Source organism: Jaculus jaculus, chromosome 7, assembly GCF_020740685.1.
Source record: "Jaculus jaculus isolate mJacJac1 chromosome 7, mJacJac1.mat.Y.cur, whole genome shotgun sequence".
Taxonomy (NCBI): domain Eukaryota; kingdom Metazoa; phylum Chordata; class Mammalia; order Rodentia; family Dipodidae; genus Jaculus; species Jaculus jaculus.
In genome coordinates this window covers 1,731,744-1,800,744 of record NC_059108.1, presented here as the reverse complement: position 1 = coordinate 1,800,744, position 69,001 = coordinate 1,731,744, and the positions used below count along the sequence as shown (strand labels likewise).

The 69,001-nt window shown below is 48.0% G+C and overlaps 4 protein-coding genes across 7 annotated transcripts; all 4 read right to left on the bottom strand.

Annotated features, from left to right (window-relative positions):
• Positions 1-9,165: 9,165 nt before the first annotated feature.
• On the bottom strand, positions 9,166-19,828 carry Upk1a (uroplakin 1A). The gene is made up of 8 exons (XM_045155158.1): positions 19,724-19,828; positions 19,390-19,478; positions 18,022-18,222; positions 12,511-12,585; positions 12,123-12,230; positions 10,204-10,383; positions 9,819-9,902; positions 9,166-9,741 (listed from the first exon to the last, which is right to left on the bottom strand). Exons 2-8 carry the CDS (start codon positions 19,468-19,470, stop codon positions 9,697-9,699), a joined length of 774 nt encoding a protein of 257 aa, XP_045011093.1. The 5' UTR covers positions 19,471-19,478; positions 19,724-19,828; the 3' UTR covers positions 9,166-9,696.
• A 12,339-nt stretch (positions 19,829-32,167) lies between these two features.
• LOC101612180 (cytochrome c oxidase subunit 6B1) lies at positions 32,168-40,172 on the bottom strand. The gene is made up of 4 exons (XM_004659927.2): positions 40,021-40,172; positions 39,053-39,169; positions 34,623-34,723; positions 32,168-32,356 (listed from the first exon to the last, which is right to left on the bottom strand). The coding sequence occupies exons 2-4, from the start codon at positions 39,156-39,158 to the stop codon at positions 32,303-32,305; spliced, it is 261 nt and encodes an 86-aa protein (XP_004659984.1). The 5' UTR covers positions 39,159-39,169; positions 40,021-40,172; the 3' UTR covers positions 32,168-32,302.
• A 2,088-nt stretch (positions 40,173-42,260) lies between these two features.
• Positions 42,261-44,719, bottom strand: Etv2 (ETS variant transcription factor 2). Its single transcript, XM_004659803.2, has 7 exons — positions 44,644-44,719; positions 44,308-44,501; positions 44,144-44,221; positions 43,893-43,952; positions 43,170-43,646; positions 42,652-42,764; positions 42,261-42,462 (listed from the first exon to the last, which is right to left on the bottom strand). The coding sequence occupies exons 2-7, from the start codon at positions 44,375-44,377 to the stop codon at positions 42,277-42,279; spliced, it is 984 nt and encodes a 327-aa protein (XP_004659860.2). The 5' UTR covers positions 44,378-44,501; positions 44,644-44,719; the 3' UTR covers positions 42,261-42,276.
• Positions 44,720-58,158: 13,439 nt separating this feature from the next.
• Rbm42 (RNA binding motif protein 42) lies at positions 58,159-68,160 on the bottom strand. 4 transcript variants are annotated; one of them, XM_004659926.3, is made up of 10 exons: positions 67,953-68,160; positions 67,629-67,755; positions 65,458-65,542; positions 65,274-65,348; positions 61,804-61,869; positions 61,551-61,723; positions 60,490-60,822; positions 60,232-60,349; positions 58,466-58,660; positions 58,159-58,386 (listed from the first exon to the last, which is right to left on the bottom strand). In XM_004659926.3, the coding sequence occupies exons 1-10, from the start codon at positions 68,078-68,080 to the stop codon at positions 58,274-58,276; spliced, it is 1,413 nt and encodes a 470-aa protein (XP_004659983.1). In that variant the 5' UTR covers positions 68,081-68,160; the 3' UTR covers positions 58,159-58,273. The 4 variants fall into 4 exon arrangements, with proteins under 4 accessions (XP_004659983.1, XP_045010391.1, XP_045010392.1 ...); XM_045154456.1 differs by having other exon boundaries at positions 61,551-61,705; XM_045154457.1 differs by lacking the exon at positions 61,804-61,869 and having other exon boundaries at positions 61,551-61,705.
• Between the last annotated feature and the right edge of the window lie 841 nt (positions 68,161-69,001).

Below are 69,001 nucleotides of genomic sequence, written 5' to 3'. Positions count from 1 at the left end.
AGTTTGTTTGCAGCGGCTGTAGGCCCTTGCACTCCCATTTTCTTTCATAAATAAATAAAATATTTTTATTTATTTTATGGGTGTGAAAAGGCCTAAGTCAGGTCAGGGGAAGAGATTGAGTAATGGAAAGGTGGAAAGAGGGCTAATCAAAATCTAAGAGGAGGGCTGGAGAGATGGCTTGCCTGTGAAGCCTAAGGACCCTGGTTGGAGGATCGATTCCCCAGGACCCGCGTAAGCCAGATGCACAAGGGGGCACACGCGTCTGGAGTTCGTTTGCAGTGGCTGGAGGCCCTGTTGTGCCCGTTCTCTCTCTCTCTCTCCCTCCCTCCCTCCCTCCCTCCCTCTTTCTCTCTCTGTCTGTCTCTCCCAAATAAATAAATAAAAATAAACAAAAAAAATTTAAAAATCTAAGAGGATATAAATAAGTCACATTGGCAACTTCCATGATTGTAAACACTATCCCATGGTAATTCCCTCCCTTCCCCGGCTTTCCCCTTTGAAACTCTACTCTCCATAGTATCTCCTCCCCTCTTAATCAGTCTCTTTTTTATTGTGATGCCACGATCTTTTCCTCCTATTAGGATGGTCTTGTGTAGGTAGTGTCAGGCACTATAAGGATATGGATATCCAGGCCATTTTGTGTCTGGAGGAGCATTTTGTAAGGAGTCCTACCCTTCCTTGGCTCTTACATTCTTCCCGCCACCTCTTCCACAATGGATCCTGAGCCTTGGAAGGTATGATAGATTCAGTGCTGAACACTCCTTTGTCACTTTTTCTCGGCACCATGGTAACTTCTGAGTCATCCCAAGGTCACTGCCATCTGAAAAGAGAAGCTTCTCTAACAAAAAGTGAGAGTAGCATTAATATAAGGGTATGAACATTAGGAGGCATGATCGCTGGGCACTTTGATGAGCATAGTATATACATTTAGCCAGACAGCAGCAAACGTTACACCCCTAGGGCTCATGACTACCCCTGTTGTAGGTTTTCAGAATCAGGGATGTATTCCTTCCCATGGAGCAGGCCTCCAGTCAAATTAGAGGGTGGTAGGTTTCCCCCATAACAGACTTGCCACTATTGCATCCATTGGTTCATTTGGCCTGGCTGACCAAATATAAGGCTTGCAGTGTCCACTGTTGAGTATCTTCACTGGTAATTTCTCTCTCTCCCATTGAATTACATGCAGCATGGCTTCTTCCAGCTTTCTTTCTGTCAGCTGGTCTATATGGAGGAGGTTTTCAGCTCAGCTTGAGCAAGATTTCTCAGTGACCTTGCAGCCCAAGTATGTGGAGTCTTTAGCAATAGGATCTTACCATCTATTTCTGGTGGGCAACCAAGGGCCTTGGCAATGGCCTGTAATGTTTTGGAGGCATCAGGAACCTCCCTGGCCAGCAATTCACTGGAAGGTATTCCATCCCTGGCACTGAAAATTTTCCAGTAACAATCTATGGCTTCTGAGTGTTCCATTGTCCAAAATAGTAGGTTTCCTAATGAAGATGTGGCACATTTACACAATGGAGTTCTACTCTGCAATAAAGAAAAATGAAGTTATGAAATTTGCAGGAGAATGGATTGATCTGGAAAGGATTATACTTAATGAGGTAACCCAGGCCCAGAAAGCCAAACATCACATGTTTTCTCTCATATGTGGATCCTAGCTACAAATTATTGGACTTCTATGTGAGTAAGAAAAAAACTCAGAATGGAATTTCATAGGGGAAAGAATGGGGGAGGGAGGAAATTACCATGGGATTTTTTTTATAGTCATGGAAAATGCTAATAAAAATTTTTTAAAAAATGGAAAAATACAAAAAAAGCAAACAAAAAAACTAAGACAAAAATAAAATTTACAGGTAACAGATTTGAGGATGGAATGAGAAAAAAAAGAAAAAGAAAAAGAAAAAAACTCAGTAGCAGAGGCCAGTAAGCTAGAAAGGGGATATAAAGGGAAGAGAAAGGGAGGGGGGACTTAATAGAATGGTATTGTATATATATAAGTAGAAGAACAGTTAATGGGGCTGAAAAGGCCTAAGTGAGGTCAGGGGAAGAGACTGAGTAAAGGAGAGGTGGAGGGAGGGTAATCAAAATCTTAGAGGAAAGCCAGGCATGGTGGCACACGCCTTTAATCCCAGCACTCAGGAGGCAGAGGTAGAAGGATTACCATGAGTTTGAGGCCACCCAGGGACTCCATAGTGAATTCCAGGTCAGCCTGGGCTAGAGTGAGACCCTACCTCGAAAAACCAAAAAAAAAAAAAAAATCTAAGACGATAAAAATAAGTCTAGAACGTTTTTTGGTAAAGCGTTTAGGATTCTCTGCATAGATGACTGTTGTATTTACTTTCTTTTTTTCTGTTTTTTTTTTTGGGGGGGGGTCTTACTCTGGCCCAGGCTGACCTGGAATTCACTATGGAGTCTCAGGGTGGTCTCAAACACAGCAATCCTCCTACCTCTGCCTCGGGAGTGCTGGGATTAAAGATGTGGGCCTCCATACCTGACTCATGTTGTGTTTACTTTCTGTGCTCTGATAAGCCCTTGGCCAGAAGCAGCTTATTGGAGGAAAGGGTTTATTTTGGCTTCAGTCTCTTTTGGCTTGCAGTCTTATGGGAAAGCTCCATTATGTCAGGGAAAAGATGTGGTGTGATCAGAGGCAAACCCTCTGCAGCAGCAGGTGGAAAACAACAGCAGGAGAGTGAGCCCCCAACACTGGCAAGCTAGGGGCTAATTCCCCATCAAAGCCCACCTCCAGCCACTCACCTCCAGCAAGGCTTCACCCCCCAAACTGCCATCAGCTGGGGATCAAGCATTCAAAGCACATTAGTTTGTGGGGGACCCCTAATTCAAACCAACACAATAGTCATGCTGTCTGTGAACAAACAGTTCTATTTCTTTCCAAGGTATATACCATTCTTTTCCTTTTTGCTTCTGTCTTACTGCACTTAACTGGGCTTCCAGTACAATGCTGAAAGGAGTGACATGAGATGGAACATTTCTGGCCATTTGACCTTGGGGGCCTTTATGTAGGGCAAAAGGGTGTGTGTGTGCGTGTGCACACGCATGCTAGGTTTCTTGCCACTGTAAATGAATGTTTGTCCAGCTTTATGTGGGTGACTGAAGAATTGAACCCAGGATGCAAGGCTTTGCAAGCAAGCATCTTTAACCACTTAGTCACCTCCCAATCCCTTGGGGAGTTTTGTTTTGTTTGCTTTGCTTTTTATTTTTTATTTATTTATTTTTGGTTTTTCGAGGTAGGGTTTCACTTTAGCTCAGGCTGACCTGGAATTCACTCTGTAGTCTCAGGGTGGCCTCAAGCTCATGATGTGTTTCACTTACCTCTGCCTCCCGAGTGCTTGGAAAGGCGTGCACCACTATGCTGGCTACTTTTATTTTTTATTTATTTTTTATTTTACTTTTTGGTTTTTCAAGGTAAGGTCTTGTTTTAGCCCAGGCTGACCTGAAACTCACTATGTAATCTCAGGGTGGCCTTGAACTCATGGAGATCCTCCTACCTCTGCCTCCCAAATTCTGGGATTAAAGGTGAGCTCAAGGCTAATCTTGGGTACGTATAGAGTTCTAGATCAGTCTGGATAGCATGAGACCTTGTCTCACAAACAGAACAGAACAGAAAACAAAACAAACGGAACAGTCCTGGGCATGGTCTGCCGCCACTGTGAGGAGTGACAGCCACCTGCTGTCCGCAGCCGAATAGGAAGAACTAGGAGAGAGCTAGCTAGCATCCGAAGGCGCTGCCGAACTTCAGCCGCGTCCCTTGAGCGCCCTCCACTGACAAAGTCTAACCCAGAATATGTCACAAGTGGATGAAGGGGAGCCCCTCATGCCCATAAAAACACAGTGGAGGTGATTTCTCCGAGCATTCCAAACTATTGTCATTGCATCATCAGGTGGAAGGTGCATGAGAGGATTACTGGTGTTTCTCTCACCCGCACCTGTTCACCCTTCCCAAGTCTTGGGGCCTGAACTTGAGTAAGGCCACCCACAGCGACCCTCCTCACAGGCGCAATGGAACTGACTCCACCTTGCTCTGAGAGCAAAGATGTGCCTCCGGAATGGTCAGTTGAAGAGCTTTTTTCCCACCTCCTGCCCAGAAGGGTACAGCACAGCCTCCAAAAGGGACAACAGAAGCTGCCCATAGGGGCACTACCCACACAGCCAACCTGGACACTGGTATGGTGCCCAGACTCCCTGTCTCCTTTCCTGTATCCCTCCTGCTTTTTATTTTCTTTCATTCTTGATATTTATTATTTTCTTACACACCTGTTTGGTTTTGGTTTTGTGGTGCTGAGTCCAATCCAGGTCCTTGTACAAGCAAGGCAAGTGTGATACTATGAACTACAGCTGCAGGAAACGGACTTTCATTTGTGCTGTTGTGTTTTGCTCTTTCAAGGCAGGGTCTCACTCTAGCCTAGGCTGACCTGGAATTCACTATGGAGTCTCAGGGTGGCCTCAAACCCACAGCAATCTTCCTACCTGTCTCTCGAGTGCTGGGATTAAAGGTGTGTGCTCAGATCCCCCTGCTTTTCTTTTTTTGGGGGGTTCTTCAAGGTAGGGGCTCACTCTGGCCCAGGCTGACCTGGACTTCACTATGTAGTCTCAGGGTGGCCTCAAACTCATGGTGATTCTCCTACCTCTGCTTCCCCAGTGCTGGGATTAAAGGTGTGCACCACACCTAGCCCACTTTTTTTTTTTTTTAATGTACCATATCACCCAGACTGACTTCTAACTGTATGTCTCAGTCTCCAGATTGCTGAGGTTACAGGCAAGTTGCATCCTGATTAGTTTTGAAAGTAAGCTTTGTGGGCTGGGGAAATGGCTGTGATGATGTTGGCTCCAGTTCAATCTGCCAATACCCACATAGTGCCAGATACAAAATGAGGCACAAACATCTGTTATTTGTAGTGGCAAGAGACCCTTGTGCACACACACACACACACACACACACACACACACACACACACACACGCAAGCTCATATAATTTTTTATTACTTATGAGAGAGAGAGAATTGGTGTGCCAGGGCCTCCAGTCACTGAAATCAAACTCCAGACGTGTGCACCATCTTGTGGGCATGTGTCACCATGTGTGTCTGGCTGACATGGGTTCTGGAGAGTCAAACCTGGATCCTTAGGCTTTGCAGGCAGACGCCTTAACAGCTAAGCCATCTCTCCAGCCCAAAAGTCAATTTTATAAAGGGAGAGACAGGTCTAATGTCTGTTCTACTGAACAGGAGCCAGTGCACTTGCACTTTCTGGTCCCAGATCCCTGGGGCATAAGGTATCAGTGACAAGTCTGCATAAAATAAGCTCTCATCACATCTAAAAGTTTAATTCTAGGCTGGGCATGGTGGTGCACACCTTTAGTCCCAGCACTTGGGAGGCAAAGGCAGGATGATTGCTGTGAGTTTGAGTCTACCCTGAGACTACATAGTGAATTCTAGGCCAGCCTGGGCTACAGCAAGACCCTACCTTGAAAAACAAAACAAATAAGCACAAAAGTGTAATTCTTGAGGCTGGAGAGATGCTCAATGATTAAGGCACTTCCCTGCAAAGCCTAAAAACCCAAGTTAGATTCTCCAGTACCCACATAAAGCCAGAGGCACAAAGTGGCACTTTCATCTAGAATCCATTTGCAGTGGCTGGAGGCCCTGGTGGACCCATTTCCTCTGTCCTTCTCTCTTCTATCTCTCTCTGCTTGTAAATAAATACATAAATAAATAAATAATATTTTTAGGGCTAAAGAGCTGGCTTTGCATTTAAGGTGCTTGCCTGCAAAGCTTAACGACCCAGAGTCGATTCCCCAGAACCCATAGAAGCCAGATGCACAAGGTAGCGGAAGCATCTTGAGTTTATTTGCAGCAGTTAGAGGCCCAGGCTGACCTGTAATTCACTATGTGTCTGAGGCTGGCCTCAAACTGAGTGAGTGATCCTCTTATCTATGCTTCCCACATGCTGGGATTAAAGGCATGTGCCACTATACCAGTTTAAAAAAATTCAACACGGGCTAGAGAGATGGCTTAGCGGTTAAGCACTTGCCTGTGAAGCCTAAGGACCCGGTTCAAGACTCGGTTCCCCAGGTCCCACGTTAGCCAGATGCACAAGGGGGTGCACACGTCTGGAGTTCGTTTGCAGAGGCTGGAAGCCCTGGCGCGCCCATTCTCTCTCTCTCCCTTTATCTGTCTTTCTCTCTGTGTCTGTCGCTCTCAAATAAATAAATAAATAAATTTAAAAAAAAATCAACTATTACAATAGCTCATACCTGGAATAGCCCTAATTTGTATCACAATGCCTAAAGTTCTTACATAACAACGTCTGAGGAAGCTGGTATAGACCCACAGGCAATCTATCCCAGCAAGGGGGTAGGGGCGGAAACTGTGTGTGGTGTCACAGGCCTGTAATCCCAGCATTTGGGAGGCAGAGGCAAGAGTATCACTGAGAGTTCAAGGCCAGTCTGGTCTACATAATAGGTTCAAGGCAATTTAAGGTCACGATAACAAGATCAAAAACAAAGCAAAGGTTTAGAAGATGACCCCGCTGGTAAAAAGTACTGCCGTGAGGGCCAGAGAGGGCCTAATTTGCCCTGGGCTTGATCCCCAGCACTCCTATACACTTATAATACTAAGAATTAAAAAAAAAATTAAAAAAAAAGAGTGTGTATCATCATGCCTGGTCAGGCCAGTCCTTGCTTTTCTTTAAAAAAAAAAAAAATTATAGAGCTGGAGAGATGGCTTAGCAGTTAAGGTACTTACCTGTGATTCCTAAGGGCCCAGGTTTGATTCCCCAGAACCCACATAAGCCAGATGTACAAGGTGGTACGTGCATCTGGAGTTGGTTTGTAGTGACTAGAGGCTCTGGCATGCCCATACACACACTCTCTCTATATTTGCCTCTTTCTCTTTCACAAATATATACATAAACTCTCCATTCGTTGCCATATAACACTTGTTACTCTTAGTTGGTGAGAGATAGCTAAGCTCAGTAGGGCAGGAAAGAGAGGAAAGCTGGAGGAAGTAGCAAGAAACCAAGCCACATGGGCCCCTTCCCGCCAGATGAGGAGCTGGGGAGCCTCCTGGGCTTGAGTCAAGGGGGGATGTGGTTATAGAGAGCTGGAGGGTTGCAGTCAAGGAGCCACAAATGGCTGCTGCTTGCTCATGTGACCCTCTCCCTGCTCTGGCCCTCTCACACAGGGGAGCTGGTCTTTGGGTGAGGAGCCAGGGCAGAGAAACCTGTTCTGCCAGCCCAGGCCTGTCTTGATCAAGCCACACAGCTGTCAGTGCAGCGGAGTCACCCTGCAGTTATGTGGTCATAAGGAGCCAGAGAGGGTGGCTGGCTGACTAGGACAGAGATGAGGGTCCCAGAGGCCAGTTCTACATACCTGGCAAGGCCTAGACTGTTTGAACTACTTAGAGGTTGAAAATGCTTAGCAGAGAAATTCTTCCTTCTGTGCACATTATACCCAAGCAAGGACATCATTTTAAATTTGCTTGAATTTAAACTTTTATTTGTTTTACAAAACTAGGCATTGAATTTATGATTTAACACATATTAAGTAAACACTCTGCCACTGAGCTATATCCCCAGTGCTCCACCTTTTTTCTTTTGCTTGGTTTTTCAAGGTAGGGTCTCACTCTAGCCCAGGCTGACCTGGAATTCACTATGTAGTCTCAGGGTGGCCTCAAACTCACAGCATCTTCCTTCTGCTGCTTCCCAAATGCTGGGATTAAAGGCATGCATCACCAACACCCAGCCCTTTTTGTTTTGAGACAGGGTCTCACTCTGTAACTCAGGCTAATCTCAAATTTGTAATTCTCCTGCCTCAGCCACCTGAGTAGCTGGGATTGTAGGTGTGTCCCACGCCCTGCTAACATTGACATTGCATTAACATTTCATTCTTGAGTTTGTTGGAGAACAAAAGTGATCATCATTTAAAAATGAAAGGAAGCCGGGGCGTGGTGGGTAGTGGCGCATGCCTTTAATCCTAGCAGTCGGAAGGGAGAGATAGGAGGATGCTGTGAGTTTGAGGTCACCCTGAGAGCACATAGTGAATTCCAGGTCAGCCTGGGTTAGAGCAAGACCCTACCTCTAAAAACAAAACAAACAAACAAACAAAAAAAAGTGAAATGAAATGAAATAAAGGGACTGGAAAGGTAGGTCAGTGATTAAAGGCACTTGCTTGCAAAGCCTGCAAGCGCAGGTTCAATTCCCCGCTACCCACATAAAGCCAGCCACACAAAGTGATACATATGTCTGGAGTTAATTTGCAGTAGCAAGAGGCCCTAGTGTGCCCATTCTTATTTCACTCTCTCTTCCCTCTCATACACACAAATATTTTTCAAAGAAAGAGCTTGGCGTGGTGGCATATGCCTTTAATCCCAGCACTGGAGAGGCAGAGGTAGGAGGATTGCTGTGGATTCGAGGCTACCCTGAAACTACATAGTGAATTCCAGGTCAGCCTGGGCTACAGTGGAACCATACCTCAAAAAAACAAGAAAGAAAGGCAGGAAGGAAAGAAAAAAAGGAGGAGCTGGAGAGATGGCTCAGTGGTTAAGGCACTTGTCTGTGAAGCCTAAGGACCCAAGTTTGACTCCCCAGAACCCACGTAAGCCAGAAGCACAAGGTGGCACATACATCTGAAGTTTGTTTGTGCTGGCTAGAAGCCCTAGTGCACCCATTCTCTGTCTGCCTCTTTCTCTTTCTGTCAAACAGATAATAAAAATATTTTTAAAAGAAGAAGAAAAAGAAGCCGGTCATAGTGGCACATGTCTTTAGTCCCAGCACTCGGGACACAGAGATAGGATTTCAGTGAGTTTGAGGCTAGCCTGAGACAACATAGTGAATTTCAGGTCAGCCTGGACTATAGTGAGACCCTACCTCAATGAACAAAATAAATAAATAAATAACAAAGACATTAAAAAGAAAAGAAACTCTGAGGCTGGAGAAATGGCTTAGCGGTTAAGGCCTAAGGACCCCGGTTTGATTCCCCAGGACCCATGCAAGTCAGATGTACAAGGGAGCGAATGCATCTGGAGTTTGTTTGCAGTGGCTGGAGGCCCTGGTGTGCCCATTCTCTTTTTTCTCTGCCTCTTCCTCTCTCTCTCTCAATTAAATAAATAAATAAAATATTAGTAAAAAAAAAAAAAAGACAAGAAACTCAGTTACTTATTTAAACAGTCAAAATTTATTGAACACCTGGTTTCCATGCTCAGCCATGTACTGGATGATGATAGGGACAACAAAATGACCATGACATAACTTGTCATGCCTCTCAGGACAATCTTAGTGTCTCAGAGCTGAAACAGCCAATCACACTGCTCAGCAGCAGTAACTACAGCTGCTGTAAAGGGGAACCGGGAGCTACAAGAGTGGCGTCTATAAGTGGGCTGGAGGACCAGGGAAGGGACCTGAGGACAAGACCTTATGTTGTCACTTGACCAATGGACCAGGAATTAACCAAGTGAAATGAGGTCAAGGGTTCAGGCACAAATCTAGGCCTGGGAGCACTCCTGGGGCCCAGCAAGGCTCCTGACCCTTGAAAGGGATTGATTCTGGGAGTGGGAGACAGGCAGGTTAAGGGATGTGAGGAGGGAGAAACAAGGAGGATGTGCAGGAAGGAGGCAGGGCGTGAAGAGGCCGTGGCACTGGGGAGGCGGGCAGGAGCCTGAGAGCACGGCTGCCCTCTCTCGTCCTCAGAGGGTGGCATAGAGGTACATGGCTATCAGCATCACTGGGAGCTGAGCGGGGAGGCTGTGAGGAGGGGGCCCAGCTCACACCCACAGCCCACCCAGCTCACAGGCTCCCAGCCTCTTACCGTCCACATCAGGATGGCGAACCCGAACCATGAGATGCCCCATGTGTAGCTGTCGATGGCATGGCCGATGTGCTCAAAGCAGCCCTGCGCAGAGAGAGGAACACAGGCGCTTTGAGAAGACGCCTGGGGAGGCTGGCACGTGATGGCAAGATACCATCCACCCTTCCCTTTGCCTGGATTCCCCATCTGTGCCATTGCCATGGGGACTGTGGCATTGTCTTCCTCCCAAGGAGGTTCAGGGGAGCCAGGAAGGCCATGCTGAACTCAGCCCTGGAGCAAGCAGGGACTTCCAGGTAGTGGCTGTGACCTTCTGGGGATGAGTGTGGTCAGAGCTGGCTCCCCATGTGCTCCCTGACAGGTGCAGCCAGCCAGGGAGGGGACGTGCCTTGGTGAACAGGTACTCCACGTGGCCCACGCGGCAGCCTTCTTCATTGATGGGAATGAAGTTTCCTGTCCGACGGCAGCACAGTGGGGGCCAGGGGAATACCACCTCTGGAGTGGCGGCCCGGAAGGTCGACGTGTAGTTCACCCAGTCCATTGGGCCAGATGTACCACAACATTCTTGCTGGAGAGAAAGGTGGGGGTGAGGGAGGCTGAGCCTAGGCGGGGACTGCGGTTCAACTGAGGTCACTCAGTAAGGAGCGGCAGAGCTAGCTTCTGATACTACCCTGGGCCTCAACATGTGTGAATGTGCAAGGATCCCATGGTATTTGTCCCAGGGCCAGGAGGCTGATGGGAGATTTGGACCAAACTCACCCTCATCTTTTCTCCTCTTCCTCCTCCCTTTAAAAAAATTATTATTATTATTATTTTACTGATTTATTAGAGACGTGGGGGTGGGGAGAATGGGCACTGCCAACCATATACATCTGGTTTACGTGGAGCCTGGAGAATCTAACTGGGATCCTTTGGCTTTGCAGGCAAATGCCTTAACTGCTAAGCCATCTCTCCAGCCCCTCTTCCTCCTTCTTTATCCACGTGTGCACATCAAAGCAGCCACGTGGATGTCAAAGGACAACTTTCGAGTGTGGAGCCCCACCTTCATCCCTGTTGGAGACAGGGTCTAATTTGCTGTTAAAATGTCAGACTCCCGAGCCTGGACTGGACTCTGCAGAAGCATGTACTACTTGCCTTTGGCTTTCTATGGGTTCTGAGAATCTGAATTCTACTGTCAGGCTAGGGTAGAAGTGCTTGTTTTAACCACTGATACTTCTCACCAGCCCTTTGTTAATTCTTTTAAAATGCTTTGGCCTTTAATCCCAGCACTCAGTAAACAGAGATAGGAGGATCTTGGTGAGTTCAAGGTCAGCTTGATACTAAATAGTGAATTCTAACCTGAGCTAGAGTTAAACCCTACCTCGGATCACCCTGCTTCCCTCCCCCCCAAAAAAAGCTTAGTGGGGCTAGGGAGACTGCTCACTCACGAGTGTGAAAACCTGAGATTAGATCCCCAGAAGCCATGTGAAGCTGGAGGCAAGAAGCACTGCATTCTAATGCCAGGGCAATGGGAGGTGGAATCAGGAGACTCTAGGAGCTCCTGGGCCAGCTAGGCTGGCACTCACAGCAGTAAACAAGAGAGACCTTGTTGGACTGGGGAGATGGCTCAGCAGTTGAAGGTGTTGCTTGCAAAGCCTGCTGGTCTGGGTGCCATTCTCCAGTACACACATAACGTCAGTGCACAAAGCGGTGCATATGCCTGCAGTTTGTTTGCTGAGGCAGGAGGCCCTAGCATGCACATTCTCTCTGTCAAATACATAAATAAAATATTTTCATTTTATTTTATTTGTTTGAGAGAGAGAGAGACAGACAGACAGACAGAGGAGGTGGAGAATTGGGCGTGCCAGGGCCTTCAACTGCTGCAAACAAACTCCAGATGCATGCACCACCTTGTACATTTGGCTTATGTGGGTCCTGGGGAATCAAACCTGGTTACTTTGGCTTTGCAGGCAAGTGCCTTAACCACTAAGTCATCCCTCCAGCCCTGTAAAATATATTTTTAAAGTCAGTGCTAAGTGGGGCATAGCTTTAATCCTAGCACTGGGGAGGCAGAGGTAGGAGGATCATCTAGTTTTCAAGGCCACCCTGCCACATCAGAGTGAATTCCAAGTCAGCCTGGGCTAGGGTGAGACACTGTTGGTGCTCCCCAAATGGCTGACTGTTATTAGCACTTACTAACTCCGTGACCCTGGGCAAATGAACTTCCCTTTCTGGGTCTGATGACTCCTTTGGAAAGTGTTGAGGGCCCAGGGAACCCCTACTGGCTTTCAAGCGCTCTCATCTAAGGTGGACAGACAGCCCGCCCACCTCCATCATGATGCGGTCCCAGAGGCGGGTCAGCTCCTGGCCCTGGTCAGTGTCTGCGCTGTAGAAGGTCAACATCTGCTTGGTGATCAGGGACGGGTTGGACACCATCTGCCGGGGAAGGGTAGGAAGAACAAGAGCCCACAGGCTGGGTGAGGAGTAGGGCCACCCCGCCCCGCCCCGCCCCGCCCCTCCCCTCCCCGCCTGCCCCGCCCCTCCCCTCCCCGCCTGCCCCGCCCCATCCCGCACTGCCCCGCCCCGCCCCGCCCCGCCCCGCTCCTCCCCTCCCCGCCCCGCCCCGCCCCATCCCACCCCGCCCCGCACTGCCCCGCCCCGTCCCACCCCGCCGCGCCCCGCCCCACCCCGCCGCGCCCCGCCCCGCGGGGCTCACGTAGTCGCGGTGGGTGTAGGACGTGATGCACGAGGCGCACTCGAACACGTACACGACGAACATCAGCAGCAGGTACTGCGGGGAGAGGCAGCCCGTGGGTGGGGGCCAGGCCGCACTGCTGGCCCGGGACTGAGGGGCAGAGCCCTGACCTAGCCTGTGAGGCCCTGGGTTCCAACAGAGAGGGAGGGGGCGGGGCGGTAGTGCATGCCCTTAATCCCAGCACTTGGGAGACAGAAGTAGGAGGATCGCCGTGAGTTCGAGGCCACCCTGAGACTACATAGTGAATTTCAGGTCATCCTGGGCTAGAGTGAGACCCTACCTCGGAAAGAGAGAGAGAGAGAGAAGAAAAGAGGGGGAAGGGAACAGAGATAAAGGAAGGTAGGAGGAAGGAAGGAATGAAGGAGGGAGGTAAAAAAGAATTTTTTTTTTGAATTTTTAAAAAATTGTGTAGGTCAGTTGGGCATGGTGGTGGTACATCCGCAATGCTAGCTACCCTTGAGCCACTGAGGTAGGAGGATCACACGAATTTAAGGCCAGCCTGGGCTACACATAGCGAGTTCAAAGCCAGTGTTGGCTATAGCATGAGACCCTGTCTTAAAAGAAAAAAAAAATGTTTAAGCGAGTGGCTAGTGTTGTAGCAGCCGGGCGCTGAGTTATATCCAAAGCACAAAAAAAGTATTTGAAAAAATGGCACAGGCGTGTGGAGGCGCATGCCTTTAGTACCAGCACTTGGGAGGCAGAGGTGGTAGGATTGCCAGAGACTACCAACTGAATTCCAGGTCAGCCTGGACTAGAGCAAGAACCTACCATGACCCAGCTTTGAGTCCCCAGTATCCATGGGCATTAAAGCCAGATGCACAAAGTGGTGCATGCATCTGGAGTTTGCAGTGACTAGAAGCCCTTGTTTACCCATTCTCTCATCTCTTGCTGCTTGCAAATAAATAAATAAAAATAAAATCGGTAGGGCATAGTGGCAAATGCCTCTAATCCCAGCACTCCAGAGGTAGGAGGATCATTGTGATTTCAACGTCACCTTGAGACTACACTGTGAATTCCAGGTCAGCCTGGACTACAGTGAGACCTTACCTTGAAAAAAAGAAAAAAAAGTATAAACTGAGGTATGGTGGAACAGGGGCTGGAGGAAAAAAGAAAGAAAGCCAGCCTTTGCTTCACAGGAAGTTGGAAGCCATCTTGGGTTACATAATAAGACCCTATTTCAAAGAACCAAAAATAAAACAATAGGGCCGGAGAGATGGCTTAGTGGTGAAAGGTGCATGCCTGCAAAGCCTAAGGACCCCTGTTCAACTCCCAAGGACCCACATAAGACAGATGCACAAGGAGGAGCATGAATCTGGAGTTCATTTGTAGTGGCTGGAGGCCCTGGTATGCCCATTCTCTCTCTCTTCTCTCTTTCAAATAAATAAAAACATATCTAAAAAAATAAAACAAAACAATAAAAGAAAGAAAGGAAAGTGTGGGAGGGGGGAATTACCATGGGATATTTTTTTATAATCATGGAAAATGCTCATAAAATTTTTTTAAAAATTTGTTAAAATTAAAAAAACAAAACAAAAAAAAGGAGCTGGAGAGATGGGCTTAGCATTTAAGGCCCTTGCTGGCAAAGCCTGAAGACCCTACCTCGAAAAAACAAAAAAAAAAAAAAAAAAAGAAAAGAAAAAGTTAATTAAAATGAAGACATTCTCAAGACAATTAGGGACATTTAAGCACAGACTAGCCATTGAAAAATATGAAAGAATTAAGGGGAATCTTGTGTGGTGTGCCAATGGCATGAAAGGCAAAAAAAAAAATCTCAATATAGTTCAGTGGTAGAGCATCTGCCTAGAATCCATGTGCATGCTGGGAATGTCCTAGCATGCATAGGTCCCTGTATGCTGGCCCCTGAATAGGAGGGGGCACAGTAAACAATGTCCTGTGACACTGTGACTCAAGTATTTACAGATAAATGATTAGATATCTAGAATATGCTTTAAAATTTTCTCAGGTGGAAAAAATGTGGCCTGGTGGCAGAGTGGAGCAGAGGTGATCTACTGTTGAACCAGGTGACAGTTCCCTGGGGCATAGACCACCATCACTTCTGCTTTAGTTTTCCACAGGTTTTTTGTTTTTTAATCTTAACAGGGCTGGAGAGAGGGCTTAGTGGTTAAGGCACTTTCTAGCAAAGCCAAAGGACCCAGGTTCTATTTCCCAGTACCCACATAAGCCAGATGCATAAGGTAACATATTCATTTAGAGTTCGTTTCTAGTGGCTGGAGGCACTGATGTGCCCATTCTATAATGTCTGTGTCTCTCTCTCTCACACACACACACACAAATAAGAAAATAAATAAAAAATATTTTCTTATTGATTGATTTCTCAAGGTAGGGTCACGCTCTAGCCCAGGCTGACCTGGAATTCACTGTGTAGTCTCAGGATGGCCGTGAACTCACAGTGATCTTCCTCCTAACTCTGTCTCCCAAATGCTGGGATTAAAAGCATGCATCACCACACCCAGCTAAATGTTGTTTTGTTTTGTTTTTTGTCTTGTTTTTTGAGGTTGGGTCTCACTCTAGCCCCGGCTGACATGGAATTCACTATGTAGTCTCAGGGTGGCCTTGAATTCACAGCGATCCTCCTACCTCTGTCCTCCTTCCCCCCAATGCTAGGACTAAAGGCATGTGCCACCATGTCTGGATGATTTTTAGGTTTTTGTTAGATTGTTATGCCAGAAAATTAAACATAAGATAGAAAAGAATGCTTGCATAGTGATGTACCTCTTTAATCCCAGCCTTCGGGAGGCAGAAGGAGCCTCATGAGTTCAAGGCCACCTTGAGATTACATGGTGAATTCAGGTCAGCCTGGGCTAGGGTGAGACCCTATCTCGAAAAACAAAAACAAATAAAAATAAAAGAATGAGGGCTGGAGAGATGGCTTAGCGGTTAAGCGCTTGCCTGTGAAACTAAGGACCCTGGTTCGAGGCTCGCTTCCCCAGGTCCCAAGTTAGCCAGATGCACAAGGGGGCGCATGTGTCTGGAGTTCGTTTGCTGATGCTGGAAGCCCTGGTGCGCCCATTCTCTCTCTCCCTCTATCTGTCTTTCTCTCTATGTCTGTCGCTCTCAAATAAATAAATAATTTAAAAAAATTAAAACAAAAAAAAAAAGAATGAAGCCGGTCTACCCTGACTGGCCACCTCCCTGTCCCCTTTCTCTCCACCATAGCCCCACTATTGTCTGCTAGCTTGACAGACTCCCCCGGGCCTTTGCTTCCCCGGACTGTTGTTGGGGTTTTCCACGTCCTCCCCAGACTCCTCCAGATCACTGCGATTCTGTGTGTTCTGTGGGGATGGTTGTCCTGCTCAGTAAGCTTGTGTTGACTGAGGAAGTGCTGCTGCTGGGAAGCCACAAGACCCTCCACTGCATCCCAGCTGTGCGGCCTTGGCAAAAAATTTGACTTCTCCCTGCCTCCTCTTCCAGTTTTAAGTTTTTAAAAAATATATTTTATTTATTTATTTATTGGACAGAATGGGTGCGCCAGGGCCTCCAGCCACTGCAGACAAACCCCAACATGTGCCGCCTTGTTTATCTGGTTTACGTGGGTCCTGGAGAATCGAACTGGGATCCTTTGGCTTTGCAGGCAAATGCCTTAACCTCTAAGCCATCTCTCCAGCCCCGGTTTTAATTGTTTTTTATTTTATTTATTTATTTATTTATTAGAGAGAGAGGGAGAGAGGCAGATAGAATGGGTGTGCTAGGGCCTCCAGCCACTGCAAACAAACTCCAGACACATGTGCCACCTTGTGCATCTGGTTCTTATGGGTCCTAGGGAATCAAACCTGGGTACTTAGGCTTCTCAGGCAAGCACTTTAACCACTAATCCATTTCCCCAGCTCTGTTTTAAAATATTTTTATTTATTCATTGAGAGAGAGAATGGGTGCACCAGGGCCTCTAGACATTGCAAGTAAACTCCAGATGCATGTGCCACCTTGTGCTTCTGACTTATATGGGTCCTGGAGATCGACCTGGGTCCTTTGGCTTTGCAGGCAAGTACTTTAACCACTAAGCCATCTCTCTAGCCCCTCTTCCTCTGTTTTTTTTTTTTTTTTTGGTCTTGGGCTTGGGCTAGAGCAAGATCCTACCTAAAAACAAACAAACAAACAACAATAAACCCAAGGCTGGAAAGATGGCCAGCAGCTAAAGGTGCTTGCTTGTGAAGTCTGATGATCCCTACCCCTGTCTCAATTCCCCAGTACCCACATAAAGCCAAATGCACAAAGCTCTGCACGCATCTGGAGTTGCAGTGGCAAGAGCCCTAGTGTGTCCTTCCTTCCTCTCTTTCTTTCTGCTTGCAAAATAAATAAATTATTTAAAAATAAACAGGCTGGAGAGATGGCTTAATGGTTAAGGCACTTGCCTGCAAAGCCTAAGGACCCATGTTTGACTCACCAGGTCCTACTTAAGCCAGATGCACATGGCGGTGTTTGTGTCTGGAGTTTGTTTACAGTGGCTAGAGGCCCTGGTGCACCCATTCTCCCTCCCTCCCTCCTTCTCTCTGTCTCTAATAAATAAATAAAAATAAAAAAAAACAAAAAATAAGCAAATAATGACAACAAAAAAGCAACAGAATCACACACCATTAATCCCAGCCTTGGGAGGCAGAGGTAGGAGGATGGCTGCGAGTTTGAGGCTACCCTGAGACCACATAGTGAATTCTAGGTCAGCCTGGGCTAGAGTGAGACCCTACCTCAAAAAAAAAAAAAAAACAAAAAACCAACAACAACAACAAAAGCACAAAGAGAAAAACAGAAAATAGCCGTGTCAAGAGCTGATCGGCTGCCTTGTGGACCTGGACAAGTGCCTTGCTGAATGTTTCAATCTCTGCCAAGTAGGACGGTGGTTATGGCAGTGGAGATGGTCATGTTTCAAGGCAGGCCGTGAGAAGTAAGCAAGCAAGCTGTGTAAGCCACTGAGCTCCTGGCCTAATGTGTACACTCACACAACGGTGACAGCACTATTTTGATTTTTTTTTTTTTTTTTTGGTTTTTCGAGGTAGGGTCTCACTCTGGTCCAGGCTGACCTGGAATTAACTCTGTAGTCTCAGGGTGGCCTTGAACTCACAGCGATTCTCCTACCTCTGCCTCCCGAGTGCTGGGATTAAAGGCGTGCGCCACCACGCCCAGCTGACTATTCTGATTTTTGTTGTTGTTATTGGAGGAGCTTGTGAGCACAGACCGTGGAACCCAACTAATTGGGGTTCGAATCTCAGTCCTGCTGCCAGGAGCCTTCTAGTAGCTGTGCAGAGCTTCCCTGTCCACCCTGCAACCAATTCTCTTTGTACAGAGGCGGTAACAGCCAAGTGTGACTAATGGGGTCAGGGAGGATGAAATGCAAAGATGCCCTTAAGACCAGAGCAAGGGGCCGAGTGGAACTCACACCGGTGACCCTGGTAGTATTATGACTGCAGTGACAAGCTCTGTGCCCAACTGTACCCACCACCCCTGTCCTGGGAGTCTCACCGTTAGGACCATGGACCGGCGGCGGCAGAGTGCTGCTCCCACACCAAAGCTGGCCACAACGAAGAAAGAGAAGCCACAGAATATGGCGATCCAGGCACCAGCAAAGACGTCGTCCTTGCCTGAGACGCCCATCAGCGGGTACACACGGTACTGGTCAGCGGTCACCCATACCGTCTCGGCAAACAGAGCCAGACCTGATAGCTGGACAGGTCAGCTAGTTAGATGTCTGCTGGGGTCAGCTGTTGAGCTGCCTGAGTCTCTATCCCCAGGTCCCCGTGCCCTCAGGAGAAAGCAGGACAAGGGTGGCCCAGCCCTTGTCCCTGGGGAGCAGGGATGAAGTGGTGGAAGCCAGGAGGGAAGGAGGGGCTCAGCTAGAGCCTGGCTTCCACCACATGCCAGCTGCCCACACATTTTTATTTGCTTGTGTTCACTTAAAGGAATATCAGAGTAAGCACTGTGGTGGCTGAAGGTGGGAGATTTCTGTGAATTCAAGGCCAGCCTGGGCTACAGAGTTAGTTCCAGGTAAGCATGGGCTACAGCGAGACCCTACCTTAGGAAAACAAAAGAAGAAAGTGGCAAGAAAAAAAGAAAAAAAACCAGACAAATGAAAAGTCCAGTCACAGGGACAGGGCTGGCAAGGGACAAAGCTAGGGAAGATTTCTCTGTGGTCATATTTAAATTTTTTTTTTAATTTCCTTTTCTTCTGAGATGGGGGTCTCATATAGTCCAGGCTGGCCTCAAATTTATTGTGCAGGCAAGGATGACCTTGACTTTCTGATGCTCTTGCCTCCATCCCCAGAATGCCTGGATCACAGATGTGTGCCTCGTGCCTGGCATATGTGGTACTGGGGCTTGAACCTAGGGCTTCCTGTGTGCCAGACAAGCACTCTACCAAGTGAGCTATAAGCCCCAGCCTTTCAAGCACTCTTCTTTTCCCTTCCTTCTCTTTTCCCTTTCCTCCCTTCTTTCTTTCTCTCTCTCTCTCTCTCTTTTTCTTTTTTGGCAGGCAAGCCTCACTCTAGCCAAGGCTGACCTTGAACTCATTCTGTAGTCCCAGGCTGACCTCAAACTCACAGCAACCTTCCTACCTCAGCCTCCTGAGTGTTGGGATTACAGACATGAGGCTACACTCTGGGCTTCAAACACTTTTTCTAAGTTGAGTGCCCTATGTCAATTAATTTACACATTCAGCAACACAAAGTGTATAGATGAGGAGAAGGAGGCAGGGAAAAGTCAAGTTGTTCCCTGATGTCTGGGAGCTGGGACACAGCCAGGCTGTGCTGACTAACACACGCTTAGCAACACCCCTGCTCATGGCTGCCACCTCCCTCCAGGTACCCCTGGCGCCCCAGTGTTGGGGTCTCTCACCAGAACAATGATGTTGCCAACAACCAACAGTCCTACCACCACTGGAGACCCTTTCTCCACCTCTGTTGCTACAGAAGACATTGTCCTGCCTGGAAAAACGGGAACAAGGAAAAGGCCAGGAAGAAGTTAGGAGGGAGGGAGGGAGGGCTAGCCAGACCCTCTATCACTTTGTTACCCAGCTCTCATGGGTGTTCCCACTACAGAGCCAGGCTGGTGCCCGTTGTGCCCAGCCTCCCACAGCGCTGCCAGCAAGCCCTTCTACGAAATAGGAAAGGTGAGCTCAGAGACCACCCAACTCCTCCTGCCCCACTAGACTCCCAGAAACCCCTCTCACCTTTACTGCAGAAGCCTCTCTGGCCAGCCCCACCCACAGTGGCTCCCTATATGCCCATATATATATGCCCAGGCCCCTCCTTGCACCAGTGCCCAAGGAAGGAGGGAGGGTGCCTGGAGGAGGGGACAAGAGGCCCAATAGGCAGACCAAGATGGAAGAACAGATTTTACGTGCTCTCTGACATGGAAGTGATTTACAGACCTGAAATTCAGGATTGTGCTCTTGTTTGGCCACTGAGGCAAGGTGTTAGGTCCAGGGCCTCTGGTTCCCAGGCTGTAGTGGTGCAGGAGGGGTGAGGTTGGAGGATGGGCAGTCTACCCCGGGGCCCTCCTGCAGATGGAGCTACTTGGCCTTTCCTGAGAGCAGAGGCAGGTCCACGACAGACCCACCAAAATGGATGAGACTCCCCAGTCTCAGAGCTCTCTCCCTTGCTATGAGACCCTAGGGAGGTGGTTCCAGCTCTCTGAGCCCAGGACCTCAAAGGAAGGACCAAAGAGGGACCCTCACAGCAGAGGACAGGACTGGCCCAGACAAAGCAGTGGGAAGGAAGTGCAGGGGAAAGGTGGGAAGTGCGTTCAGGGTGCCGCCATGGAAATGGCAGTGAGGAGAGGACAACGTGGGCGATGGGTGAGTGAGGGCACTTTGACAGGGCTGTACAATGAAGGGGAGAAGAATGTAGAAAAAGGGATAGGCGTGGTGGGAGAAAAGGAGCCCACTTTCCCTAATGCACTCCCTCCCACACTTCTGGCTGCAGAACCATAGAGATTTAGGTTCAAGCCCCACACGGTGCAAGACTGTGTAACCCCAGCACGTGGGAGTGAAGACAGGAGGATCGTAAATTCCAGGCCAGCCTGGGCTATCTACAGAGCCAGAAACTACCTCAATAAACAAAACAAAACAAGCAAACACTGGAGAGATGGCTCAGCAGTTGAGGTGCTTGCCAGCAAAGCCTAATTGATTCCCAGTACCCATGTAAAGCCAGATGCACTGAGTGGTACGTACATCTAGAGCTCACAACAGCTGCAGGTTCTACACCCATTCTCTCTCTGTCTTTCTTGCTCTCCCCTTGCAAGTAAAAAAAATAAATAAGGGGAACTGGGGCGAAAAAAGATAAAATAAAAATAAGGAGCCGGTTGTGATGGTGCACACCTTTAATCACAACACTAGGAAGGCAGAGGTAGGTGGACTGCTGTGAGTTCAAGGCCACCCTGAGACTACATAGTGAATTCCAGGTCAGCCTCAAAAAAACAAAACAGCAACAAAAACTAATAATAAATAAATCTAAGTTTAAATGCCAGTTCTATCTTTACTGTGCAGATGACTTAGAGTGTACATCTGCAACATGCGTGTCCTCTTACAATATTGCAGGGTAGCAGTGAGACCTGAGCAAGCCACAAGTTCCAAGCTGCCTGCCAGGGTAGCCCATGTGCCTTCCGACAGCGCCCCCTGGTGGTAAAGCTCTGTCCCTGCGGGCTAGAATGGTGGCTTGGGGCAGGAAACCAACTCTGTACTTCACACCAAAGCAGAAGCAAAGCCAGGGCATTTATCGCGTCCTTCAGAGCAGTCGCTACCCCATTGTATGCAAACCAGCCAGCAACCAATGTTTAAGATCCCCTTATGACGAGGCTGGCTAAGCCAGGACTGATGGGGGCACCTCAGTAACCACAGAGGCAAGAGAATTGTGCACACAGTGAGACTGTATCAGAAATAAAAGAAATAAAAAGGGCTGGGGAGATGACTCAGCGTTTAAATATGCTTATTCGCAAAGTATGCTGGCCCGGTTTGATTCCCCAGCGCCCATGTAAAGCCAGATGCACAAAGTGACACATGCATCTGAAGTCCGAGTGGCAAGAACCCCAGGCTCAACCATCCCATACTCTCCTCCACCCTCTCTCAAATAAATAAAAATATTAGAGTTAGCCGGGCCCAGCCCTTGGGAGGCAGAGGTAGGAGGATCGCTGTGAGTTCGAGGCCACCCTGAGACTATGTAGTGAATTCCAGGTCAGCCTGAGCTACAGTGAGACCCTACCTGAAAAAACAAAAATAAAGAAGCAATATATATATTCACTCTAGCCCAGGCTGAAGTGGAACTCACTGTGTAGTCCCAGGCTGACCTTGAACTCACAGTGATCCTTTGACCTCTGCCTCCTGAGTGCTGTGATTAAAGGTGAGGTGCCACCACACAGCCCTTGTTAACAGAGGCACTCTGGCATGGGCTGCATCTTGCTGGGAGCACTAAAAAGGCACACAGCAGAATCCAGTGACGCTTCTGGGATGGACAGAAAAGCTTTTGCAGGACTATTATTTCTACGAGTGTTTTGGAGGGGTGTGTGAGCTCATGCGTGTTTGTGGACGCCCACATGCCCCAGCACAAGTTCGAGCTGCTGGTCCTCGCCTTCCACCTTGCTTGAGGCAGGGTCTCTGCCACTGTATTCTGACTCACGAACTTCTCATTCTCCTGCTGCCGTCTCCCATCTAGCCATAGGGGTGCTGGTGTTACAGACCTGCTCTACCCACGTCCAGCTTTTAGATGGACACTTGAGATCCAATTCTTGAACACATGCTTGTGTGGCAAGCACTTCATCCATGAGCCAACCATCCTTCCCTTATTGGGACAGGGTCTCATGTATCCTAGGCTGGCCTTAAACTTGTTAGGTAGCTGCTGGAACTGAGCTGATAACCTCCTCCATGTAGACCAGCTGACAGAAAGCTGGAAGAAGCCATTCTACATGTAGTTCAATGGGAGAAAGAGATACCACCAGTGAATATACTCAACAGTGGACACTGCAAGCCTTATAATTGGCCAGCCAGCCCAAATGAGCCAATGGATACAATAGTGGCATGTCTGTCCTGTTGGAAACCAACTGCCCTCCAATTGGATTGGAGGCCCATTCCATGGGGGGAAACACATCCCTGATACTGAACTTAAAACAGAGGTAGTCATGAGCCCTAGGGGTGTAACATCTGCTGATGTCTGGAAAAATGTATATACTATGCTTATCAAACTGTCCAGTAAGCACTTCTCTTAATATTTATACCCTTATATTAACGCTACTCTCACTTTGGGTAGAGAATCTTCTCTTTTCATATGGCAGTGACTTTGGGATGACTCAGAAGGTATCATAGTGCTGGAAAAAAGTGACTGGAGTACTGAGTAACATCTCGATCACACCTTTCAAGGCTCGGGGTCTAATGCAGAAGAGGTGGCGGAAAGAACGTAAGAGCCAAAGGAAGGGTAGGACTCCGTACAATGTGCTCCCTCCAGACATAAAATGGCCTGGATATCCATGACCTCATAGTGCCTGACACTACCTACACAAGAACATCAAAAGAGGAAAAGACCATGACATCAAAGCAAAAGACAGACTGATTGAGATGGGGAGGGATATGATGGAGAATGGAATTTCAAAGGGGAAAGTGGGGGGGGAGGGAGGGTATTACCATGGGATACTTTTTATAATCATGGAAAATGCTAATAAAAATTGAGAAAAAAACTAAAATTCCAGGAAAGATTAAAAATGAAAAAAAAAAAAACTTGTTAGGTAGCGAAGGGTGATCCTCTTGTGATCCTCTTGCTCCGCATTCCTTAGTGTGGGATTACAGACATGTGCCACCATGCCTCCCCCATCCCCACCCCACCCCCGGCTGGTAAAGTTTCACTCTAGCCCAGGCTGACCTGGAATTCACTATATAGTCTCAGGCTGGCCTCGAACTCTGGGCAATCCTCCTACCTCTGCCTCCCAAGTGCTAAGATTAAAGGCGTGCACCACCACGCCTGGCCCTATACCTGGTTTTAAGAATATTATTATTATTGGTGTTTTGAGACAGGGTCTTACGGAGTCTAGGCTAGCGTAAAACTCACTTGTAGCCCAGACTGGCCCCAAACACAAGGTGGTCTTCCTGCTTCAGCTTCCCAAATACTAGAATTCTAAGTCTGATCACCATACCCAGCTCTATTGTAGGCGTGGTGGCGCGCATCTTTAACCTCAGTACTTGGTGGCAGAGGTAGGAGGGTTGCCATGAGTTCAAAGCCACTCTGAGACTACATAGTGAATTCCAGGTCATCCTGGGCTACAGTGAAACCCTATCTCAAAAAACCAACACACACACACATATATAATTTATTTTTATTTGAGAGAAAGAGGCAGAGAGGGGGAGGGGCATGCCAGGGCCTCTAGCCACTGCAAACAAACTCCAGGTGCATGCACCCCTTGTGCATATGGTTTACATGGGTCCTGGAGAGTTGAACTGGGATCCTTTGGCTTTGCAGGCAAGTTCCTTAACTGCTAAGCCATCTCTTTAGTGACAGACAGAGAAAGAGAGAGAATGGGCCCACCAGGGCCTCCAGCCACTGTAAACTAACTCCAGACGCGTGTGCCCCCTTGTGCATCTGGCTAACGTGGATCCTAGGGAATCGAGCTTCAAACTGGGGTCTTTAGGCTTCACAGGCAAGCACTTAACCGCTAAGCCATCTCTCCAGCCCACAGAAGTATTTTTAATTATATATTTATTTGAGAGAGAGAAAGGGCATGCCAGGGCCTCCAGCCACTGCAACCATACTCCAGATGTATATACTGTCTTGTGCATCTGCCTTTTGTGGGTGTTGCAGTCCAGTTCACATTGCTGGTAGAAATCAACCAACCAAGAGCAGATTCTGGGAAAAAGAGATTTATTTTGGCTTACAGGCTTGAGGGGAAGCCCCACGATGGCAGGGGAAAACAATGGCATGAGCAGAGGTGGACATCACCCCCTGGCCAACATAAGGTGGACCACAGCAACAGGGGGGTGTGCCAAACACTGGCATGGGGAAACTGGCTATAACACCCATAAGCCCACCCCCAACAATACACTCCCTCCAGGAGGCATTAATTCCCAAATATCCATCAGCTAGGAACCTAGCATTCAGAACACCTAAGTTTATGGGGGACACCTGAATCAAACCACCACATTCCACCCCTGGCCCCCATAAACTGATATCCATACATGATGTAAAATACAATGCATTCAGTCTGACTTTAAAATTCCCATAGTTTTTATCAATCCCAATGATGTTCAAACATCCCCATAGTCCAAGATCTTTTAACTGAGCCATAATACCAAAAAATAACCTCAAAAACCCATAATGGCACAGAACAAATGTTCACAATGCAAAAGATGGCATTGGGAATAGCAATTGAAACATTTGACCAATACAAGATTTAAAACAACTAGGGCAAACATCAAACTGTAACTTCAAGTCCAACAACACTAGCCAGTGACAAATCTCCAAGTCCTATAATTCTAACCAGCAAAAAGTCTCTGGCATTCCCATTCCGCCCCTCCAGCTAGACTACTCACAGTCCTGGAAAACTTCATCGGGGCCGGCAGCTCCTTGGCAGCCATCTCGTGGTCCTGGCATCTCCACTGGGTCTCTACTGCAATCCACGGTTCATTCTCATGGCTCCATGGGGTCTCCATGCAGGCAACGGCAAACCTGCTTCACACTGCCCATGGCCATTTCCAAAACATAAGACCATGTTGCAAATTCAGTGATTCTCTTTCCAGCATTGCTTATACTCCACAACACCAGGTAGGGTGCCAATTTGTTAATCTAGGGGGGAATAAAGCAGACTTTGAAGAACAGACACTCCTTGAGCACTCAGGCCCCTTCAAAAGTCTACATTCTTCCTGTTGCCCCAGCGCAGGTCAGCTAGCCCAGTCTCAGAGGTTATAATAGCTCAGTTGCAGCTGAATGGGCAACAGTTCACCCAAAGATTTTTCTTTCTGTGCCATATCCCTCTGCTCACACCAGTTCATTTCTACGCAAAGCAACCCTGCACAACTTCTCAGGATATGGGCATAAGAGCAAGCTTCTCACACAAACTGCTAGTCCAGTCCAGGCAAAACTCTTTCTCACCCTCATAAGCCAAACCTCACAGTCCATAGTTCTTATGCCTTCAGGTCTTTCAGCTCTGACCAGAATAGTCCATCAAGCTGTACTTACAGCACTGCAAGGTATCTCTTAGGCTAAGATTTCAACTCCTTCCACATTCCTCTTGAAAATCAGCTCCAAAAGGCCAAAGCCACATAGTCAGGTGTCTAGTAGCAACCCCACTCCTGGTACCACTTTACTGTTGCAGTCCGGTTCACATTGCTGGTAGAAATCACCCAACCAAGAGCAGCTTGTGGGAAAAACAGATTTATTTTGGCTTGCATGCTCGAGGGGAAGCCTGAAGTTTATGGGAGACACCTGAATCAAACCACCACAGTGGGTTTAATCATTTGTCCCCCATAAATTTAGGTGTTCTGAATGCTAGGTTCCCAGCTGATGGAGATTTGGGAATTAATGCCTCCTGGAAGGAGTGTATTGTTAGGGGTGGGCTTATGGGTGTTATAGCCAGTTTTCCCCTGCCTGTGTTTGTTCCTGTTGTCTACCTTATGTGGGTCAGGGGGTGATGTCCACCCTCTCTAATGCCATTGTTTTCCCTTGCCATCGTGGAGCTTCCTTTCGAGCCCGTAAGCCAAAATAAATCTGTTTTTCCCACAAGCTGCTCTTGATTGGGTGATTTCTACCAGCAATGCGAAGCTAACTGCAACAGTTAAGTGGTATTAAGGAGTGAGATTGCTGTTAGAATCCTGATTGTAGCTTTTGGAGCTGATTTTCAAGAGGAACATGGGAGAATTTGAAAGACCTGAATATAGTAAGAACTATGAGGTTTGGCTTATGAGGGTGAGAAAGAGCTTTGCCTGGACTGAGCTAGAGGCAAGTTGTGTAGGGTTGCTTTGTGTAGAAATGAATTTGTGCGAGCAGAGGGAGATGGCACAGAAAAAAAAAAACTTTGGGTCTAAATTGCTGCCCATTCACCTGCAAATTGTTTGAGAGATTACAGCCTTTGAGACTGGGCTAGCTGTCCTGCGCTGGGGCAACAGGAAGAATGTCGACTCCTTTGAAGGGGCCTGAGAGCTCAAGGAGTGTCCTGCTCTTCAAAGTCTGCTTTATTCCCCCCTGGATTAACAAATTGGTACCCTTCCTGGTATTGTGGAGTATAAGAAATGCAAGAAAAGAGAGGGTCATTGAGTTTGCAACATGGTTTTGTGTTTTGGAACTGGCCAAGAGCAGTGTGGAGCAGGTTTGCTCGATGCCTGCATGGAGACCCCATGGGGCCATGAGGATGAACCGTGGATTGCAGTGGAGACCCAGTGGAGTTGCCGGGACCATGAGATGGCTGCTGAGGAGAGCTGCTAGTCCGAAGTTTTCCAGGACTGTGAGTAGCCTAGCAGGAGGGGTGGAATTGGAACTCCAGAGGCTTGTTGCTGGTTAGAATTATTGAACTTGGAGACTTGTTACTGACTAGTTGTTGGACTTGAAGCTATAGAGTTTGATGTTTGCCCTGGTTGTTTTAAATCATGTATTGCTGAGTATTTCTTTGCTATGCCCAATGCCATCTTTTACAGTGTGAATGTTTATTCTGTGCCATTATGGGTTTTTTGAGGTTATTTTTTGGTATTATGGCTCAGTTAAAAGATCTTGGACTATGGAGATGTATGGACATCATTGGAATTCATTTAAAAACTATGGGGAATTTTAAAGTTGAATGAATGCATTGCACTTTATATCACCTATGGTTATCAGTTTATGGGGGCCAGGGGTGGAATGTGGTTGTTTGATTCAAGTGTACCCCATAAACTTAGGTGTTCTGAATGCTAGGTTCCTAGCTGATGGAAATTTGGGAATTAATGCCTCCTGGAGGAAGTATATTGTTGAGGGCAGGCTTATGGGTGTTATAGCTGATCTTCCCTTGCCAGTGTTTGGCACACCCTTCTATTCCTGTTGTCTACCTTTTATGTTGGCCCAGGGATGATGTCCACTGTCTGCCCATGCCATTGGTTTCCCCTGCCATCATGTAGCTTCCCCTTGAGCCTGTAAGCCAAAATAAACCTCTTTTTCCCACAAGCTGCTCTTGGTTGGGTGATGTCTACTAGCAATATGAACCTGACTGTAACAGTGGGTCCTAGGGAATCGAACCTGGGTCCTTTGGCTTTTAGGCAAATGCATGAACCGCTAAGCTATGCCTCTAGCACTGTACTTTTTTTTTTTTAAGGTAGGGTCTTATTCTAGCTCAGGCTGACCTGGAATTCACTATGTAGTCTCAGGGTGGTCTCAAACTCAGGGCTATCCTCCTACCTCTGCCTCCTGAGTGCTGGGATTAAAGGGGTGCACCACCACACCCAGCTTAGTCCTGTACATTAAAAAAAAAAAATCTTATTTTTATTTATTTGAGACAGGCAGAGGAAGAGAGAATGGGCACATCAGGGCATCCAGCCATTGCAAACAAACTCCAGATGCATGTGCCATCTTGTGCATCTGGCTTACATGGGTCCTGGGGAATCAAACCTAGGTCCTTTGACTTTGTAGGCAAGTGCCTTAACCGCTAAGCCATTTCTCCAGCCCCATTGTACATCTTAGAAAATCTATACTACAGACCTAATAAGCAGAATGAGAATCTTTATTGACCTTGGTCCTTCACCTCTCTCTCTTAGCTCATGCTCACCTTTAGTTTAGGATCCCCCTGCCTCAGCTTCCTGAGGGTGTGCTGGGATTATAGCCCTGCATCCCCACACCTGGCTCATTTGCTTTTCTTTATAAAGTGATAATGAGCCTGGTGTGGTGACTGCGGTGGTTTGATTCAGGTGTCCCCCATAAACCTAAGTGTTTTGAATGCTAGGTTCTCAGCTGATAAAGATTTGGGAATTAACACCTTCTAGAGACAGTGTATTGTTGGGGGTGGGATTATGGGTGTTATAGCCAGTTTCCCCTTGCCAGTGTGTGGCCCTCTCCTGCTGTTTTTGTCCACCTGATGTTGGCCAGGAGGTGATGTCCACCCTCTGCTCATGCCATTGTTTTCTCCTGCCATCATGGAGCTTCTCAACTCTGTAAGCTAAAATAAACCCTTTTCTTCCCCACAAGCTGCTCTTAGTTGGGTGTTTTCTGCCAGCAATGCAAACCTGACTATAACAGTGACACAAGCCTGGATTGTGCAGGATTGCTGCAAATTCAAGGCCAGCCTAGGCTACAAAGTACATTCCAGGCCATACTGGGCTGCAGATAGACCTTACCTTAAACACAATAATGATGGTCTGAAAGAACATGTCATTTTAAAACCATTTTTGCTGGGCAAGGTGGCACATGTCTTTAATCCCAGCACTCAGGAGGCAGAGGCAGGAAGGTCGCTGTGAGTTCAAGGCCACCGTGAGACTACATAGTGAATTCCAGGTCAGCCTGGGCAAGAGTGAGACCCAACCTCGAAAAAAACAAATATGTTTTTGTCAGCAGATGCTGCAAATGAACTCGACACATGTGCATTTGTCTTTACATAGGTATTGGGGAACCAAACCTGGGCTGGCAGGCTTTGCAGGCATGCACCTTTAACCACGGAGCCCTCTCCCCAGCCCAGAGAATGCATTTCACTTTTAGGGATATATCTAAGCTTGATGAGGCTCATTATATGTCACATACATAGATACATATATATATTTTTTTTCCAAGGTTGGGTCTTGCACTAGTCCAGGCAAAACCTGGATTTCACCAAGTAGTCTCAGGGTGTCCTTGAATTTATGGCAATCCTACCTCTGCCTCCCAAGTGCTGGGATTAAAGGTGTGCGCCACTATGCCAAGCTTTTTTTTTTTTTTTTTTTTTGGTTTTTGGATGTAGGGTCTCACTGTGGTCCAGGCTGACCTAGAATTCACTATGTAGTCTCAGGGTGGCCTCGAACTCATGGCAATTCTTCTACCTCTGCCTCCCGAGTGCTGGAATTAAAGGTGTGTGTCATCACGCACAGCTAACTTAAATTTTTTTATTTAAGAGACAGAATGGACACACCAAGACCTTCAGCTATGGCAATTGAACTCCACACACATGTGCCATCTTGTGCATCTGGTTTACATGGGTCCTGGGAAATTGAACCTGGCTCCTTTGGCATCACAGGCAAGCACCTTAACTGCTGAGTTATCTCTCCAGCCCATGAGGCTCATTTCAATGGGAGGTTTGGCTCACATTAATGGGTCCAAGCTGTGTATAAGCCCTCTTGGTTCTTAGTCCATAGTCCTGTTGGGTCCTTGCTTCCATGCCTCTGTTAGCGCTTTAGCTCCTTTGGTAAGCTCTCAGCTCTTTCCCTATATGAAGGGGATACTATGTCTGTCTCCTCTCCTTCCCAGGCTGGGAACAGAGAAGGTATCTTTTGGCTTGGACTTGCCTTCCCTCTTGATCCCAACTCTCCCTAAAATAAACCTCACAATTCACCCTTCTGAGTTTGCATTTTCAGTTCATTGATACCTTAGACATGTTGGGAGTTCACTGGCCTGGAGTCTCCTACATCTTCATGGGAATCTAACCCCCCACTAGAACTCCAGCCCCACACCATGACAAAATGCTAAAGGAAGGCACACACTTGGAATGGTGCAGAGGATCTGAAGCCAAGGTCCAGTAGTCAGGAAAGGCTACACTAATTTATACTTTTGGGAGGACCAGCGGCTGGTGAGGGAGTAAGCTGTGTGCCAGGTAGAGCAGAGAAAGACTGCACGGGCTGAGGCTGGAGGCAGCCTGGGGTGTTGAAATGTCTCGTTTGCTTGTGCAGATCCTGCCACACCAGAGGTCAGAGCAGCTGGAAGTGGGTAGGCAAACATCCCTGGCAGAGCAGAGGAAATATGACACACTGGGAGACAGAGGTAGGAGGAGCATCATGAGCTTGAGGCCATCCCAAGATAGCGAATCAGGCTGGAGAGATGGCTTAGCGGTTAAGCTAAGGCCCCTGGCTCAAGGCTCGATTCCCCAGTACCCACGTAAGCCAGAGGCCCTGGTGTGCCCATTCTCTCTGTCAAAATAAAAAAACAAAACAAGCTGGGCGTGGTGGCGCACGCCTTTAATCCCAGCACTCGGGAGGCAGAGGTAGGAGGATCGTCTTGAGTTCGAGGCCACCCTGAGAGTACATAGTGAATTCCAGGTCAGCCTGAGCCAGAGTGAGACCCTATCTCGAAAAACCAAAACAAACAAACAAACATAGTTCCACCAGGCATGGTGGCGCATGCCTCTAATCCCAGCACTAGGGAGGCAGAGGTAGGATTGCCATGGGTTCGAGACCATCCTGAGACTACATAGTGAATCCCGGGTCAGCCTGAGTCAGATTGAGACCCTACCTTGAAAAACCAAAAAACAAAACAAAACAAACCCATAGTTCCTAGTCAGACTGAGCTAGAGACCCTACTTCAAAAAGCCAAAAAACAAACAAAAAACCATGTACCCACAAACAAGGGCACTGTCAGGAGCTAGCGATGTAAGGCAGGGCTTTGGGCATGCTAGGCAAACTACCACCAGGCTGCATGCTTAAAAACATATCAATATTTACTTACTTATTTGATGTAAGGTCTTGCTCTAGCCTAGGCTGACCTGGAATTCACTATATAGCCTCAGGGCGGCCCCAAACTGATGGCAATCCTACCTTTGCCTCCTGAGTGCTGGGATTAAAGGTGTGTGCCACCATGCCCAGCCTCTATTTGGTTTTGAAGTAGTATCTCACTCTAGCCCAGGCTGACCTCAAACTCAGCCATCTTCCTACCTCTGCCACCCAAGTGCTGGAGTTAAAGACGTGTATCCATGCCCATCTTACCCAATATATTCATAAATGTTTTAAAGCGTGTGGACTGTCTCAGGAGGAAAGAGAGGAAACAGCAAATGGCAGTAGCCTGTGGGCAGTTGATACGGGACGTCCTACCCTTGGCTCTTCACTGGAAATCCTATTTCATTTTTCATGTTAGCCACGCTTGTAATTCAAGTGTTCAGGGAGATGAGGCAGGAAAATACAGGTTTGAGGCCACTCTGGGTTGTGTTGACACCTTACCTTAAAAAAAGAAAAATCTGGGGAAAGATGGCTCAGTTGGTAAAGTCTGCTGAGTTCAAGTGTGACCTGGGACTAGAGTGAATTCCAGATCAACCTGGGCTACAGTAAGACCCTACCTAAAAAGAAAGAAAAAAAAAAAAGTGTTCTAGCTGGCCATGCTGCTCTGGGGATACTTTGGACTTACCTGTGTGCCTGGTTGGGTGCTATGGTGTAACAAGAGTCCCTGGCCTGCTGCCAGGACTTCTCATCACTGTGATAAACCCAGGAAGTGAGGGGACCAGCACTCGGACAGGAGCCCCTGCAGAGGTGGCTGCACATGTAGTACTGAGAGTTCATTGATTTCTCAGGTATAATAAAAGTAGTGTGAATATAGCTTAACACCATCTTGTAGGAAGCTGGGTGTGGTGGAGGCAATAGGATCAGGATTCAATTCATCTTCAGCTGCATAGGGAGTTCGAGGCTAGACTGAGGATGTAAGACACTGTAGTATAAATAATCAGATATTTATAAATAACCACTCTGAGACCCCTGTTCTGGCCAGAGCTGTCCAGCTCTTGGATACACACAGTCTAACACTTTTCCAGTGAGTTTTTATTAGCAGTTACATCATGATTCAGGGTCCCAGACAGGGACCATCATGTACCCAGGTCCCCCTTTACTACCCTGGGAGGACAGAAGACAGAGGAGAGCTGAGGTGGAGCAACATCAGATCTTTCCAGGAAATGTGCCTTCTGCAAGGCGGTCATCCCAGCTTGAGACCTGCAGAGAGACAGGTAATATCACTACCCTCTCTGTGGGGAAAGTATGTGGTGGGCTTCTTGTTCACCTCACTTTACCCACCCTGTGTCCCTGAAGACCAACAGCCACAGCAACCTGCTGTATGTCCACCACTCTTGAGGGCCAGGGAATCGACATAGACCCCAAAAGACAGCAATCACTAACCTAAACAAGCTGACCTTCTGGGGAAGGCAAAGGCAAAAAAAATCCCAGGTTCACTGTAGAGACGGCTCAGGGATATGTGTCCCCGCTCAAGGTTTAAGAGTGCACATGTGCCCTGCTTCCAGACCCTTGACACTCTGTGTTGCTTGGAAGAAGAGAGGAAAGAGGAATACTGGACGGCTATGAAAAGGAGGCTGATCCATGTTCTGGCATGAATGGACCTCTAGATTATGCAGCCAAGGGCAAACAAGGCCAAACACAGAGAACCAACTGGTCATCAGATGCATGAGTGGCACAAAAATGGCATTTCTAAGAATTAGCACTTGCTGGGTGTGGTGGTGCATGCCTTTAATCCCAGCACTCGGGAGGCAGAGGTAGGAGGATTGCCATGAGTTCGAGGCCACTCTGAGACTCCATAGTGAATTCCTGGTCAGCCTGGGCTGGAGTAAGACCCTACCTGGGGGGGGGGGGGTGCAGGGGGGGGGGAAAGAATTAGTACTCCATCTAGAAGATTCCGAGCTTTGATTTTAACTTTTATGCATGCATATATATGTGCCTGCATCATCAGTCTCTTCTACTACTTCAAATAAAGCACCTTTAATCACTGAGCAATCTCCCTAGCCCCTTTGTTTTAAAATATTTATTTATTTTGAGAGAGAGAGGGAGGGAGGGAGGGAGGGAGGGAGGGAGGGAGGGAGGGAGGGAGGATGGTATCTAGCCACTGCAACTGAACTCCAGACACACATGCCACCTTGTGCATCTGGCTTATGTGGGTACTGGGAAATCAAACCTGTGTCCTTAGGCTTTACAGTCAAGCACCTTAAAAACTAAGCCCTCTAACCAATAAAACATTTTTATTATTTAGTTGTTAAAGAGGCAGACAGAGAGAGAATGGGCACAACAGGGCCTCCAGCCACTGCAAAAGAACTCCAGATGCAGGCATCACCTTGTGCATCTGGCTTACATGGGTCCTGGGGAATTGAACCTGAGGCCTTTGGCTTTGCAGGCAAGTGCCTTAGCCACTAAGCCATCTCTGCAGCCCTATTTTCACTGATTTTTATCAAGATTAAACATCTCTGAATATGTCTTATAGTCAGTAAGGCCCTGTGATTTCATGAAATGATGTAACATTGGACTATTAACTACATAGCGTCTCATCATCATAAGACTAAAAGGACTGCTCCTCGTTAGTGCTCATTTTGTCAAGACCCATACGAAGAGGTATGGCGAAATGACATGTCTGAGATTTACACCAGAATGCCCTAACAAAGGGAAAGAAGAAAACGAAATTAATGAAGGAAGCCTAGCCGGGCATGATAGTGCATACCTATACAACATCTAGCCTTTGGGAGGCTGAAGCAGGAAAATCAAGAGTTTCAGGCCAAACTAGGCTACAAAGCATGAACCTATCTCTAAAAGAAAAAAGTAGAAAAATTTTGGCAATTATTCAATTTATGTGAATGATTCTATTGTGGATCATGGGACTATTCTCTCTACTTTTTTTAAAAAATACTTTATTTGCTGGGCATGGTAGGGCACACCTTTAGTCTCAACACTTGGGGAGGCAGAGATTGGAGGATTGCTGTGAGCTTGAGGCCACTCTGAGACTACATAATGAATTCCAGGTCAGCCTGGGCTAGATTGAGACCCTACCTTGAAAAGCCCCCCCCCCAAAAAAAACCTTATTTATTTGAGAGAGAATGGGTGTGCCAGGGCTGCTAGCCACTGCAAATAAACTCCAGATGCATGCACCACCTTGTACATCTGACTTTAATGTGGGTACTGGGGAATTGAATCTGCGTCCCATGGCTTTGCAGACAAGCACCTTAATTGCTAACCCATCTCTGTAGCCTTCCCTTCCTCTCTCTTGCTCACAGCATAAAAGGATAGTCTATTGTACAATCCATTCTTACAAAGAACACGAGTGGAACCTAGCATGAAGGTCCTGGTCGCCTTGGCTGAGGCCCTGACTTAGTGTACAGTGGGATCCTTAACCTCCCTCTGACTCTTGGAGATAACTCCCACCACATTCCTTTTTGCAAGGTCCCAACCTGAGCATGCCACGGCTCCACTGGGAAGTACATACCCAGGACAGGGGGCAGAGTGACTTGTACACACGCCGGTACCACTCGCACACAGAGACGTCACCTCCCTTGGCAGTCATTGCCTTCTCACAGCGGTGGAAATCTGTGGAGAGAGGGTCAAGGTCAGCCCAGACCAAGAGCTGAGACACATTTCTGACCAAAATTCACAAATATGCCAGGCATGGTGGTGCTCACATTTAATCCCAGCACTCTGGAGGCTGAGGTAGGAGGAAAACTGTGAGTCTGAGGCCAACCTTGGGCTATACAGTGAGTTCCAGGTCAGCCTGGGATACAGCGAGAGCCCACCTCAAAAAAAAAAAAAAAAAAAAGGGAAGCTGGGCATAGTGGCACATGCCTTTAAATCCCAGCACTTGGGAGGCAGAGGTAGGAGGACTGCAGTGAGTTTGAGGCCACCCTGAGACTTCATAGTGAATTCCAGGTCAGCCTGAGCTAGAATGAGAGGGAAAAAAAAAAAGGTCTGGAGAAATGTTCCAGCAGTCAAGGTATTTGTAAAACCCAACAACCTACTACCCATGTAAGCCAAATGCACAGAGTGGCACATGCATCTGGAGTTCCTTTCCAGTAGGTGAATGGCCCAGCACACCCATTCTTTCTCTCTCTGCTTGCAAATAAATAACTTATTTAAAAAAAGAAAACAACAACAACCAGGAGCTTGGTGTGGTGGTATAGGCCTTTAATCCCAACACTCAGGAGGCTGGAGGTAAGAGGATTGCTGTGAATTGGAGGCCACCCAGACTACAGAGTGGATTCCATGTCAGCCTTAGCTACAGCAAGACCAAAGCCAAACCAAAACAAGGGCTGGCCAGGTGCCTTTAATCCCAGCACTCAGGAGGCAGAGGTAGGAGGATTGCCATGAGTTCAAGGCTACCCTGAAACTACAGAGTGAATTCCAAGTCAGCCTGGACTATAGTGAAACCCTACCTCAAAGTAAATAAATAAATAAATTAATTCATTTAAAAAAATGGCTGGAGAGACAGCTTAGTGGTCAAGGTACTTGCCTATGAAGCCTAAAGATCAAGGTTCGAGTCCCCCATATCCACATATGCCAGATGTATATGGTAGCATCTGGAGTTTGTTTGCAGTGACCAGAGGCCCTGGCGTGGCCATTCTCTCTCTCTTAAACAAACAAACAAACAAACAAACAAACAAACAAACAAACAAATATTTGGGCTGAAAAGATGGTTTAGTTATGGGGGTGCCTGCCTGTGAAGCCTAACCTAAGGACCCACATTTGACCCCAGGTCCCATGTAAGCCAGACACACAAGATGACACAAGTGTCCAAGATCACACATGTGCACAAAGTGGTACACACATCAGGAGTTCAATTAGTGGCTAGAGGACCTGGCATGCCAACCTCCCCACCCACATTAAAAAAAAAAAAAAAAAAAAAGCCAGTCTGTTGGGCTTGCCTCAAAAGCATAAAAAATTTTTTTGCAGGCCAGACATGGTGAAGCATGCCTTTAATCCCAGCACTTGGGAGGCAGAGGTAGGAGGATCTCTGTGAGTTTGGGGCCACCCTGAGACTACATAGTGAATTCCTGGTCAGCCTGGGCTAGAGTGACACCCTACTTTGAAAAACCAAAAAAGGCTGGAAAAAGAAGACTGACTGAGACGAGGAGGGGATATGATGGAGAGTGGAGTTTCAGAGGGGGAAATGGGGAAGGGAGGGGGATTACCATGGGATAGTTTACAATTATGGAAGTTGTCAATAAAAACCTAATGACCCGGGTTCAATTCTGTAGTATCCATATAAACCTAGATGCACAAAGTGGTATATGTGTCTGGAGTTTCTTTGTAGTGGCTAGAGGCCCTGGTGTGCCCATTCTCTCTCTCTGCTTGCAAATTAATAAATAAAAATATCTAAAAAGCAAAACATACAAAACCACAGAGTACTACACAGGACTCAACATGCCTCAATTAGCCATCTCTCCATATATATATGACATATGTGTCTGGAGTTCGTATGCAGAGTCTGGAAGTCCTGGTGCACCCATTCTCTCTTTCTCTCAAATAGATAGATAGATAGATAGATAGATAAATAAATAAATAAATAAATCAGTAAGTGAAGCTCTTGCCATGGAAGTGTGAGGAGCTGCACACAGCTGAGGCAGTGCACACTTGAAAACCCAGTGCTCCAGAGGTGGAAACAGGAGAGCCTTCAGGGTGAGGTGGCAGGCCAGACTAGCCATGAACATGGGAGGGAGGGAGGGAGGGAGGGAGGGAGGGAGGGAGGAAGGAAGGAAGGAAGGAAGGAAGGAAGGAAGGAAGGAAGGAAGGAAAAGCTTTAGGTATTCTACTCCAAGACACAATCCCCAGAGAGAAAAATCAAGCACACGGACATAAAATTGCATTTATGAACTGGGCATGGGGGTGCACACCTATGATGTCTGTACTCCATGGTTGAGGTGAAAGGGTCACAAGGTCAGCTTGGGCCACACAGCAATTTACAGGCTAGCCTGGAATACATACTGAGACCCTGTGCATTGAGGATGATGCTAAGTGGGCATGATGACACACCTGTAATTCCAGTGCTAGGGAGGTTTATTCAGAAGGAACATGAGTTCACTTAAAAAAAATTTTTTTTTTTATGGAAAGACAGAATTGGTGTGCCAGGGCCTCAGCCACTGCAATCAAACTCCCGATGCTCATGCCATCTAGTGACCATGTGTGACCTTATGCTTGCCTTACCTTTGTGTATCCAGTTTACATGGGACCTGGAGAGTCAAACATGGGTCCTTAGGCTTCACAGGCCAAGTGCCTTAACTGCTAATCCATCTCTCCAGCCCAGAAGTTCACTTTATAAAAAATATTTCACTTAGGGCTGGAGGGATGGCTTAGTGGTTAAGGCATTTGCCTGCAAAGCCAAAGGACCCAGGTTCAATGCCCCAGGACCCACGTTAGCCAGATGCACAAGGGGGCACACACATCTGGAGTTCATTTGCAGTGGTTGGAGGCCCTGGTGCACCCATTTTCTCTCTCCCTCTTTCTCTGTCAAATAAGTAAATAAATAAAATACTTAAAAAAAAAAAAGAAACCTTTCTTGGGCTGGAGAGATGGCTTAGTGGTTAAGTGCTTGCCTGTGAAGCCTAAGGACCCTGGTTCAAGGCTCGATTCCCCAGGACCCACATTAGCCAGATGCACAAGGGGGCACACACACCTGGAGTTTGTTTGCAGTGGCTGGAGTCCCTGGCGCACCCATTCTTTCTCTCTCTCTCTCTCTCTGTCACTCTCAAAAAAAATTTAAAAACCCTTTCTTTAAAAAAATTTCATTTATTTGAAAGAGAGAATATGGATATACAGGGTCTCCAGTCACTGCAAATGAACCAGGACTTTACTTTTTTGGGGGGGAGAGGGGATTTTCGAGGTAGGGTCTCACTCTGGCCCAGGTTGACCTGGAATTAACTATGAAGTCTCAGGGTGGCCTCAAACTCATGGCAATCCTCCTATTTCTGCCTCCCAAGTGCTGTGATTAAAGGCATGTGCCACCACGCCTGGCTAGGACTTCACTTTTTTTATTTAATTTTTTTATTAGCAATTTCCATGATTATAAACAATATCCCATAGTAATTCCCTCCCTCCCACTTTCCCCTTTGAAACTCCATTCTCCATCATATCCCCTCTCCTCTCAGTCTCCTTTTTATTTTGATGTAGGACTTCACTTTTTTAAAAAATAAAATAAAAATGTTTGGATTAAAGAGAACACTGAGTCGGTAGAGTGTCTACCTTGCAAACATGAGGACCTGAGTTTGAGCCCCAGAACCCTTGTGAAAAGCCAAGCGTGGGAGTGTGCACTTATAACCCCAGCACTGGGAGGTGGAGAAAGGCAGATTCCTAAGACTCGCTGGCCAGCCCTCTAGCCTAACTGGTGAGTTTCAAGCCAGTGAGAGATCCTGTCTAGAAAAAAAGGTGGGTAGTGTCCCTGAGGTTGTCCTTGGGCCCATTCAGACATGTGCATGCACACTCGCCCACACAGGAATCCACCCACACATTCAAAACAAGACATTAGAAGGATGAATATGCCATATATAATCTATGCACAGAAGGATGCATACAGTGTATACAAAATTCACAAAGAGGTGAGCCCAAATGTGCCAGGGAAACCAAAAAGTGACCATCTTCAGTTAGTGGGGTCACACTCCCAGTGGCACAGGCCAGCATGCTGGCAGTGTGTATCTTCCTATGTGGACTATGACTGCACAGAGTCACTGCAAAATTATTTAGTTGTATATGTTTCATGTACACACACATTCGTGGGCATGCAAACACACATAAAAGAAATCACTGCACTATGGTCCAAAGTTTGTAACCCTGGGCCTTCCAAACACAGGGTGTCCAGAATGAATGGGTACAGGCGAGGATCCATGGGTACCCCCACCCCAGGGAAACCGCCTCCCTCCATGCCCTGCTTACCCAGGTAATTCTGCCAGCAGTTCCTAGTCTGGTTCTGGTTGGGGAAGCGGCTGTCAAAAGGGGCAGTCTTGTAGTTCTTAATTTTCGTCTTGATGTCTTCAGCCATGGTGCTGAGTCCTGGATGCAAAGGGAGCAGTGCCATGGGGATGGTGGGGTTGGGGGCATGGCGAGGGAATGACAGATGCCGCTAAATCCACTGAAGGTGTCACCTCCATTCCTAATCGAAAGAAACACTACCTTTCTTTCTTTTCTTTTATTCTTCTTTCCTTTCTTTTTGAGGTAGGGTATTGCTCTAGCCCAGTCTGACCTAGAATTTACTATGTAACCTTAGGGTGGGCTCGAACTCAGTGATCTTCCTACCTCTGCCTCCTAATTAAATGTTACATTTCAACTAGGTTAGTAAGGCAATTTAGTTATCCCTTTAGCCCATTCAAGCACTAGCATTCCTTACATGCTACCAACCAGAGGGCCCAGGTTAAAAAACAAAACAACAAAAAGAAACTGTTGTGTCTTTAAAAAGGTGAGATCGTATTACAGAATGAGAGAACATGTTTACAGTCCAGAGAATTTAGAGAGCCAGGGTGTCACACTGAGATGCGCAGGCCAGTGTCAAATTTAAGTAGCCCAACCTCAGGAGGCATCTGGGGCACTAGATGAGGAGGCCAGCAGGTGGGGTGGGGACGGGAAATCTTTTATCTGAGAGGGCGGATGGAAGGTGATGGTCAGAGGGAGCAAGGGACACGACAAGAGGGAGACGAGCTGTGGCTTCGGAGGCGCTGGAGGCCAGGCCTGGGGAGCGGGGCCTGAAAGCACCGCAGTGCAAGGACCGGGCACAGTGCCGGGCGCTGTGGTGCTTCCAGGCGCTTCCTCGTGGCCGGAGGGGGTCCTCGCGGCCGCCGGCCGGAAGCCTCATCCGGGCCTCGTCAGGCTCCTGGCCTGGGTCCCCACTCGCGAACGCCCGCACTCACCTAAAGACGCCCCTGAAGCAGCGCGAAGCTCAATGTGACCCTTCGCAAAGACGCCAATGTCAGACCGGAAGCGGAATTCAGACCGGTGGGAAGCGGGCCGAGGCGGAGGACAGCCGAGTCCCCGGAGTGGCTAGAGCGCCTACGGCTCTGGCCACGCCCACCCCGACGAGCTCTGAATTCCGATTGGGCTAGACGTCTATTCATCATCACTGCGGCCGGGCGTGGGCGGTGCTTCGAGCTCTGAGCTGGGGCGGGACTGAGCTGTCCGCTTCCTCTTTACGGCGGGAAAGGACAGCCGTAGAACTGTCTGGATAGTGGGTGTGGGGGAAATGTCCCAGGGAAAGTACATGCTTGTGAGGGGGCTTCGTTCTGTAGGCCACCACACCCAGCTTGATAGATTTTTTTTAAAAACGTCTTGCTATGTAGGCTGGCTGGGGAGGGAGGGACTCAAACAGGAAGCGAAGTCCTCTCCCCTGGGTTCTCTCCACCCCCCCCTCGTTTTCTTCCTGAATACTGGGATTACTGGCATGAGTCACTGCTTCACCTCTCACAGTCAGATGGCTCTGTGGGCGGACAGGGAACCCCTGTGTCTCCTTATGGAACCGCAGGACTCAATCATGGGGACTCCATCTTAATGACCTAACCACTTCCCAAATGGGCCACTTCTAAACACCATGGGGACAGGGGAGGGGGGCCACTTCTAAACACCATGGACGGGCTAGAAGATGGCTTAGCAGTTAAAGGAGCTGTTTTGCAAAGGCTGCCAGCCTGAGTTCCATTACCCAGTACTCGTAAAAAACCAGGTGCACAAAGTGTTGCATGCTTCTGTAGTTTGTAGTGGCAACGGGCCCTGGAGCATCCATTCTCTCTCTCCTTGCAAAAAAAAAAAAAATGCCAGGCGTGGTGGCACGCCTTTAATCCCAGCACTCGGGAGGCAGAGGTAGGAGGATCGCCATGAGTTCGAGGCCACCCTCAGACAACATAGTAAATTCCAGGTCAGCTTTGGCTAGAGTGAGACCTTACCTTGAAAAAAAAATAAGTTAAACACCATCGACTACGTTTCCATCCCAATTGGATTAGCATAAAATTGGGGATTAAATTCTCAGGGGGTGGGAGTTGACTCCTTGGTTAAAGATGCTTTATTTTCTTCTTCTTCTTTTTTCTTTCTTTCTTTTTTTTTCAAGGTAGCGTCTCACTCTAGCCCAGGCTGACCTGGAATTCACTCTGCATTCTCAAGGTGGCCTCGAACTCACGGCGATCCTCCTACCTCTGCCTCCCGAGGGCTGGGATTAAAGGCGTGTGCCACCATGCCCGGCTAAAGATGCTTTCTTGCAAAGTTTGTCAGCCCAGGTTAAATTCCCTTAGTACCCATGTAAAGCCAGATGCACAGTGGCGTATGCATCTAGAATTCACTTGAAGCAGCAAGAGACCTCTCTCAAGAAAATAAATAAAAACAGCTGGAGAGATTGCTCAGTGGCGGAAGGCACTTGCTGGCAAAGCCTGAGCCCTGGTCTAATTCCCCGGTACCCATATAAAGCCAGTCACACTCATTTGCACAACTCATCAATTTGCAGCAGGAGGCCCTGCCACATCCACTATGTCCCTCTCCCTCCCAAATACATATTTAAAAATAAACAAGTAAATAAATTCTAAGATAAATTTATGAGGACAAACCATATTCAACTCTTAGCAGGCCGGGTTCCTTTTAAAGTCCTTGCACAAAGCCAGGCGTGGTGGCACAAGCTTTTGGTAGGAGCATTGCGGTGAGTTCGAGGCCATCCTGGGACCACAGAGTGAGTTCCAGGTCAGCCTGGACTAGAGTGAGACCCTACCTTGAAAACAACGAAGTCCTTGCACAAGAGGAGCACAAAGTCAGTCTTTTATGGACGCTGAGTTTGCTTCCCTTGCATGTCTCATCACATGGTGGACACAGCTGTCTCGGACCCACTCAGCACGGGAATTGAGTGGTTCTTTATTCCCAAAACTAACCCGTGGACTGAGATACAGGTGACAGGTAGCAAAGGAGGAGTGGAAAGCAGAGCGTAGGCACCGAGGGGGGCGGGGAGGACGGGCTTAGGTGCTGGAGTTCGCGTTGGGTGGAGCAGCTCACCCCCCACCCTTCTCCGGGATGCATTTCGTGAAAGGAAAGACAAGGTCTGTCTAGCTGAGTCTCGGCGGGGATGCCAAACTCTGTACGCGGGCTCCTGGCGTCGGTGGAAAAGACAAGACAGAAGCACGCGTGGAGAGATTTGACTTTTATTGGGTGTCGCCCGAGCCATCCCGACAGGCGAGGCCGGGCACGCGGCTCCCGAAGCGGTACGTGTACTTGCGGCCCCCGCTCTTGAGCACGATGTCCCGGCGGTAGTAGTAGCGCAGACCCCGGCTCAACTTCTCGTAGTTCATGCCTGGCTTCCTCTTGCGCTCGCCCCACAGCCGGGCCACCTGGGGGGCGGGGCTTGTTAGAGGGGCGGGGCTTGTCCATGAGGGGCGGGGCCTCTGGACTGGGCCGAGGCGACGTGGTTCGTGCGCGGTCTCGAGGGGGCGTGACCAGGGGCGGAGCCAGGAGCCCGGGGAGGAACCGGCGGGACTAAATTGGACTAGTAGGGGCCTGGGGCAGGGCCGGGGTCCCACCTCCTTGGGGTCGCACAGCTGGAACTCGCGGCTCTGGCCGGTCCAGCGGATGCAGCCGTTACGGGCCCGGTCGTGAAGCAGCTCCAGGAGAAACTGCCACAGCTGAATGGGACCTGCAGGGGGGCAAAGGCTGGTGGATGCCGGCGCAGGCTTCCCAGTCCCTGCTCGTCGCTACGCTTTCACTGCCAACGCTTAAGGATCCTGGAGTCCGGATCGCCCTCTCTTGGGGATCCATGAATTCAGATCGCCCCCAACCCCCATCGAAGAGACCCAGGCATCCTGGACTCCTGACCAGTAAATGCAGGAGCTTGGCCTCGCCGCCTCGGAGACCCGGGCGTTCTCTTTTTCCTCTGGTGTCATCCAGGAGCTCGTTCCCTAGGTTTAACCCTGGAAGACGGCCTGGTCCTCTCACCCCGCCTCCCGGCAGCTTCCAGGCTGTGCATAGGCCCAACCTCTAGCTTCCAGTTTCCCGGGTTTAGAAGCGCAGGCCCCACCTCCTTGCTCTGTTAGCCTCTCACCTTGGTGGTTAGTTTTGTGGTTTCGAGTCAAAGAGGCGCGATCCGACTGCAGGCTGGGCTCGGAGGGAGTGGGGAGAGCTGAACTCTTGTCCTCCTTCAAAGAGATGCTGCGTCCCTTCTGTGGCCCAGTAGGCCACGAGGTGAAGTCCGAGCCCGCAGACTCTGTTCCCCACGACTGGGTCCAGTCCGAACCCGCAGACCCTGCTCCCCACGACGGGGTCCAGTCCGCACGCGGTTCCCCGCCAAGGCCACTGTCCCAGTAGGTGGCACCGGTGGAGCCCACCGCACAGTCCCAGTTGACAGTGCTCCAGGTTTGAGAGTGCGACCACGGGGTGGCACAGTTCGGACTTGTCGCCCCATCAAAACCAGCGAGAGGAGCGGGGCCCAGAGTCTGCGAGGTGCAGCCGGGTGAGTCGGTGCCGGTGCAAGCCAGGTCTGTCCAGTGTCCGGACCACGGGAGGGTGTGAGCTGCGGGCTCTGTGAGGAGGATGGACCTTAAGTGAGGAGGCTCAGGTGTCCTGGGGCCCAGCACCCTCGCGAGTTCTAGAGACCTAAGAGCTCATTCCTGGCGCTGCGGAGCCGGGGTTCCCAGATCCAGCTCATCCGAGTTGAAGATGCACGTATCCCCCCAAGTCCGAGTCCTCTTTCTCTGGAAAGCTTGGGATCCCAACTCCCTGACCCGTGCCTGTGGTCTCCCCAAACCGCTTCCCCGCACACACTCACCTGTCCCCCAAGGGACTTCTGGGTGCGGTAACGCGGGGCTCCAGTCCAGCTCCGGGAACCCTGTGTGGATCAGGATCGCAGCCGCGTTTAGAGAAGTTGTGAATAACGACTTGAAGACCTCCAGCAGGCCCAGGAGTCCACCCAAGCACGCTGCCTCCTCCCCTCTCAGCCCCTCTCCTCCTCCCTTGGATGCGGGAGCCTGCCCCTTCCCTTTTCTCCCCAGCACCGAGGGGGCCCAGCCCACCAGCCACCTTTCCAGCTTGTCTCCACGGGTGGCGAGTTTCCTTGAAGTGCCAGTTCAGGGAAATAAAAGCCAAATTCGGTTCCTTCTGCAAGAAACAAGGACGTTAAGGCTGGGTCAGGGGTCATCAGAGAGACCTCCTCCCCAGATTCGTTGTCCCAAGCCCCAGCCTACCAAGCTCGGCCAGCTGGTCGCCGGGAGGCACTTCCTGAGGTGATGCTTCGTCCCAGTTCCACAGGTCCATGGATGCTCCTGAATGTTCTGAGTACGGAAAGAAGTCCAAACGGCAATGGATGAGCTGGTGGACGTTTAGGAAGGAGTCTGGTTTCCCGCAGACTCAGGAGTCCAGCTTTCTTCTCGCTCCTTCCCTAGGAACCCGGGATTTGAGTCTCCAGTTCCCTTTTCCCTCTCTAAAGCCCAATGGTCCAGGAATCCCTTAGGAGTCTAGACCCTAGGTACTTCCTAACCCAGACATCCAAGCATTCATCCAGTCCCCACTTCGTGACTCACCTCTGACTGGTTTCTCTGCCCCCAGCCAGGGGTCTCAGCCCCATTTCATACCATGCACCCCCTCTCCAGGGGCCTGAAGGGAGGGGGGAATTTTCCGAGACGTCAGAGCCGGGGGTCGCAAGCTAGGTCAAATTGCAGGGGTGGGGGCGGGGCTGAGCTATCCCCCCCCCCCCATGAGTGAAGTGCTCTGGTCCCTGGAGCTGTCCTGTTGCAGGGATGGCTTGGGCAGGGCAGGGGGGAGGGGTGTTTACGGGGTGATAGGGTTGGGGCGGGGGCTTGGTGGACAGCTTCCTCCTCTTGAGGATTTGATCCCGCGACATGGGAGGTGGGGGAGGAGGGTCTGGGGTCAACTGGGCAACTCTGAGCTTATCTGCAACAGGAAGAGGGATTTCCGGCCAGATGCCCATTTTCCCCAACATCTGCTGACGTCACAAACGGCAGGGGGACAGCGGGATGGGATGGGAGGTAGGCCAACCCTGAATCCCCTACCAGGCACAGTTGGGGAGGGTGTCTGAGCTGTTCCAGAAGTTTAGTCATATACTAGTAATAACATCAGTATAGACAACGACAACAGTAATGACAGCTGACATTGAATGAGCGCTCATGAGGGCGAATGAGCCATGTTTAGTGGGCCTTCATTTAATCCTTTCAAGAGTCCTGTAGAAGTTATTTTTATTCCTATTTTATGAAGGGGAAATTGAGGCATGCATTTTCCCACTTGTCTTTCTCTCCAAATTCTTCAGGGCTATAAAAGACCAAGACAATTGAGAAATTTTGAGTATATGAATTGAATGTGAGATAGCACATGGAATAATTCATCTTATTATTTTTGGTTTTTCAAGGTAAGGTGAGCTCTTTTTGTTGTTTGTTTTTGTTTTTCTAGGTAGAGTCTCACCCTAGTCCAGGCTGACCTGGAACTCACTGTGTATTCTTACAGTGGCCTCAAACTCTTGGCGATCCTCCTACCTCGGCCTCCAGAGTGCTGAGATTAAAGATGTGTGCCACCCTGCCTGGCATGTTCCTTTTTGAGACAAAATCTAAAGTATCACAGGCTGGTCTCAACCTCTCTCTGTAGCAGAGGATGACCTTTAACTCTTGATCCTCCTGCTTCTACAGGCATGTACCACCCTTCCTGATGTTTTATTTTTTAATTTTTTGCATATGTGTGTGCATATGTGCATGTGTGGCTGTTTGTAGAAGCCAGAGGTTGACATCAGGTCTTTTCTTCAGTTTCTCTCCACCTTTTTTCTTAATTTCACGAGGTAGGGTCTCCTCCAGTCCAGACTGACCTGGAATTCACTCTGTAGACTCAGGCTGGTCTCTAACTCATAGTGACCCTTCTACCTCTGCCTTCTGAATGCTGGGATTAAAGGCATGCACCACCATGCCCCACCCTCTCTCCACTTATTATTTATTTATAAGCAGAGAAAGAGAGAGACAGAATGGGCACGCCAGAGTTTCCAGCCAACACAGACAAACTCCAGATGCATACTCCACTTTGTGCATCTGGCTTTACATGGGTACTGGGGAATTGAACCTGTGTTATTAGGCTTTGCAGACAAGCACCTTAACCAGGGTGCCATCCCTCCAGTCCATAGCCTTTTTTTTTTTTTTTTTTTTGAGTAGGGTCTCACTCTAGCCCAGGCTGACCTGGAATTCACTATGTAGTCTCAGGGAGGCCTTGAATTCACAGCGATCCTCCTACCTCTGCCTCCCAAGTCCTGGGGTTAAAGGCGTGTGCCACCATGCCCAGCTTGCAGTTCATGTTTTGATTCAGTGTGTATCCTAGGCTAGCCTTGTACTGTAGATCCTCCTGCCTTCATCTCCCTAGTGCTGGGATGACAGATATGAACCACCAGGCCCAATAAAATGTGTGTGTGTGTGTGTGTGTGTGTGTGTGTGTGTGTGTGTATTGCCAGCTTCCAATATTCAGCCAGCTCCTTCATTGTTATATTGTTATTCATAACTGGAAGGTGGGGGAGGGTACACAGCATTTGTGTCCAATTTACAGAAGAAAAACTGGACTCTTCAAGAGAAGGAGTCACTTGGAACTGGAATTAAACCCAGCAAACCATGAGTCTTGGGATATCATGGGTCCATCCATTCATTCAGTCATGGACCTGGAAGGAGTCTAGGAGCCCTGCCTTGCCCTTTCTCCCTGAAGCTGGCCTCTCTCCAGTGTGTCTTCTCTTTTCTAATGGTGGTCCCCATTGCACCTTTCCAGGTGAGACCTTGACACTCCTTCTTTCTCAACAAATCTCAGTCCCTGCCTGTCTTCCCCACACTTCCCTTGCACTGCACTGTCCTGCTTGCCATTTCTCACTCAGCTCGTTTCCTCTATCCTTATATCTGTCTGCTGCAGCCTCACCTCCCACAGGATGCTTTTCTAGAATCACTTGTCCCATCTCCTTCCATACCCCTTTGGTGGCAGTGAGTAGAAGTGGGTCAGGAATAGGAAGGGCTAGTGGTGGGGAGAGGGACATCTGAGGGTCTTGGGACTGAGTGACCCAGCCCAGGTGGCAGAGGGCTGAAGGGCATTTCCTGTTAGGGAGAGAGGCCCACAATCCTGACCAGAATGGAAAATGTGATGTCAGAGAAGGAGCAGTAAGGTGGGGGAGAGACAGGAACTGAAATCTGACACCTCTCCTGGGTAATCTTCCCTTGCAGGCCTTGTCCCCTCAGTCTGTGCCCACAAGTCCTTCCCAGTTTGTCCCCAGTCCAGGGTTCTGATGGCTGCATCTCAGGGTGATCTGAGTCCCTTCCCCACACTCCAGGTTTGCATCTCTTTCCTCCAACCTGGACCTCCCCAGCTTCCTTCCAGACGTCCAGCAAATATGCTCAGGGCTTCCCTTCTCTCTCTCTCATTTTTGGTTTTTCCGAGGTAGGGTCTCGCTCTAACCCAGGTTGACCTGGAATTCACTAGGTAGTGTCAGAGTGACCTTGAACTCACACTCACGGCGATCCTCCTACCTCTGCATCCCAAGTGCCGGAATTAAAGGTATGCACCACCACACCTGGCTTCTTCTTTTTCTTTTTTTCTGTACTTTGAGACAGGGCCTCACCCTGTAGCTAAAAGTGACCTGGAACTCTTGGCACTCCTCCTGCCTCAGGAGTATAGGGATTAAAAAAAAATTTTTTTAATTGTTTATTTATTTGAGAGCAACAGACAGAGAGAGAAAGAGGCAAACAGACAGAGAGAGAGAATGGGCGCGCCAGGGCCTCCAACCACTGCAAACGAACTCCAGATGCGTTGCGCCCCTTGTGCATCTGGCTAACGTGGGTCCTGGGTAGTTGAGCCTCGAACCGGGGTCCTTAGGCTTCACAGGCAAGTGCTTAACCACTAAGCCATCTCTCCAGCCCCGAGTCTAGGGATTTTAGATGTAAGCCATTACCTCCAGCACTGTTTTTTGTTTTTTTTTTTTCCAAGGTAGGGTCTCACTCTGGCCCAGGCTGACCTGGAATTCACTATGGAGGGTGGCCTTGAATCCACAGCGATCCTCCTATCTCTGCCTCTGAACATTGGAATTAAAGGCGTGAGCCACCATGCCCAGCTTACCTTTTTTTTTCTTTGTTTGTTTGTTTTACAAGGTAGGTAATCGCTCTAGCCCAGGCTGACCTGGAATTCACTATGTAGTCTCAGGGTGGCCTCGAACTCACAGTGATCCTCCTATCTCTGCCTCCTGAGTGCTGCAATTAAAGGAGTGTGCCACCATGCTCCGGTTTTTTTTGACAGAGTCTTGCTATGTGGCACAGACTGGCCTTGAACTTGGTGATCCTCCTACCTCAGCCTCCTGCTGGAATTTCTGGTATGTGTCATCATGCCAGGCTTCAGGGATCTTTCTGAAGTGTAAATCAGCAAACAAGGGCCCTGTCTGTTGTGCCCAAGCCTTGTCTCAGCTTCTTGGGGACCCACTGCTGCCTTAAGAGGAAGTCCTGAGCTCTAGGTCTGGTGCGCAGGTTCCTAAAGGACACCTCTTCAGACAAGCAAGAGAAGATTGGAGATGGAGATATAGAGAGCTAGCACACAAGAAACAGGAGCACTCCAATACCCACAAGAGATGTTGGCTAGGGCTCACTCTACACAGAGGAGAAACAGCAGCGTGAGAGGTGCCGAGGGTGAGACAGACAGCACACCTGTAGTGCTGACGTGTAAGGCTCAAGCAAGAAGTTCGTTCCAGGTCAGCCTGGGCTAGAGTGAGCTCATGGTGAGGTCTTGCCTCAAAACCAGAAACAGCTGGAGAGATGGCTTAGCAGAGAAGGGGCCTGCTTGCAAACTCATATTCACATCTCTACGTTTCATGGAAGCCAGAGGCACGGAGACACAAGCACACAGTCACACATGCACACAAGTGGGTGCACATGTCAGAGTTCATTTGCAGCAGCTGAAGGCCTGGTGCACCCCATTCATTCTCTTCCTTTCTCTCTCAAATAAAAAGAAAAATAGGGCTGGAGAGATGGCTTAACAGTTAAGGGGCTTGCCAGCAAAGCTTAATGACCTGGGTTCAATTCCCCAGTACCCACGTAAAGCCAGATGCACACAATGGAACATGTATCTGGAGTTCATTTACAGTGGTAGGAGGCCCTACAGTGCCCATACTGTCTATCTCTGTCTCAAAATAATATTTTATTTACTTGAGAGAGAGAAAGAGGGAGTGAGAGAATGGGTGCACCAGGGCCTCCAGCCACTGCAAACCAACTCCAGACCAGACCTTTTTGAAAAAAATAAAATACTATTTTGTGATGGGCTGGAGAAATGGCTTAGTGGTTAAGGTACTTGCCTGCAAAGCCTAATGAACCCAGGTTTGCTTCCCCAGACCCATGTACAGCCAGATGCACAAGGTGGTACATTTGTCTGGAGTTTGTTTGCAGTGGCTAGAGGCCCATTCTCTCACATAAAGTATTAAAAAAAAAAAAAAAGAAAGAAAGAAAGAAAAGAAAAACCTTGTATTTCAACTTCTTTTTTGGTTTTTCAAGGTAGGGTCTCACTCTAGCCCAGGCTGACCTGGAACTTATATGTAGTCTCAGGGTGGCCTCCAACTCACAGTGCTCCTCATACATCTGCCTCCCAAAGTGCTGGGATTAAAAGTGTGTGCCACTATGTCTGGCTTCTCAAGTTCTTTTTAAAATTTTTAAAAATATTTTGAGAGGGCTGGAGAGATGGCTTAGCGGTTAAGACACTTGCTTGCAAAGCCAAAGGATTCCTGTTTGACTTTCCAGGACCCACATTAGCCAGATGCACAAGGGGACTCATGCATCTAGAGTTTGTTTACAGTGGCTGGAGGCCCTGGCACACCCCTTCTGTCTCTCTCTCTGCCTGTTTCTCTGAAATAAATAAATAAAATAAATTTTAAAAAGTATTTTGAGAGAAAGATGCAGATAAGAAAATGGGCACACCAGGGCCTCTAGCCACTGCAATGAACAAACTTTAGACATAGGTGCCACCATCTGGTTTTAACATGGGTACTGGGGAATCGAACCAGGGTCCTTAGGCTTTGCAGGCAAGCACCTTAACTACTGAGCCATCTCTTCAGACTCGTCTTAAGTTTGTTTTTTTAAAGTTTTATGAGAATAAGAGTGAGCAAGCAAGAGATAAAATTGGTACGCCAGGGCCTCCAGCCACTGCAATCAAATTCCAGGCACGTGCACCACTTTTGTGCATGTGTGATCTTGCATGCTTACATTACCTTGTGTATCTGGCTTATGTGGAACCTGGAGAGTTGAATATGGGTCCTTAGGCTTTGCAGGCAAACACCTTAATCACTAAGCCATCTCCCCAGCCTGTTTTGGCCACACTTGACCCTTAATCCCACCACCTCAATGCTGAGAACATAAGGAGACATGGGTCTGAGCCTCAGCTTGCCTTTGACCTTGTCGGAGCCCCCATTCCTGCCCAGAAAAGGGCTGTATTCAGCATGCACTAGAGGTTTTAAGAGGTAATAGGTTGGGTGTGCTGGTGTGCAACTTTTTTTTTTTTTTTTTTTTGAGGTAGGGTCTCACTCTAGCTGAGGCTGACCTGGAATTCACTATGTAGTCTCAGGGTGGCCTTGAACTCACAGCAATCCACCTACCTCTGCCTCCCCAGTGCTGGGATTAAAGGTGTGTGCCACCACACCTGGCTTATAGTGTGCAACTTTAATCCTAGCACTTGGTAGGTGGAAGTAGGTAGACTGCCATAAGCTCAAGGCCAGCCTGAGACTAGATAGTGAATCCAGGCCAGCTTGGGCTAGAATGAGACCCTACCTAGAGAAACCAAAATAAAATAAATAAATAATAAAGAAAGAAAACAAGTGGCAATGGGGCTAGGCATGTGGAAAGCACCTGTAATACCAGTAATTGGGAAGCTAAGGGAGGAAGATTGAGTTGGAGGCCAGCCACAGCTACATGAATATCTCAAGAACAACCAGAGAGGACTGCAGAAATGGCTTAATGGTAAGGTGCTTGTCTGAGAAGCCTAAGAACCCAACTTCAACTCCCCAGAACCCACATAAGCCAGATGCACAAGGTGGCAGACATATGTGGAATTCATTTACAGTGATTAAGGCCTGGTGCAAAAATTCTCTGTCGCTCTCATTATTTTATTTATTTATTTGACAGAGAAAGGGGGGGAGAGAGAGAGAATAAGTGGGCCAAAGCCTCCAGCCACTACAAACAAACTCCAGATGCATATGTCCCCTTGTGCATCTGGCTAACATAGGACCTAGGAAATCAAACCTGGGTCCTTTGGCTTTGCAAGCAAAAGCCTTAGACACTAAACCATCCCTCCAGCCCTCTGTCACTCTCATTAAAAAAAAAAAAAAAAAAAAAAAAAAAAAACAACTCTGGTTAAGATGGTGGTGTAGGAACCATGCCAAAGCAGCCTAGGGGAGAAAAAGCCAAAAAAGCCCCAGCAAAATATACTCCTCTACTAGAGTGAGGTGTATAAGAAATTAGCAATGGTAGCAGAGAAATAGGAGACCTAAGTAAATTAAATCAAAATGAGATTAATCACTTAAATAGACCTATAGCAAGTATGGAGATCCAAGCAGTTATCAAAAAATCTCCCAACTAAAGAAAGTCCAGGCCCAGATGGATTCACTGGTGAATTTTACCAGACCTTCAAAAAAGAACTAACCATTGCTTCTGAAGCTTTTCCATAAAATAGAAAAAGAAGGAATCCTATCAAACTCCTTCTATGAGCAAAACCAGCATCACCCTGATACCAAAACCAGCAAAGATAGAACAAAAAAAAAAAAAAAGAAAAAGAAAATTTGGCTGGAGAGATGGCTTAGCGGTTAAGCGCTTGCCTGTGAAGCCTAAGGACCTGGGTTCGAGGCTCGGTTCCCCAGGTCCCACGTTAGCCAGATGCACAGGGGGCGCACGCGTCTGGAGTTCGTTTGCAGAGGCTGGAAGCCCTGGCGTGCCCATTCTCTCTCTCTCCCTCTATCTGTCTTTCTCTCTGTGTCTGTCACTCTCAAATAAATAAATAAATAAATAATTTTTTAAAAAAAGAAAATTACAGACCAATCTCCCTCATGAACATAGATGCAAAAGTTCTCAACAAAATATTGGCAAACAGAATGCAAGAATATATCAGAAAGATCATTCATCCCGACCAAGTAGGCTTTATCCTAGAGATGCAGGGATGGTTCAACATATGTAAATCAATAAATGTAATACATTATATAAACAGACTGCAGGACAAAAATAACATGATCATCTCATTAGATGCAGAGAAAACATTTGACAAAATCCAACACCCCTTCATGATAAAAGTCCTAGAGACTGGAAATAGAAGGACTATTTCTTAATAAAATAAAGACTATGACAAGCCTACAGCCAACATACTACTAAATGGGGAAAACTGGAAGCTTTTCCACTAAAATCAGGAACAAGATAAGGTTGTTCACTGTCCCTACTTTTATTTAATATAGTACTAGAAGACTTAGCCATAGCAATAAGGCAAGAGATGTACATAAAAGGGATATAAGTTGGAAAGGAGGAGATCAAGTTATTATTTGCAGATGATATGATTCTATACATAAAGGACCCTAAAGGCTACCAGCAAACTATTAGAGCTGATAAACACCTATAGCCATGTAGCAGGATACAAAATAAATACACAGAAATCAGTAGCCTTCCTATATGCTAACAACAAACACAGGATGAAATCAGAGAATCACTCCCATTCACAATTGCATTATAAAAAAAAGTACCTTTGAATAAACCTAACCAAGGAAGTGAAGGATCTCTACAATGAAAACTTTAAAACACTCAAGCGAGAAATTGCAGAAGACACTAGGAAATGGAAGAACATTCCTTGTTCCTGGATTGGAACAATCAATATTGTGAAAATGGCAATCTTACCCCCCAAAATCTACACATTTAATGTAATCCCCATCAAAATTCCAACAGCATTCTTCACAGAAATAGAAAAAAACAATCCAACAATTCGTTTGGAATCACAAAAAATCTCAAATATCTAAAACAATACTGAGTAACAAAAATAAGGCTGGTGGTATCACCATACCTGATTTTAACCTATACTACAGAGCCATGGTAACAAAAACAGCATGGTACTGTTACAAAAGTAGACATGTAGATCAATGGAACCGAATAAAGGACCCAGATGTAAGTCTGGGTGGCTATAGCCACCTGATATTCGATAAAAATGCCAAAAATACTCATTGGAGAAAAGACAGCCTCTTCAGTAAATGGTGCTGGGAAAACTGGATATTTATCTGTAGAAGGATAAAAATAGATTCTCCTCTCTCTCCATGCACAGGAATTAAGTCCAAATGGATTAAAGACCTTAATGTCAGACCTGAAACTCTGAAACTGCTACAGGAAAAAGTAGGGGAAGGCTGGAGAGATGTCTTAGTGGTTAAGCACTTGCCTGTGAAGCCTAAGACCCCACTTCGAGGCTCTATTCCCCAGGACCCACGTTAGCCAGATGCACAAGGGGGCGCATGCATCTGGAGTTTTGTTTGCAGTGGCTGGAGACCCTGGTGCACCCATTCTCTATATATATCAGCTTCTTTCTCTCTCTGCCTGTCACTTTCAAGTAAATAAATAAAAACAAAATGAAAAAGAAAAAAGTAGGGAAACCCTTCAATACATTGGTCTTGGCCAAGACTTTCTGAATATAACCCCAATTGCTCAGGCAATAAAACCACAGATTAACCACCTCATGAAATTACAAAGATTTTTTTTGCGGCAAAGGACACTGTGAATAAAGCAAAGAGCAACCTACAGAATGGGAAAAAATCTTTGCCAGCTACACATTTGATAGAGGATTATTATCTAGGATATACAAGGAACTCAAAAAATTAAATAACAAGAAATCAAAGAAGCCAATTAAAAAATGGGCTATGGAACTAAATAAAGTTCTCAAAAGAAGAAATACAGATGGTATATAAGCATATAAAAACATGTTCTACATCCCTAGTCATCAGGGAAATGCAGATTAAAACTATGTTGAGATTCCATCTCATTCCTGTCAGACTAGCTACCATCATGAAAACAAGTGACCATAAATGCTGGCGAGGATGTGGAAAAAAAGAAAGCCTTCTACATTGTTGGTGGGAATGCAATCTGGTCCAGCCATTATGGAAATCAGTGTGGTGATTCCTAAGACAGCTAAAAATAGATCTACCATATGACCCAGCTGTAGCGCTCCTAGGCATTTATCCTAAAGACTCAATGATCTCATTACCTTAGAGATACTTGCTCAACCATGTTTATTGCCGCTTAATTCACAATAGCTGGGAAATGGAACCAACCTAAATGTCCCTCAACTGATGAGTAGATAATGAAGATATGGCACATTTATACCATGGAGCTCTACTCAGTAGTAAAACAAAATGAAGTTATGAAAGTTGTAGGAAAATGGATGGATTTGGAAAGGATTATACTAAGTGAGGTAACCCAGGCCCAGAAAGCCAACCATCACATATTCTCTCTCATATGTGGATCGTAGCTACAGATGATTGGACTTCTGTGTGAGTAGGAAGAAAACTCAGTAGCAAAGGCCAGTAAGCTAGAAAAGAGATATAAAGGGAAGAGAAAGGAAGGAAGTGGGGTACTTAACAGGTTGGTATTGTATATATGTAAGTAGAAGAATAGATTAATGGGAGTGAAAAGGCCAAAGTGAGGTCAGGGGAAGAGATTGAGTAAAGGAAAGGTGGGAGGGCTAATCAAAATCTAAGGTGATATAAATAAATCATGGAAACCTACTTTTCTGGACAATGGAACAATCAGGTGTCATAGATTGTTGCTAGAAAATTTTCTGTGCCAGGGATGGGGTACCTTCCAGTGAGTTGTTGGCCAGGGAGGTTCCTGATGCCCCCAAAACATTGTAGGCCATTCCCGAGGCCCTTGGTTTCCCACCAGGAATAGATAGTAAGATCCTATTGCTGAAGACTCCACATACTTGGGCTGCAAGGCCACTGAGAAATCCTGCTGGAACTGAGCTGATAACCTCCTCCATGTAGACCAGCTGACAGAAAGCTGGAAGAAGCCATTCTGCATGCAGTTCAATGGGAGAGAGAGAAATCACCACTAAAGATACTCAACAGTGGATACTGCAAGCCTTATATTTGGCTAGCCAGGCCAAATGAGCTAATAGGTGCAATAGTGGCACATCTGCCATGGTGGAAAGCAACTGCCCTCTAATTGGACTGGCGGCCCAATCCATGGGAGGGAATACATCTCTGATACTGAAAACAGGGGTAATCATGAGCCCTAGGGGTGTAATGGCTGCTGCTGTCTGGTTTAATATATATACTATACTTACCAAATTGCCCAGTAAGTACTTAATGTTCATACCCATATATTAATGCTACTCTCACTTTTGGTAGAGAACCTTCTTTTCAGATGGCAGTGACCTTGGGATGACTCAGAAGGCATCATGGTGCTAGAAAGAAGTGACAGGAGTGCTCAGTACTGCAATATCTCTATCACACTTTCCAAGGCTCAGGGTCCATTGCAGAAGATGTGGCAGAATGTAAGAGCCAAAGAAAGGGTAGGACCTTACAACGTGCTCCCCCTAGACACAAAATGGCTTGGATATGCATGACCTCAGTTTCTGACACTACCTACACAAGACCATCATAATAGGAGGAAAAGATCATGACATCAAAATAAGAGAGAGACTGATTGAGAGGGGGAGGGGATATTACAGAGAATGGAGTTTCAAAGGGAAAGTGGAGGGAGGGAGGGCATTACCATGGAATGAATGAAAACATTTTTATTTTTTGGTTTTTCAAGGTTGGGTTTTGCTCTAGCCCAGGCTGACCTGAAATGATTCACTATGTAGTCACAGGGTGGCCTTGAACTCATGGCAATCCTCCTAACTCTGCCTCCCAAGTGCTGGGATTAAAGGCGTGTGCCACCACACTTGGCTGGTTCATTGTTTTATAATCATGGAAGTTGTTAATAAAAAAATTGAAAAGGAGAAAAAAAAATGCTAGGTGTGGTGACATACACCTTTAATCTCAATACTGGCAGAGGTAGGAGGATCACTGTGATTTTGAAGCCAGTCTGAGACTACATAGTGAATTTCTGGTGGGCCTGGGTAGAGTGAGATGCTACCTTGGAAAAAAAAAAAAAAAAAGTAAAAAAAAAAAAGAAAAACTAGGTAGAGGATTCATTAGTTAAAGATACATTTGCAAACTCTTGTGGTCCAGGTTTGAGTGCTCACCTAAAGCACAAAGTGGCTCATGTGCTTGGAGTTGTAGTGGCAAGAGGCCTTGGTAAACTCATTTTCTTTCACACACAAATAAAAATTTTTAAAAAGCTAAAGCCAAGGGCTGGGCAAATGGCTTAAGTGGTTAAGGCATTTGCCTGCGAGGCCTAAGGACCCCAGTTCAATTCCCCAAGACCCACATAAGCCAGATGCACAAGATGTGCATGTGTCTGGAGTTTGTTTGCAGTGACTGGAAGCCCTGGCGTGCCCATTCTTTTTCTTTCTGCCCCTTCCTGTCTCATTTTTACTTTTTTTTTTTTTTTTGTTTTTTTGAGGTAGGGTCTCACTCTGGTCCAGGCTGACCTGGAATTAACTCTGTAGTCTCAGGGTGGCCTTGAACTCATGATCTTCCTACCTCTGCCTCCCGAGTGCTGTGTTTTTGTTTTTCAAGGTAGGGTCTCACTCTAGTCCAGGCTGACCTGGAACTCACTATGTAGTCTCAGGGTGGCCTTGAACTCATGGCGATCCTCCCACCTCTGCCTCCTGAATGCTGGGATTAAAGGCGTGCGCCACCACGCCCGGCCTCTGTCTCATAAATGAGTAAATTTTTTTTAAAAAAGCAGCAAAGCCAGAGTGGAGATGGCTTAGTGTTTAAGGCGCTTGAAGTATAAGGACCCAGGATTCCTCAGTCTCTACATGAGCCAGAGGCACAAGAAGGTCCAAGTGTCTGGAGGCCCTGGCACACTCACTCTTTCTGCCTCTTTCTTTGTCAAATAAATAAAATATTAAGAGGGCTGCAGAGATGCCTTAGTAGTTAGGGGACTTGCTTGCAAAGCATAAGGACCCATGTTAGACTCTCCAGATTCCATTTTAGCCAGATGCCCAAAGATGAGGCAAGCGCAAGGTCACATATACCCACTAGTTGGCACAAGCATCTGAAGTTCGATTACAGTGGCCGAGACCCTGGCATGCCAATTCTGTTGCTCTCTCCCTACTAAAAAAAAAAAAAAAAAAAAAAGCCAAGGTGGAGTGGATGGCTCAGCGATCAAAATGCTTGTCTCCCAAGCTTGAGTACCTGAGTTCCAGAACCAATGTACTGACACTTGAAGTTGTCCTCTGCCTTGAACACATGTGCCCTCACACACACATGCCGAAACTAAACAAAACTGCCATTAAAAAAAAGGTAATGGGCATGTAAGAAGGGTCCCAAGGCCCAGAAACATCCCTGCAGTTTGCTGTGCGAACTTTAAGGTGCCCTGTTCTTTCAGTCTGTGTGTATGATGTATGTTCACATTTGAGTGCACATGTGTCAAGGCATGCCTGTGGAGGTCAAAGAAAACATCATTTTTGCCAAGCTAGCTGGTGTTTGAGCTTCTGGGGAATTCTCATGTCTGCCTTTCATCTTGCCATCAACGTGCTGGGATTACACAGCCCAGCTCAGCTTCTGGCTTTTTTGTTTGTTTTGAGGTAGGGTCTCACTCTAGCCCAGGCTGACCTGGCATTCACTCAGTAGTCCAAGGCTGACCTTGAACTCATTGTGATCCTACTTCTGCCTCCCAAGTGCTAGGATTTAGGTTTGTGCCACCATACACAGCTGCCTCTTATTCTGCCACCTCTTCTATAGTCCTTGACGGCTCCCCATTTCTTCTTTTTTTTTTTTTTTTTGTTTGAAGTAGTATCTCACATTAGTCCCAGCTGACCTGGAATTTACTATGTAGTCCCAGGCTGGCCCCAAACTTACAACAATCCTCCTACCTCAGCCTCCCAAGTGCATGCACCATGCCTGACTCCCCATTTCTTAAGCAGAGTGGGCCAAGCCCTGTCTCCAGAGGGCTTCCAAACCCAGCCAGGGATGGAAATGAAGGTACATTTATTGAAACTGGTTTTGGGATAGGTGGGGGTTTTCCAAAGCCATCCAGGGAGAGCCAGCACTGGCCAGGTGGGTGGGAGGCTGCTGCAGCCCTATCCCTATCTGAGGCCCAGCTTCTTCTTTTCCTTCTGCTTCTTGCGGACCACGTCCAGGTTCCGGTCCTTCCACATGCTCTTGCGAAGCTTGATGGGGCGTGAACCCACATATTTCCCTATGGGAATGGAGGGTTTGAGGTCAGGCTTAGGTCGGTGCCTGTCACACCCACTGTCCCTAGGGAAGACCTCACCCACCATTCATCTCACGCATGGCGCGAACATAGTCACTGGGATCCTTGAAGCTGACGAAGCCATAGCCCTTGGTCTTGCCTGTGCGCTTGTCACGGATCACCTTAGCCTTAAGGAAGGATGGGAAACGGCTAAAGGCTCGTGCCAGGATGTCATCATTCACCTCATTGCCTAGATCCCCACAGAAGATCCGGAAGTCATCTGAAGATAGGGAGAGAGCAGAGGTCAGAGCATGCAGCATCTCCAGCCTTCCTCCCTGTCATCAGTCTTTGCCTGGGGCCCTCAGTAACAACAACCAATGCCTATATAATACTTCCTTAGCTTTGGTAATGGCATTATATGAAAGAATGTGTTCATTTTTTCCAGGTAGGGTCTCACTCTGGCCCAGGCTGGCCTCAAACTCACAGTGGTCCTCCTACTGCAGCCTTGCAAGTGCTGAGATTAAAGGAGATGAATGCTAATGTATTAAAACCCTCATAATGCTGGGTGTGGTGGCATATGCCTTTAATTCCAGCACTCAGGAGGTAGAGGTAGGTGAGTTTGAGACCAATCTGAGACTACATAGTGAATCAGGGTTAACCTGGGCTGGAGCAGGATCCTACCTTGAAAGACCTAAAAAACCAAACCAAACCATAAAAATGTGGTATGTATGCATGCCTATAATTTTAGCACTTGGGTGATAGAGAGAGAGGATCAGAAGTTTAAGGTCATGCTTGGCTACACAGCCAGCTCAAAACCAGCCTAGGCTATATGAGATCCTGTTTCAAATAAATAAAAGAATCCCCCTTGACCTTCAGCAGGCCAGGCCCTCCATGAGGAAGACAGTACTCACAGCCTACGTGCCAAGCAGGGTATGGTGTGGTACATGCTATAATCTCAGTACTCAGGAGACTGAGGCAAAATGATCACAAGTACAATGTCAGCCTGAGCTACAAAGACCCTGTCTCATAAAAAAGCCAAACAAGTCACCGGGTGTAGTGGTGCACACCTTTAATCCCAGCTCTTGGGAGGTAGAGGTAGGAGTATCACCGTGAGTTCAAGGCCACCCAAAGACTACACAGTGATTTCCATGTCAGCCTGGGCCAGAGTGAGACCCTACCTTGAACCACCCCCCCCAAAAAAAGCTGAACAAAGGGGCTGGAGAGATGGCTCAGTAGTTAAGGATGGGGTTTGATTCCCCAGTTCCCACATAAAGCCAGATACACAAAAGTAGCATGTGTATCTGGAGCTCATTTGTAGCAGCTGGAGGCCCTGGCATACCCATACTTTCTGTCTCTCTTCTATCTCTTTCTCTATGCTTGCAAATAAGTAAACATATCTAAAAAATAAAGGGGGGGGGCGCTGAAGAGATGGCTTAATGGCAAAGGTGCTTGCCTGCAAAGCCAAAGGACCCAGGACTGATTCCCTAGTACCCATATAAAGCCAGATGCACAAGATGGTACAAGCATCTAGAATTTGTTTGCAGTGATCAAAGACCCTGGCACACCCCTTCTCTCTAAAATAAATAAATATATAATATATATATAAATGAACAGAATGAAACCAAAGCCCTGGGTACCAATCATGCCCACCAAGTTCCAGCTACTAGCAAGGGGACAACCTGTTGCTCTGGGACACAGTATGGCACACCCTAAGGGGGGGGGGTATCAACAGTGCTTGTTCTACAGAGAGCTGCAGTTACCTGCTCCTCCCTCCCTATCTGTCCTCCCAAACAAGCAGAGCCTGTTCTTGGCTGAGCACACCATCCCTGACCCCTGCTGCCAGCCATTTACCAGCATCCCACTCGAGCAGGCTGGGGTCCTCCCAGCTACTCCCTGCTGCCGTGCGAATGCAGCGTTTCAATTTCTCTGGCTTGCCTTTCTTCTTGTCTTCACCCAGTGGCTCTGGGACCTGCAGAGGGGAGTGGATGAGTGTTGGAGTCTCCTACTCCACTCTACTTCCTGCCCACCCTCTGGCCAGAGGGCTATGCATACTCCTTTAAGTGGAAGCTCATGGCAATGGCCTTCCCAGCCTCTTCTGTTACTGCTTACCTCAAGAGCCATGAGACCAGGGGGTGGCTCAGGTCGAGGTGGCCGAGGTCGTGGACGCAGAGACAGGAGCTCAGGAATGCGCAGTGGGGGCAGTAGGCCACGCACTACCTCTAGTGGGAGCGGCAGGGGCTCAGGCTCAGGCAAGGGCATGGCCAAGGCCAGTGGTAGGCTGGGCCCGATGACTGCTGGGCCTGCTGGCGCTCCTCCTGCCCCCACAGGCACTGCTGCACCAGCCTCCTCCAGCCCAGCCGCTGCTGCCACCACTGCCTCTTCCTTCTCCTTCAGGCCCAGCCCCAGGCCTAGGCCCAGCTCTCGGGGCGCTGCTGGCTCTTCCTATGGGCAAGAGAGGGCATGAGAGGGGAACGCCTCAGAGGCTCTCATCTTACTTCTAGCCCCATCCATACAAAGCAAAGATCTGGAAGCCTGGAAACAGGTAGAAATAAAGTTAAGTCAGCCAGAAAGAGAAAGACAGGCAGTGAAGGAGGTAGACACAGGTAAACACAATTAGGGAGAGACATCAAAGGACAACAGGACCAGGTGTGGCACTCAGGAAGCACAGGCAGAAGGATAACAATCAATTTTTGCAGCCAGCCTAAGCTACCATGAGACCCTGCCTCAAACAAACAATAGACATGAAGAAGAACAGAGACAGAAAGGCTCCACGGATGAAAGCCATGCCTGGTGGAGAATGCCTCTTAATTCCAGGACTCAGGAGGCTGAGGCAGGAGGACCGTGTGCCACCCTGGGTTATGTAGTGAGATCCTGACTCTGGGTCCCAGAAAGAACAGAAAAAGAGCTGGGTGTGGTGGTGCACACCTTTAATCCCAGCACTCAAGATGGAGAGGTAGGTGGATCTCCATGAATTTGAGGCCACCCTGAGACTACATAATTTCAGATCAGCTTGGACCAGAGACACATCCTACCTCAAAAAAACTAAGACAAAGACAAAGGCAGAAGGAGACCTGAAGATGAAGTGAGAGGAAGCAGCTCAGGAGAGTGGTGCCAGGACTGGGGCCTCCCACTCACAGCACTGCTGACATTCATAACTGGTCCCCACTCACCAGGGGAGGCCGCAGAGCAGCCATGGAGCCCAGAGGAGGTCCAGGGGCCCGAGCCATTGGTGGTAGCATCATAGGTGGTCCAGGAGGCCCAGGCAGAGGTGGTCCCACAAGGGCCTGATGAGGGGGCCGCAGGGCCATAGGGCGGGGACCACCTGCTGGAGAAAGAGCAGAATCTGTCAGGGTGTTAGTCAGGGAGTTCCAGGGCTTGGGGAGAGGGAGTTGTGTAGCAGGGATGATGACCCTGGCCCCTCACCTGCTCTCTGTAGCACATGGGGGATGAAGGCTGGACGCAGGATAGGGGCCCTCTGAGGGGCCACAGCTGTGGGAGAGAGAGATGGGGGGTGTGTGTCATGGGGGACAGGGACTTGGGGCAGGGTGTGTGGGGTATTGTCTGCATCCAAGAAATCCTGAAGACTCTAAAGGATCCTTCCTGGAAATGTGGGGTCTTGTCAATGGTCATTCTGCAAACTGACTATGAGGATCCTCCTGTGGTGAGCAATGTTGGGGACTCACCAATAGGTCATGGGATCTTGGGGAGTCTCCTAGGGTAGAAAAGTAGGCAATCCACACATCACTAGAGAGAGGGGCAGCCCGGAGTGGTCAGGGCTGGAAAGTGGCAGCCTAGGGCAGAGGAACTACAGATTTCCTAGAGAAAGCAGCCTGTGAGCTGAGACCTGATGCAAATGAAGTTAGGCAGGCAGCAGTGTGAAATAGTATTACTGGCAGGGAAGGCATTCTTTTTAAAACTTTTATTTAAAATTTATTTATTTGAGACAGAGAGAGTACAGGTTCACCAGGGCCTCTTGCCACTGCAGACCAACTCAAGACATATATGCCACTTTGTGCATCTGGCTTTACGTGAGTACTGGGGAATCCAACCCAGGCTGTTAGGATTTGCAGACTAGCACCTATAACCACTGGGCCATCTCTCCACCTGGGAGAATGCATTTATAAGGAAAACCTTTCTACTCTTCATTCTAGAAGGATTGTCTCAGAGGAAGTGGGGCTCTGGGACCTCATGAGAGGGTTGCAAGGTCAGCAGGTATCAAAGGACAGCCTTCCTGACTGACCCATGGATGTCCATCTGAGGGCACTAGGGAGCCACAGCAAGGTGATTGCGTCAGATTTGCATTTTGATCAAAACCACACAAAAGAGTAGGAGACATGAACATTTTTAAGGTCATCATAATATACAAAATACAAGACAGGGATGATGGGACATGCCTTCAGGGACAGCATTCAGGAGGTAGAGGCAGGAGGATCACAAATGTGAGGCCAGTCTGGGCTACATAGCAAGACAATTTCAAGAAAACCAATGGCTGGGTCAGGGAGGTCTCTGATGGCCCCAAAACACTAGTGGCTATTGCCGAGGCTTTTGGTAGCCCTCCAGGACTACATGGTAAGAACCCACTGCAGACAATTCCACATGCTTAGGCTCTGGAAGCATTGAGAAATCAAGCTGGAGCTGAACAGGAAACCTCCTCCCTGTTGACTGTCAAAGACTGCCATAGTTCTGGAAAGTGCTAAGAAGCCCGCTGGGGGAGAGCAGTCATCAGAGGTCTTAACCAGCAGAGGACTCTGCAAGTTGTACACTCAGCCAGCCAGGCCAAATGTGACAGCTGATGCAATGGTGGCATGTCTGTTATGGGAGAAACCAACTCCTCTCTGATTGGACTTGACACTCCATAAAAGGGAATTACTGCCTGGTAGTGAAAAGCTAATCAAAAACCTATGGCAGAGTTGGCATGGCGGTGCGTGTCCTTAATCCCAGCACTCAGAAGGCAGAGGTAGGAGGATTGCCATGAGGTCAAGGCCACCCTGAGACTACATAGTGAATTCCAGGTCAGCATGGGCCAGAGTGAAACCCTACCTCAAAAAATCAAAAGAAAGAAAGAAATAAGATAAATGTAAGTGGGGGCTGGAGAGATGGCTGAGCAGTTAAGGCACCTGCCTACAAAGCTTAATGACCCAAGTTTCATTCCCCAGTGCCCATTTAAAGCCAGATGTACACAGTGGTACATGCATCTGAAGTCTGTTTTCAGTGGCTGGGGTCCCAGGTGTGCCCATTATCTGTCTCTCTTCTATCTCTTTCTACTTGCAAATAAATAGACTAAAAAATATGGAGGGTGGGAGTTAGATGGCTTAGTAGTTAAAGTGCCTGCCTGAAAAACCTAAGGACCCATGTTTTACTCTTCAGGTCCTACATAGGCCAGACACACAAGGTGTCGGGCACATCTGGAGTTTGTTTGCAGTGGCTGGAGGCCCTGGAGTGCCAATTTTCTCTCTTGTATTAGAAAAAAAGGCCAGTTGGTTGGGCTTGCCTCAACACACACACACACACACACACACACACACACACACACACACACAGAGGACTAACTGGAGAGAAGGGGTTCAATGATGGGGTGGGTGTGGAGGAGGAGGGACAAAGGAGGGAGGGGCTCATGATCAGAGTACATTGTGTACATGTATGGAGGCTGGAAATAAAAAGTTGAAAAGGGGCTGGAAAAATTGCTTAGTGGTTAACGTGCTTGCCTGCAAAGCCTAAGGGCCCAGCTTTGATTCACCAGAACCCATGTAAGCTTGGTGTACAAGGTGATGCATGTGTACAAGGTGGTACACATGTCTGGAGTTCATGAGCAGTGGCTAGAGGCCCTGGTGTGCCAATTCTCCCTCTCATAAAATAAATTTTAAAAAAGTTCAAAAGAAGCAAAACAGTAACAAACAAAACATCAAGCGATAGGATGTAGCTTAGTGGTAGAGCACCTGCCTAGCACATGCAAAGCCTGGGTTCATTCCCAACACCAAACACACGTAACAGTATTTAGTTAACATAATTAACTTGATTTAACAGACTACCAGAATCTTATATGCAAATGGAAACACACATCCTGTTCACATATATGTGGGGATGATGTCACAAAAACTGGTATTATGTGTGTGTGGGTGGGTGGGGGGGCTACCTGAACCTGAGACTACATAGTGAATTCCAGGTCAGCCTGGGCTAGAGTGAGGCCCTATCTTGAAAAGAAAAAAAAGTTAAAAAATGGGGCCTGATCAGATTAGGGGAAGGCAAGTCAGAGCTGAGTGACCATGAGCAAAGAACAGAAAGTTTCCTCAACCTTCTCTAGTGTCTCAGGCATGTTTTTGGCTCATGGAGGGATGGGACGATCTCCTATAGGAAACCAAGTCACACAGGGTGTGGACCACAAGTCAGAAACCCGTGTGGATGGTCTCCTTGGATCATTCTATGTGGCAGGAAAGACAGTGCTGCCCTCCACAAAACTTATGTCAGAGGAAGCAAAGCACGTTGACCATGGTCAGCAAGCTGGAGAACCTGTGACAAGAGGCGAAGTGCTCAGGGAACAGCCAAAGTTCTGAATGAGGAGTGACAAGGACCCGCTGAAGTGCACGTCAGAGCCCACGACAAGGAGCAAAGTGCTTAGGGGACAGCCAAGGTTCTGAATGAGTGACAAGGACCTGCTGACGTGCACGTCAGAGCCTGCGACAAAGAACAAAGTGCTCAGGGGACAGCCAAGGTTCTGAATGAGGAGTGACAAGGACCCACTGAAGTGCTCATTAGGCTTGTGCTGCAGGAAGACCACAATACCAGGGAAGGAAGGAAGAACAGAGCAGGTAACTAAAAGCAGGTTTGGCCAAGTGGCTGAAGTTGCCTGAACAAGTGGGAATGGCTAAATGTGAGGGTCCTGGTCCCCAACTTACCTGCTCGCCTCAGGAACATGGCCTCCCGGGCTTCTGGACTGTCCAGGTGACCCCGATCCCCAGGGCCAAAGCCAACTGTGGGGGAAGAAATATGAAGATAGTGAGAGACAAGTCCTGGGCATCTTTTTTTACCACTCTGCCTGACCATGACTCTGACCCCCTGACCTTGCCACTCACTACTTACCTGGGCCCACAAAAGGAGGGCCACCCACCATGGGGGGAACAACTGTGGCTGCAGCAGCTGCCCGGGCCTCTAGGGTCTGCTGGACCTGTTGGGGAAAGGGCCAAGATGAGGGATGATTCAGGGCTCCTGATCTGCCATGGCTAGCTTGTGCCCACAGCTCAAAACTTTCACCTTGTGTGGGATTGGCAACCTGTCAAGCTGTGCTACCAGATCACTTCTCAGGGGGCTTCTGGGAGTCACACGAGCCTCTCCTAGGATTTCTCTCCACCTGTTTTGTATTTTCAACAGCACAATTTCCCATGTAAGTAATGACCAAGACTGGCCTTACTCACTTTCTAAGGTCAAATGAAATGGGGGTGGGTGTTCAGGGTGGGATTATTACAGACCCCCATTAGCACAATCCCAAATTATATCAAACCTGTCCTCCCTTTCTCCCAAGTACCATTACCTCTTGCCTACATTATTATGAGATCCTTTCTCAGTCTCCTTGAATTTGGTCCCTACAGTCTATTCCCCCGTCACCCAATGTACCCTGTTTCCCTCTAAGTTGAACCACATTACTCTTCTGTTTGGAATTCTCCAATAGATTTCCATCTCAGAGTAAAGGCCAACATTTCTACAATGGGCCAAAGAGCCCTCAAGATCTAGCCTTCACCACCAGTTCTATTCTCCTCTACTTTTCCCTTTGCTCACTCTACTCAGCCACTGATCTCACTGTTCTGCAAGCACAAATGTCATGTAACTGCCTCAGGGCCTTTGCAATGACACTTCTCTGCTGAGAATAGCCTTGCCCCAATTAGCTTCATGGTTCCCTCCATCATCTTATTTATAACTGCTTCCAGAAAGTCTTTCTCTGACTGTGAGGTTATCAAGTGCTAGCCTAAACTGGGCATGGTGGTACACACCTTTAATCCCAGCACTCATGAGGCAGAGGCAAGAGGATCACTGTGAGCTGGAAGCCAGACAGGAATTACAGAGTGTCTTCCAGGTCAACCTGGGTTAGAGTGAGACCCTACCTCCAACAAACAAACAAACAAACAAAACACCCTCCATCCTTTTTACTACCTGTAACCTGTCTTTTCCCTACTGGAAAATAAGCTCCAAAAAGGTAATGATAAGTTTTATTATAGTGCTTGGTGTACAGAAGGTATTCAATACTTGGTGTCTCACTCTAGCCCAGCCTAACCTGGAATTAGTCTTAGACTGGTCTTGAACTTACAGTAATCCTCCAACCTCAACCTTCCTAGTGTTGGGATTAAAAGCGTGCACCACCACACCTGGCAGAACTGGTTTCCTTTTCTTTCTTTCTTCCCTTTTTTGTCTTTAAAAACAAAAAATATTGCCGGGTGTGGTGGAACACGCCTTTAATCCCAGCACTCAGGAGGCAGAGGTAGGAGGATTGCTGAGAGTTTAAGGCCACCCTGAGACTACATAGTGAATTCCAGGTCAGCCTGGGCTACAGCGAGACCCTGCCTCGGAAAACCAATAAATAAATAAGTAGATAAATTTCTTTATTTATGTGGGTAAGCAAGAGAGAATGGGATCGCCAGAGCCTCTAGCCACTGCAAATAAACTCCAGATGCGTGTGCAACTATGTACATCTGGCTTACGTAACGAACCTGAGGGTTTTGCAGGCAAATGCCCCAAACTAAGCCATCTCTCCAGCCACATTTTTCTTTCTTTTTATTTTTTGCAGTTCAGGGAATTGAACCCATGACCTTGTGCATACTAGGTAGGCGCTCTATACACTGAGTTATCCCACAACCCACCTAATAGATGTTAATAGAAAAGTTTTGTTTACTTGTATTTATTCAAGGAGCTTCTCTTGCTTTGCTCTCCTTCCACCAGACATATACAGCTGGTTAGTGAACACTAGAAATTTGACCAAGGAGATTCAGAAACGAGTTAATGTACATATAAAATATAAAGAAATGTGCAGAACTTTCCCGAGATTATGGAAAGTTCTACCGGACGGCATGCTCTGGAATAGAGGCTTCCACAAGAGATACTCTGCCTCAGTCACTACTTGTATCCTCAGTGTGTGGCATGTGAATAACTTGTCACGCTAATTAAAACAAGCCAAAATACTAGCAGCTCTGCATAAATATCTGCTGGGATCAAGGCATTATGTGTCTTACATACCTGGCTTGCACGTCTTAGCTTTACCTTACCTGCTGGTATGTGTTGGTCGCAATAATGGGGCGGATCACGGGAGCGGCTGGGACCTGCATGGCTTCTACGGTGGGCACCGCAGTCGGGATTCCGGTCACTGGAGCTCCCAGGACTTCCTGCTCAAACCTGGGGGTGGGGGGGAGAGACGGACACCGCAGGTCAGGTGCTCGCTCCAATCCAGGGGCGCGGGGTGCTCGGCGACGGCACCTTTGCCCCCGTCCGCGTGCCCCACATCCCGAAGGACCCCCACCCCCGCCCCGGACAGAGCCACACCGCAGCCGGACTGGGCGGCCGCTTTTCTAATTCCCTCTGGCGGGCCTTACAGGGCCATCTCCGCTTCCATCTCCTTCAAGCGCTCCTCGCCGCTCTTGCCCGGGATGCCGGAGCCAGGGCCCGGGACCACGGGTCCCCCCGCCACCGGGAGCCCCGGAGCCGGCCCCGCCCCGGCCATCGCCACTGTGCTAGCTATCGCCGCCGTTCCTCAGCCCAAACCGCAGCCGCGGCTTCCAGACAACTCCCCGACTCTGTCAGGCTGGGCGCCGGCGGATGACGTAGCCGGAAGCGGCGGGCGCGGCAGTGACGCCATGCAACCGGGGAGCGGAGGCCAATGAGACACGGCCCAGGAAGAGCGGCCAATCAGAGTCCCGGAGAGACAAAGTGGCGGAAGACTCTGAGCCTATTAGAGCGTGGCGCAGAGCCGGCCACGCCTTCGCGTAGGAACGTGGACCAATGGGAGCGAGGCAGGGCTCGAGGTAGGGTGGCAGGAATTCTAAGGATGGGGAAGTTCGGAAGCCTTTTGCAGTTTGTAAACACGCATCAGCGTCCCGTGGGCGCCCTCCTGCAAGGGGTTGGGGTGAAGGGGGACTGATACACTGCCAGGGATTGCTTACCTGTTAAAAATTGTGTCAAAGTTCAATTTTATTGGTTGCCTCCTTGGGTTCCATATGTGTGTATGATTCATATATGTATATATTTTGTATATATTTAAGGTTGTTTTTTTTTTGTTGTTGTTTTTTCGAGGTAAGTTCTCGCTCTAGCTCAGGCTGACCTGGAATATACTATGTCGTCTCAGGGTGGCCTCGAACTCACAGCGATCCTCCTACCTCTGCCTCCCCAGTGCTGGGATTAAAGGCCTGTGCCACCAGGCATGGCTGCTGTGACAGTTTCTTGATAGTTTTGAGTGCTAGTTAGGTATTTTGAAGAATGCTTCTTGTTTGGGATTTGTCTGATTTTTCTCTCATTTTAACTAGGTTATGGAGCTTTCAAGTGCTCTTCTCATCAAGAGTTCAAGGACACAAAGTACCCTGCAATGGTTACCACTGATCACTTGAATGAAGTCATTAACTCCCCATGCTCTTTAAAAAATATTTTT

What these genes read in the sequence shown, in the direction of transcription:
- Upk1a (XM_045155158.1), bottom strand. Translation starts at nt 19,470, where the DNA reads ATGTCTTCTGTAGCAACAGAGGTGGAGAAAGGGTCTCCAGTGGTGGTA. An exon ending in GCCGGTCCATGGTCCTAACG is followed by an intron (nt 12,586 to 18,021) that starts GTGAGACTCCCA and finishes CTCTCCCCGCAG; the next exon opens with TACCTGCTGCTGATGTTCGT. An exon ending in CCTACACCCACCGCGACTAC is followed by an intron (nt 12,231 to 12,510) that starts GTGAGCCCCGCG and finishes CTTCCCCGGCAG; the next exon opens with ATGGTGTCCAACCCGTCCCT.
- Etv2 (XM_004659803.2), bottom strand. Translation starts at nt 44,377, where the DNA reads ATGGACCTGTGGAACTGGGACGAAGCATCACCTCAGGAAGTGCCTCCC. An exon ending in CGACCAGCTGGCCGAGCTTG is followed by an intron (nt 44,222 to 44,307) that starts GTAGGCTGGGGC and finishes TGTTTCTTGCAG; the next exon opens with AAGGAACCGAATTTGGCTTT. An exon ending in AGAAGTCCCTTGGGGGACAG is followed by an intron (nt 43,647 to 43,892) that starts GTGAGTGTGTGC and finishes TCCTCCTCACAG; the next exon opens with AGCCCGCAGCTCACACCCTC.
- Rbm42 (XM_004659926.3), bottom strand. Translation starts at nt 68,080, where the DNA reads ATGGCCGGGGCGGGGCCGGCTCCGGGGCTCCCGGTGGCGGGGGGACCC. An exon ending in CATGTTCCTGAGGCGAGCAG is followed by an intron (nt 61,870 to 65,273) that starts GTAAGTTGGGGA and finishes TCTCTCCCACAG; the next exon opens with CTGTGGCCCCTCAGAGGGCC. An exon ending in CCATGTGCTACAGAGAGCAG is followed by an intron (nt 61,724 to 61,803) that starts GTGAGGGGCCAG and finishes ACACCCTGACAG; the next exon opens with ATTCTGCTCTTTCTCCAGCA.
- LOC101612180 (XM_004659927.2), bottom strand. Translation starts at nt 39,158, where the DNA reads ATGGCTGAAGACATCAAGACGAAAATTAAGAACTACAAGACTGCCCCT. An exon ending in CTGCTGGCAGAATTACCTGG is followed by an intron (nt 34,724 to 39,052) that starts GTAAGCAGGGCA and finishes CTCTCTCCACAG; the next exon opens with ATTTCCACCGCTGTGAGAAG. An exon ending in CACTCTGCCCCCTGTCCTGG is followed by an intron (nt 32,357 to 34,622) that starts GTATGTACTTCC and finishes GTCTCTCTGCAG; the next exon opens with GTCTCAAGCTGGGATGACCG.